Source organism: Cyprinodon tularosa, unplaced genomic scaffold (assembly GCF_016077235.1).
Source record: "Cyprinodon tularosa strain WSP-4 unplaced genomic scaffold, ASM1607723v1 ctg839, whole genome shotgun sequence".
NCBI classification, from domain to species: Eukaryota; Metazoa; Chordata; class Actinopteri; order Cyprinodontiformes; family Cyprinodontidae; genus Cyprinodon; species Cyprinodon tularosa.
The window spans coordinates 1-71,053 of record NW_024039606.1 but is presented as its reverse complement, the minus strand read 5'-3'; the positions used below and the strand labels follow the sequence as shown (position 1 = coordinate 71,053).

General features: G+C 44.3%; 4 protein-coding genes across 4 annotated transcripts; 3 read left to right on the top strand and 1 right to left on the bottom strand.

Moving 5' to 3' along the window:
- Positions 1-17,014: 17,014 nt before the first annotated feature.
- On the top strand, positions 17,015-35,734 carry LOC119774869 (uncharacterized protein PB18E9.04c-like). The gene is made up of 10 exons (XM_038272578.1): positions 17,015-17,200; positions 21,989-22,051; positions 22,125-22,260; positions 25,062-25,188; positions 25,738-25,854; positions 27,422-27,536; positions 27,619-27,765; positions 30,450-30,561; positions 33,053-35,619; positions 35,714-35,734. The coding sequence occupies exons 2-10, from the start codon at positions 22,010-22,012 to the stop codon at positions 35,732-35,734; spliced, it is 3,384 nt and encodes a 1,127-aa protein (XP_038128506.1). The 5' UTR covers positions 17,015-17,200; positions 21,989-22,009.
- Positions 35,727-45,940, top strand: LOC119774872 (transcription intermediary factor 1-beta-like). Its single transcript, XM_038272580.1, has 6 exons — positions 35,727-36,315; positions 36,404-36,606; positions 39,646-39,754; positions 39,845-39,901; positions 41,446-41,568; positions 45,029-45,940. The coding sequence occupies exons 1-6, from the start codon at positions 35,890-35,892 to the stop codon at positions 45,329-45,331; spliced, it is 1,221 nt and encodes a 406-aa protein (XP_038128508.1). The 5' UTR covers positions 35,727-35,889; the 3' UTR covers positions 45,332-45,940.
- A 778-nt stretch (positions 45,941-46,718) lies between these two features.
- Positions 46,719-48,602, top strand: zgc:171704 (uncharacterized protein LOC100124619 homolog). Its single transcript, XM_038272582.1, has 4 exons — positions 46,719-46,988; positions 47,149-47,202; positions 47,289-47,356; positions 47,484-48,602. The coding sequence occupies exons 1-4, from the start codon at positions 46,886-46,888 to the stop codon at positions 47,892-47,894; spliced, it is 636 nt and encodes a 211-aa protein (XP_038128510.1). The 5' UTR covers positions 46,719-46,885; the 3' UTR covers positions 47,895-48,602.
- Positions 48,603-50,856: 2,254 nt separating this feature from the next.
- Positions 50,857-71,048, bottom strand: plin6 (perilipin 6; the record flags this gene model as incomplete). Its single annotated transcript, XM_038272574.1, has 6 exons — positions 50,857-51,841; positions 53,685-53,951; positions 65,383-65,564; positions 70,231-70,468; positions 70,815-70,897; positions 70,979-71,048. Coding segments are annotated over 6 exons (1,236 nt in total), but the record flags the coding sequence as incomplete, so codon positions are not given.
- Positions 71,049-71,053: the final 5 nt, after the last annotated feature.

Genomic DNA, 71,053 nt, shown 5'->3' with positions numbered 1-71,053 from the left:
TTGTAACAGACTTGTTAGAGGAAGATCAAACAGGATTTATGAGAGGACGACTGTCATGATGGTTACTGAAAAGCCCAATATGCAGAACACCACGGAGACTGAAGAAAAGTTTAACAAGTTTATTGTTCACAAGCACATGGAAATAACACAGGTACTGGTTCAGGCCTGGGGGCATGTTCACTGGAGTCTGTGTGGGAGATAGTTCAGTTAGCTTGGACTCAGTTGAGTTTGAGTTTGAGAGTTTCAGGTTTATACCTTGAGAAGTCCGGTTTAGGCTTTGAGAGAGGAACTGTTGGGTCCAGAGATTGTTTAGTTCAGCAGAGTCCGATAACTGCTTCAGCGTCTTACTTCTAGCTTGAGGGCAGACCTTGGCTTTGGGTTTCCAGCTCTTAGTCCAGAGCTGCATGGGAATCCAGAGAAGAGTCTTCAGGTTTGGCTCAGAGGGCAGGCTCGGCAGGTTAAGCTCATCCAGAGCTCACAAGAGAAAAACAGGATTCCTGAAAGCAGAGACAAAAGGATTAGAATCCTATCTGGATTCAAGAGCAACAAAGGTTCTCAGAAGATGCTAGGCTCAGGTGCTAACCAAACTGGATTTAACACTGCGGCGTCGAGGCAAGGTCTGAAGGCAGGTTATATACTGTGGATCCTCTGATGATGAGATGCGCCTCAGGTGTGTCGAAGGCTCAGCTCAGGAGGATCCATGGCGGACTCTTCTGGAGAAAGATGGAACTTCTCCAGCTCTCAACAACGACAAACACATGATAATATTAGAAGAGTACTACACATAGTAGAACAAGCGCAGCTGGGAAAACAAAGTACCATACTAGTAAGTGTTGATGCAGAAAAAGCATTTGACTTAGTAAATTGGGAATTTCTATATAAAACATTAGAACGATTTGGATTCAGTAATAAATCAGTACAATGTATAAAGACACTTTATCATCAACCCACAGCGAGAATTAAAATAAATGGAAGCCTGACGGACAAATTAAATATACAAAGATCAACCAGGCAGGGGTGCTGCCTGTCACCCACACTGTTCGCCCTCTTTATAGAACCTTTGGCGCAGGCAGGACGACAAGATGGGGAAATTAAGGGAGTTATAGTAAATGGAGAGGAACACAAAATAGGGCTTTTCGCAGACGATGTGATAACTTTCCTTGAACAGCCAAATGAATCGCTACCAGCTGATGAATCTTTTTGGAACGTATGGTTATCTTTCAGGATACAAAATTAATGTAACTAAAACACAAGTTCTAACACTCAATTACATTCCATCAAAAAAAATTCAGGAATCATTTCCCATCAAATGGAATATGAAAGAAATTAAATACCTAGGGGTTAACATTACAAAAGGGTTATCTACACTGTATAAAGCAAATTATGATAAAATAAGTCAAGAGATACAAAAAGATATAGAAAGATGGAATATTCTGCCCTTGGACCTGAACTCAAGAATTGAAATAATTAAAATGAATGTACAGGCAAAACTTCTATACTTGATCCAATCATTACCGGTAGAGGTCCCTCTACCACAATTCGCAATCTGGGATAAGATAATATCTAGGTTCATTTGGGGTGGAAAAAAACCTAGAGTTAAATATGAAACTCTCCAACCACCGAAAGACAAAGGGGGGGTATGGGTCTCCCAAAATTAAGGGAGTACTTCAGTGCAGCTCAGCTCAGATATGTCATAGGCCGGTGCACACCAGACTACATAGCTAAGTGGAAAGATATGGAGAAAGAGTTTGGAGGATACCCAATTCAAAGTGTTATTGGAGATGAAGATATATATAAGAAGATCAAAAAATACATGGATCCAATTACAATGTTCACACTGGAGTGGTGGTTCAAAACATTAAAAAAACACAAGATAAAGAATTGAAGGTACTCAGGTGGGTAGCATATGATAGCGATTTCAAACCAGCAATGTATGATAAAGGGTTCAAACAATGGATAAGCAAGGGGATCAAAGGATGGTATACCCTTCAGAAAGATGGGGAGTTGGAGAGTTTTCAAAAATTGAAGGAGACGTACAATTTAGATAAACATGAATTCTACAGGTACCTGCAATTGAGAGATTATTACAAGACAGAAATCAGGTGGGATCCCTCTTTGGAAGTGAATGGGGTGATTAAAATTGTAAAAAAAATCATTTAGTGGAAGGAAATTTAAAATCATTTCTACTTTATATCAAAAACTGATGATGAAGAAACATTCAACTAAGTACATAAAAGAAAAGTGGGAATCAGAGCTTAATATATAAATGAACAGTGCAGTGCTTTACCTTTGCAATTTGAACAATATCAAAGTACAGGTAAAAGACAGCTATCTGATTAAGATATTGTTAATAGCTAGCAAAAAAGCTATCACGAGGAAATGGGGGCAGACAGACCCCCCTTGTCAAGAACAATGGACTGAAAAAATAGAAGAAATCTACATAATGGAAAAGCTGACACATCGTCTAAGACTTCAACAAACTCAAATGGAGGAAAAGTGAAGGAAATTGACAAGATTCAAGACAAAAGACAGCGACAAAGATTTAAAAAAAAAATTATAATAAACTAGACAGGACAAAGGTCAAATAGATGAATGGCTCCCAAGTGAAAGCTCTATGTTACATTGAGTTCAATGTATATTGTTCATGAACACTGTATTTGTAAAAAAGTGAAAAATACCAATAAAAAGTTAAATGTTAAAAGGTAGAACAAAAGGTTTCCCATTCACTATTTCAAAAGGGGCCAAACCATCAGATGTTGGAATAATCCTCATGAGTGATTTTACCAATTGCAAACACTCTGGTCATGGTTTACCTGTTTCTGCCATGAATTTTCTCAATCTATTTTTAATTTCTCCATTAATTCTCTCCACTAATCCTGCACTCTGTGGATGGTAGGAACAGTGACGTTTCAAAGTTATGTTTAAATATTTGGACATCAGTGATACCACTTCATTCACAAAATGTGTTCCATTATCACTTTGTAAGATTTTTTTGGATACCATGCTCAGGTATGATATGTTTACACAAGGCTTTTGCTACTGTCGGTGTATTGGCATGTTTTGTGGAAACAATTTCTAACCATTTAGAAAATTTGTTCACTAGGACTAGGCAGTACTTGTATTGTCCACTTGGGGCCAGCTCAATATAGTCCATGCTAATTACTTCAAATGGAGCTGTACCTCTTGGTGTCTGTCCTCACTTAGTTTTCTGATTTGCTTGTGAATTGTATTCACAACATGTGAGACATGCAAACATTTTAAAAGCAGTAGTAGTTACACACCTGTGTGTGTTACTATACTATATTCATCATAACTCCCCCCTGTTTGAGACATGATAATTTCATGGATCAAAATAGCTGCTGGTTTTAAATCAGAATCAGAATACTTCCAGAAGGAAATTGCTTTTGCTACATGCTCAAGTTACAGTTATATATATATAAATATATCAAACTAAAGAATAAGAATATGGGGGAACTGTTGTTTGCACGGGTCCTCTTTAACCCTTAAAGTAGACTTACTTAACCGCCAACTGTTTGGATGCACGGTTTTTGATAAGTTTACCAAGCTAAGACAGTTGCTGAGAAAAGTTCTACATTCAGCTTTGTGAATTGCTGTCTGCTTCTCTGACATAGCTATTAGTGTGTCATAAAAAAAGAAAAGAAAAAGAACTTAAGAAAAGCTGAGTTTTTTTTTTCATAATGTGGAGTCTAAACCCTGCAGTCATTGCACAATTCTAAAAAGACATTCTTGTTGTTGGGATCTGGAGGTCTTTCCACTTTTCTCCACCAGAGGGCGTTCTAGGTCTCCTGGAGCTGGAGCTGATTGCACCACCTGCTGCTTGTTTGCTCATCAGGAGACCAGTATATAAGGAGGCAGAGGACACCACTCCAGCGCCAGAGTGTTTGCCAGTTATGGTTAGCAAGCCTGAGCCAACCTGCCTGTCTGAATCTCTGACTCCCAGAAAACCTGAACCCTATCTGTTTTGTCCTCTCTGCTTCCCAGGTTGAACCTGCCTGAAACCAGAAACCTTGAAGAATTTCTCTGTTGGAAATCTGTCTGTCTGATCTCTGAAGAACCCTGGAGAATCAAACCTGTCAAAGACCTGCCTGCCCGCTCTCTGAAGAATCTGAAAGGGAAACTCAAACCTGTGATCTGCAAACACTCAAACCAAGCTCTGCCTCCACCAAGCCCTCAGCCTGCTGACAGCCTCTGGACCCTCCTGGTTCCCCCCCTCTGCCGCTCTGCTCAAACTCCAGAACAGGTACAGACCTGCACTCCTGCAAATTACCTGGACATCAGCTAACCTGTCTGTCCCCCTCTGCAGTGAACCCAGTCGTGACCAGTCCTGGATCTGATTATCCCTTGGATCAGTTCTTTATTTAAACTGTGTTTATTCAATAAACCTTTGAACTTTTCTCCTGATTCCGTGTGTTCTTAAACCGAACATGACACTTGTAGCTTTTTACCTTCTTCTGAAATAACATGGCCCAAACAACAAACTTATTTCTGCACCCGCTAAAAGTTTTATAACTAGTTTATACTTTCCTTTGCTTCACATTTTAGCAGATATTGTTTTATCCTTGGCCTGTACTAAATCTATAGTTGTCAACAGTCTTGCATCAATTGTTCTTGTAGACCACAAAGCATTTGGAATATCTTTGAAATCATTTTCATCAAATTGTGATAGCAAAGAATGCTGAGTTATTATAACACATGCTAAATTTTGAAACCTGGGGTTTTACATCGAACAGAATTTTATAAGGCTGTTTCCATAGTTCTGTGTTAGGGCTATAAAACCAGCCTGGTTTGTGTGGTGCGGACATACACTCACCGGCCACTTTATTAGGTACCCCATGCTAGTAACGGGTTGGACCCCCTTTTGCCTTCAGAACTGCCTCAATTCTTGGTGGCATAGATTCAACAAGGTGCTGGAAGCATTCCTCAGGGAGTTTAGTCCATATTGACATGATGGCATCACACAGTTGCCGCAGATTTGTCGGCTGCACATCCATGATGCGAATCTCCCGTTCCACCACATCCCAAAGATGCTCTATTGGATTGAGATCTGGTGACTGTGGAGGCCATTTGAGTACAGTGAACTCATTGTCATGTTCAAGAAACCAGTCTGAGATGATTCCAGCTTTATGACATGGCGCATTATCCTGCTGAAAGTAGCCATCAGAAGTTGGGTACATTGTGGTCATAAAGGGATGGACATGGTCAGCAACAATACTCAGGTAGGCTGTGGCGTTGCAACGACGCTCAATTGGTACCAAGGGGCCCAAAGAGTGCCAAGAAAATATTCCCCACACCATGACACCACCACCACCAGCCTGAACCGTTGATACAAGGCAGGATGGATCCATGCTTTCATGTTGTAGACGCCAAATTCTGACCCTACCATCCGAATGTCGCAGCAGAAATCGAGACTCATCAGACCAGGCAACGTTTTTCCAATCTTCTATTGTCCAATTTCCATGAGCTTGTGCAAATTGTAGCCTCAGTTTCCTGTTCTTAGCTGAAAGGAGTGGCACCCGGTGTGGTCTTCTGCTGCTGTAGCCCATCTGCCTCAAAGTTCGACGTACTGTGCGTTCAGAGATGCTCTTCTGCCCACCTTGGTTGTAACGGGTGGTTATTTGAGTCACTGTTGCCCTTCTATCAGCTCCAACCAGTCTGGCCATTCTCCTCTGACCTCTGGCATCAACAAGGCATTTCCGCCCACAGAACTGCCGCTCACTGGATGTTTTTTCTTTTTCGGACCATTCTCTGTAAACCTTAGAGATGGTTGTGCGTGAAAATCCCAGTAGATCAGCAGTTTCTGAAATACTCAGACCAGCCCTTCTGGCACCAACAATCATGCCACGTTCAAAGTCACTCAAATCACCTTTCTTCCCCATACTGATGCTCGCTTTGAACTGCAGGAGATTGTCTTGACCATGTCTACATGCCTAAATGCACTGAGTTGCCGCCATGTGATTGGCTGCTTAGAAATTAAGTGTTAACGAGCAGTTGGACAGGTGTACCTAATAAAGTGGCCAGTGAGTGTAGATAGAAATCAGATGCGCCTTCTGCAGCTTCTAAACGCAGGCCTGTGTCTCTCCACTGTGCTTCACTGGTCTTAACCAATGACAAATGATTTACCCATGATAAGTGGTACATTCCTTACATCTGTGTAGAAAGCATAACAGTAACTGCCGCTAAGAACCCCCATCTGTGTACATAATTTGTGTAGCCATTATAGTAATGTCTTTTTTCAGAAACTGTTTTGCACAAATTCAAATTGTTCTACTGTTCAACTAACAGACTTTCATCCAGTGGATCTGACAATATGCTTCTAGCATAGTGCATATAGACACAAGTAGATTTTGTTGAAACGCTATTTATATGTTCCACACATTCGGCCTTCATGCCCCCCTGTTTGGGAAAAATTGCTTAATTCCCATCCTAACAAATTAATGTGGTGAGTTGGTGATATTACTACAAAAACATGCAACCTTGCAATCTTTTTCCTAATCCTTTGACATCCTCTCCTAGGATGTTTGCTGATTGTACAGAAATTTGCATTTTTGATGGTTTTAGTCCTACATTATCTTTAATGCAAATTTTACAGGCTCCTGAATTGCATATAAGTCTAACTGCTTGTCTAATAATTGTTAGAACTATTCATGTTTTTTTCCTTTAATGCATTTAATATCCCCCATGCTTCATACACATCTACTATTTTAATGGCTCACCATTTGCTCAAACACCTATTCACACTCAGATGAAGAACTACCCCTGTGGACTCTTTCTTCCTGGTCTGCTTTTACTGGTCTGGGCTGAAAGCCCCCTTTGAAGTTCTAGAACCGCCCCTGCATCCTTGATGCCTTTTGAAATTTCACGTATTTGTTAGTGCAACAATCTCTGCAGTTTACGCAGAATATGATGATTTTAAGGCAGCACTGCAAAGGTTTTTTTTTTAAACTCATCTACAATTGTAAAAACAACTAATTTCTTTCTGGAAACTGACACATCCACATACAAATTTTAACCCCTCCTATGGTTCATCCTTTCCCTTGGGTGCTTAGATCCAGGTATTAAAATGTTTTCGGGGATGAGCCTGAATGTATCACATCTGTATCAGCTGCATCTCTGGAGTAACTTCCCCCTGCAGCATGTACATCTTTTTACTACTACCCCTTGAATGTTTAAATGCCAGTATGGTTTTTCTGATGTGTTTAAAAAAGAATGGAAAATTTGCTGTAGGTCCAGGACCTCCACTGAGTCCACAATTAACTGCAATTTTTGCTGGTGCACATGACTCCTGGCGTCAGTGCTGGTCATAACATTGGTGACAGGGAGGGTCACTCTGCGGGGCTCTGGACATTCTCGAGCAAAGTGGCCCTCCTTATCACAATTATAGCACCTATTGTGTTTTCTACGGGACCCCTTGTTTTTCCCCTGTGACCACCGGCCCCTAACCTGACAACAGCCAGATGCATGTCTCGCTCCGCCCAGCTCCACTCACATACATCTGGGAACTCGCTCATTGAAAGTGATTTCCCCAACCGAATTTATGGTCTGTCCAATCAGGACACAGGGCGGGTGTGTCCTGGAGTGGAGAAGCGACCGTGAGATTCCAACAACAATGGCGGCTCGCATTGAGGAAGCAAGCGTTAGCATTGATGCTGCTATTTCTTCTGTGTTGTCCAATCTATCTGATATTGTTTCATTAAAAGAACATCAGAGAACGGCTTTGAAGGCTTTTGTTGGTGGAAACGATGTTTTCGCCCTTCTCCCGACCGGATTTGGCAAGAGCTTGATCTACCAAATGGCTCCTCCTCTCACAGCGTCACGGGTTAGCTTCGGTGTGAGTGGTTGAAATAGCACGTCAATAAAGATGACAGACAAGTGGCTTATCCAATCATATGCAAGGAGTTTTGATAAGGCCCAGCCTTCAGTAAAGGCAATTCCTATGGCGGGTTCCCAGATGTATGTGAGTGGAGCTAGGCGGAGCGAGACATGCATCTGGCTGTTGTCAGGTTAACCGGCCCCTCCCTTGAGCCCAATTATGGTCCAAACTTTGCTTCATAGCTGTTTCTATGTTTTAGCTTGCACAATCCACCTATTTAATCCCTCTAATTTTTTTTATTCCCTGTAGGTAGCTTGCATGACTAAAATAAATTTCTGTTGGGTTATTATTATTATTTTTATTTATTTATTTTTTTTATTTTCCGGTTCCGAATCTAATAGTTTTGGAGACCATGCAGGCGCCAGTGTTGGGAAAGTTCTCTTTCTACGTGAACTAGTTCAAAGTTCAGTTCACACATTTTAAAATGAACTAGTTCAGTTCATAGTTCATAATTCCAAAAAATGAACTAGTTCATAGTTCTTTTTTTTTTTTTTTTTCATATATTGCTCAATTACATCATAGCCTACTGTAGAACCACAGACAGCAATTATTTTATCAGTTGTAACTCTGAAACTGCGTCAGATTTCATCTTCATATCCAGTTTTGAATCCTTATCCAACCAGGGTTTACATTAGCGTTGAGGGGACAGCATTTCCTCATTGTTGCTTTAACGCCTTGTTGCTGTCCATTCACTTCACACTAGTAGCAGCTGCAGCTTTCACCCCTACAGTATATTCTCAAAAACATCAGGAAAAATGTGCTGCTTGAATGGTCTTTTTTATGAGGAATTATTCAAAGAAAAATAGGAAAGTAGTCTTTAAGGTGCAAATGTTTTTATTTTTTTATTTTAATAATTTTTTTCATTTGAAATTCCATTTCAATACATACTAAAAAGGAATACTGGAATCCTGGAAAATTATACCAGGCAGGTTTAACAAACAAGTTACATGGATAGTAAAACCCTCAAGAACAGGGGTCTTCTATGTTTTCCAGACCAAAGACCCCCAAACTGATGGCGAGATGGAGCGGGGACCCCCTAACTATATATATTGTATGAAATTGTGTCCTATAGTCACTCTATTACAGGTGGAGTAATGTAAAGAAATTAATTTCTCCCTGGGATTATTAAAGTTTTTCTGATTCTGATTCCTGGTTGTTGTGAAGGAAACGGTGCCCAGCTTGAAAGAGCTCCTGTGTGTCGCTGAATGTGAGCATTGATGACTGAAAGACATCTTCTGCCTCCATTTATCTGTTTACTACAGTGTGTTGATTTCATGTTAATGATTATTTAAAGACATTTAAATTAGTGGGGAAAAAAATTGCAGGGGGGGGATATAAAAATATCAACTAACCATGCAGACCCTCATGCAGTACCTCCGTAGACCCCCTAGGGGTCGCGGATCCCCTGTTGAAGACCTCCGCTCAAGAACATTTTACTAACACAAACTGAGGGACCAGGCTGAGGTAGGAATTTAAGGTTACTGAAGTGCGGATTTTTTTACTGAAAGCCGGCGGGCAAACTTGTTGCCATCATCCTCACCGACCACCTGGTCATAAACCTGTTTTAAGTGATCATACTGCTGCTTTGTCGCCTCCACGGTCGCCTCCATGCTGCTGTGGCTTCAACACTGCATTTTGTTTTGATGACGCACGCGGCTGTAGGCTACAACACTGGTAGCTGGTGTTGCCAGATTGGGTGTTTTTCCCGCTACATATTAAGGCCTGTTTACGGTGTGATTTAGCCGGGGTTTCGCCTGGAGGACTCTATAGAAATCTGGCAACCTATTGAACGGAGCTGAACTGAGAGAGCGTGCCGTTCACAGACACCAGAATGAACGAGTTCACAATAACGTTCATCAGACAGTAATGCAGTACGTTCAGTTCATGTTCGCCCAAAATATGAACGAGTTCATGAACTTTCGTTCAATGAACGCGTTCAGGCACAACACTGGCAGGCGCATTAGGAAGGGTGTCTGCTAGATCAACGCTGCAGTCATCGATCCATAGACATGCTCCCACGCTGCTGCAAATTCAAGCTGTCTCCCTCTAAACTGTGTTTCATTAGCCTTTAGACTCACAAACAACTTAAAAAACCCACAAACTTTAAAGATGGAAACACATAACATTTAAAGACGGACAAACACAACATTAGATCTATTTATTTAGGTTTTCATCGTATCTACTACTGCATGTATCATACCTACACCTCGCCATTTGGAGCTTATCTATTTATTTATCTACATATTTATTTATTTATCTATCTGTTTTTGCTACTTCCACACACCATCTATTTCATACTTTTACTTCCACTCCTACAAGAATTTTAAATTATTTGGATCAATCTGACACAAACTTTTCATCCCTTTTAATTATTTAATCTCCCTTGCACTCTTTAGTTATTTTATTCTTAAGGTCTATTATTTATTATTTTGGAATAGAGGCTGTTGGGATCTGGAGGCTTTGTCCACTTTCTCCACCAGAGGGCGCACGAGATCTCCTGGGGGCATGAGCTGACTGCAACACCTGTCTTCCATCTGCTCATCAGGTGGCCCTATTTAAGGAGGAGGAGGATAACACTTCCCTGCCAGAGTGTTTGCCAGTAATGGTAGAGCTAGACCTGAGCCAAACAACCAGATCTGAATCTCTGACTTTTGTGAACCTGCCTGACCCTGTTTCTCTCTGCCTCACAGATTGAGTCCTGTCTGAAGACCTGAAATCCTGGAGAGTGATCTCTGTCTGGAATCTGCATGCCGGCACTCAGTTAAGCATCTGCCCTCAGCCCTCTGCCTGCCGACTAGCCTCTGGACCCTCAAGGTTCCCCCCCTGCAGCTCCGTTCCACCCTTGAGCAGGTAGCATGTGGGTTAGATGCCTTGAACCCAACATGACAGAACACTCTGGCCAACAAACTAGCCCTAGCCAAGTCCTCATTCAGAGCCATGACTCCACCCTCCGTGAGTTAAATGATCGCCAAGCTGAAACCAACCGCCCCCTGCATGAAATAAATCACTATTTCCAGGCGCTACACCTGCGGTTGAGGCCGTTCAGCTTCCGGTTCAGGATCCCAATCCACCTCTCAGGTCAGAAAATCACCCATCATTTTCCTGAATTCCGCCCATCTCTTCCTGAAAGATTTGCTGGTGACCCAAGTAAGTGCAAAAGATTGTGGGGCCTGATCAGAGGGCGGGGAGGAGGAGAAACAACATGAACACACACCTCACTTTGTTTTTCCTCCAATGAAGAAAAGCTGATCAGCTGATATTTCTGGATATTTTAAAGGGATCAGAGCATCATTCCACCTTTATTACAAGGAGGCACTGAGATCCTCAGACCTGCATTAACTAGATACGTAGATCAGAGCAGCAGACACATCTAGTTTTTACTCAGACTGTTAGCATTTAAAGACAGGGACACAAGTCAAGCTTTTGGTTCCTGTGATAAAGGATGATAATAATAAATAAAGCAGGATGGATGTTGATCAACAAGCTGCTGTTAGAAAGAGAAAAACAGGCTGATGGTTGGATAGAAATACCCTCTGCTCTCCTCAGCGCTCTGCACTAAACCTTAGAACAATTATAACCATTAAACATTAATTAACTATCTCAGCTTTATTTGAAGCACATTGCTTCAAAAAGTTAGTGGGAAAAAGTTGAGAGAGCTGGAATTTAAACATTAAACAGATTGATATAAAAAATAATCTACAATACAAATAAAATTCTTTTAAAAGTTTCAAACTGAACATCTGGTGGTTTAATGTCTTATGGATCGTCCTCCACTGCAGACTCCGCCCCTTGGCGGAATATTTGGTCATCCAGATATTTTTCTCTTAAAACAACTTGATGAATAAAGAATGAATGATTTAAAGCAGCGTCTCGATCCATCCCTGTAAAGATGGTTCCACCTGCAGCTCCTCCCAGTCTGCTCAGCTTCTGTCCCTCTTCCTCTGCAGTGATGGGGCCTCCTGCTTCCTCTGCGGCGATGGAGCCTCCTGCTTCCTCTGCGGCGATGGAGCCTCCTGCTTCCTCTGCGGCGATGGAGCCTCCTGCTTCCTCTGCGGCGATGGAGCCTCCTGCTTCCTCTACAGAACTTCAGCTAAAACTCAGCAGGCATTGAGATTTAATGGAGCGGAGCTGAACACGCTCAAAACATCTGCAGAAATATTTCAACCATCATTTATACAGTGATACAGATACACGAAGTGAGCGGGTCTCTGCAAACCTGGAGACTGAAAACATGCACAGAGGAAATGATTACTTTTTAAATAAAAAATGTTGAACCCCAAAACAAAGTTGAAGAACTATTAACTTCCTATTTTAGAATTTAAATTCTATTCAGTTTATTTCTATAGCTCCAATTCACATCATGTCATCTCAGGTCACTTTCCAGTTCACCAGATCATCCAGTCAGACTGATTTAAAGTTTTCTATCTAAGGAAAACCAGCTGATTGCATCGACTCATTGATTCTTCAGCAATCCCTCACACTAAGCATGCTTGTTGCAACAGTGGAGAGGAAAAACTCCCTTTTAACATAAGCATTTAACATTAGTTTTTGATAATTGCTATTATTTCATCCAAATGAAAAATGGAGAACAGATAAGCAGATCATGGCTTGTCTACAGTGAAAAGAAGGACTGGGTTATTTACTTTGGCCTTTTTGGAAACACAGGAAGGAGCAATCAGCTAAGTGAGCTTAGTGCTTGGAAAAAATCTTTCATTCCTTTAGAGACAGCATGAAAAGTCAGCTGAGTACAAAACATAGAGAGGAAAACAAGAAGAAAAGGGACAAGAAGAGAGGGACACAACCTAGAACAGATAATGGATGTCTATTGGACGCTGGCGTTGGCTGTTCGCCGCTTCTCTGCAAATCCGTCAAAATCTGTCCTTTTCTGCAAAATCCATCCTACTGTACCGTATTCTGGGAACTCAGTTACTACAGTAAGAGACAGATTATTTTGTAGTACACACCGAATTTGTGTGGTACCCTGGACTTACCTGTCACTACGCTGGACACTGCTTGCTAAGTGAATCGTCCTTTTCTCTGGGCTTCAAATCCCCCAATCCTGCTGCTTCCTTTTGTTTCCATCAAACTGGATTATTCCTACGGAGATGTCTAAGTGCTTCATGCCCTCCCTGGATTATCTCTGCACGTCGGCCTGTTAGCCCGTGGCAACTTGTTTGGGTTGGCTACGCTAACAGAGTTAGCCGGAGCAACTCTTCTGTTTACAGAGTCCTATCAGCACCATCAGTCTTCATAAATCTTCCAGTGCCTCCGCCTTCCAGCGGAGGTCTGTGAATGGAACACCACCTCTGTTGAAGCTGTGGATCATCCTTCTGGGTATGGCTTTTTTCCACCGCTGCTCACCTGGATCCTGGCTAACTGTTAGCACCGGCACACCATCACGCCACTTGTTGCCCATCGACACCACGATACAACCACTTCGGATTCTCAACATCAACAGAGCTCCATTGGATCTTCCACGTCGACCCCGTTACATCCACCGGGGATCCGGGCGCCGCCTTGTAATGTCCAAACGCGGTGACCACAGCTCCATCGCATCCTTCTGGTCGGCATCACGTCCTGTCGCGCAACAGGTACGTCACCATCTGCGTCATCTGAGCGCCGCTATGCCTACCTCAGATATGGCTGAGTTGGACCGGCGAACTGGAAGACCTGGAGTGGATTTCAGCGTTCTCCGCTCTCTGCATAAACTGGACTCAAATTCCCACATCACAATGGAACAGCTTAATGTGCAGTCACTGTCAAAGAAATCCGGATCCATCCACGATCACATTCTGGACAAAGAAATAGACATTCTCTGCCTCACAGAGACTTGGCAACAGCCCGGTGTCTACAGCACCCTGAATGAGGCCTGCCCACAAGGGTACTCATACCTGGACAAAGCCTGCACAACTGGGCGGGGTGGGGGCCTTGCTGTTTTATTTCGCAGCTACTTTGCAGTGTCCCTCCTGTCTGTACCCGGTGCTTCCTCCTTTGAAAGCCTTGTTTTTAAATGCAATAATCCTTTCTCTGCTACAGTAGCTGTCATATATCGCCCCCCTAAACCACAACCAACTTTCATTTCTGACATTCATCAGTTCCTAATCTCTCTCTGCACAGCACACTCAAATATTCTTGTAATTGGTGATCTCAATATACACATGGACTCACACACTTCCCGTCTAGCTGCCGAATTCAAACAGGTTTTGGACTGTCTAAATCTTCAACAGCTGACAGATGGCCCCACCCACAGCAAAGGGCATACTCTGGACCTTGTTATAACTGACTCCCTTCCACTCACCAGCATCAACATATACGATGTTGGTGTCTCAGATCACCTGGCAGTTACATTTAGACTCCCAATAACCTTTTTCACCAAACCAAAACGCCATATCACTTTCAGAAACATCAAAAACATTGATTCCTCATCCTTCAGCTCACATCTTCAGCATCTTTCCCCCTCTCCACTCTCATCAGCCAGTGACTTAATGGACTTCTACAACACAAGCCTCAACTCCATCCTGGATACTCATGCTCCTGTAATAACCCGGACTGTCACATTCACACGTTCCGCTCCTTGGTTCACCAAAGAGCTAAGGCAAATGAAGAGGTCTGGCCGTGTCCTGGAGCGGGCATATAAAACATCTGGCCTGACGGTGCATAAATTGGCCTACCGGGAACATCGCAGAAATTATGCAACAGCCCTCTCCAAGGCCAGGTCCAATTACTACTCCTCGCTCATCAACAATAACCCAGGTAATTCCAGAAAACTCTTTTCCACAATCAGCCATATTCTCAAACCACAGGTCTCCTCATTCTACAACCACACAGATATAAACTGCAACCGGTTTCTGGACTTCTTCATATCAAAAATAGACAGCATCCGCTCTTCACTTTCACCTTCAAACAGCACCACTATTGATACCCCTGAGACATCTCCCACACAACTCCTATCACACTTCTCTCTGCCAACGCAGCAGGAGGTCGAGAACATCATCCGCAAATCTAAATCATCCACCTGCTCTTTAGATCCCCTCCCATCCCCTCTGCTCAAAACTCACCATCAATCCATTAGTCATCTCATAACCAAAATAATAGCCAGTTCCCTGGAAACGGGTACCGTCCCATCTACCCTTAAAACTGCCCTCATTAAACCCCTCCTAAAAAAACCCACCTTGGACCCTGAACCTCTGTCAAACTACAGACCCATTTCAAACCTCCCATTCATCTCCAAACTCCTAGAAAAAGTTGTTTCCACCCAGCTCCACAACCACCTTAAATGCAATAATCTGTATGAAAAATTCCAATCTGGTTTTCGCCCCTCCCACAGCACAGAAACAGCTCTCATCAGAGTCACCAGCGATCTGCTGATGGCCTCTGATTCCGGTTTCACGTCCCTCCTCATTCTTCTTGACCTGTCTGCTGCGTTTGACACAGTAGATCACCACATCCTCCTCCACCGCCTCCAGCATTTCATTGGTCTCTCTGGCACTGCCCTCCACTGGTTTCACTCCTACCTCACTGACAGGACCGAGTACGTGGCCCTGGGGGAGGCAAAATCCAGACCTCACACTGTCACCTGTGGGGTCCCCCAGGGCTCCGTGCTCGGCCCTACCCTGTTCACCATCTACATGCTCCCCCTTAGTTGTGTCGTCGGCAGGCATGGGGTCAACTTCCATTGCTATGCTGACGACACACAACTTTACATTAAAATGACTCCTCCCAGCTCCCCCGCCAACTCTGTCACCCGCCTCAGCTCCTGCCTGGAGGATATAAAGGCGTGGATGAGTCAAAACTTCCTGCAGCTTAATGCCTCAAAAACAGAGGCCATCCAAACTGGTACTCCTCATCAACTCCGTTCCTCTCCTCTCACCTCTGTTTCATTCTGTGGTCATACCATTCCCCTCTCTCCCTCTGTTACAAGCCTTGGGGTCAAGCTTGACCCCCACCTCTCCTTTGACAATCATGTCACCTCCATCTGCAAAACGTCCTTCTTTCACCTCCGTAATATCTCTAAACTCCGTCCCTCCCTATCCCTCCCTGCTGCAGAGAAGCTCGTCCACGCCTTCGTCTCCTCCAGGCTGGATTACTGCAACGCTCTCCTCGTCGGGATCTCTGGCAGGAGCCTTCAGAAGCTCCAGTATGTACAGAACAGCGCTGCCAGGGTCCTGATGAGGGTGAGGAAACACCAGCACATCACTCCCATCCTTCACACTTTACACTGGCTGCCCATTCACGCCCGTATAGAGTACAAGATTCTTCTGCACACCCATCACTGTGTGCACGGTGCGGCCCCCATGTATCTCACTGAACTGCTCACACCACACACCTCTTCCCGGACCCGGTCAGGCCAACAGCACCGTCTGGCCCCACCCAGGACACGGCTAAAAACAATGGGCGACAGGGCCTTCGAAGCTGCAGCTCCCCGTCTGTGGAATGCCCTCCCAGACCACCTTAGGGCCCCACAGACGGTGGATTGTTTTAAGAAAGGACTAAAAACTTTCCTTTTTAGAAATTCCTACAATTGTTGATTTTAGATTTTTTTTAATAGGCTACGTATGCCTTTTAATGTATTGATTATAATGACTGTCTTTTTACTCTGTTTTTAATGTTATGGTCTTTTAAACTTGTTTTGTAGCACTTTGAGATTTGAAATCAAATGTAAAGTGCATGATAAATAAAATTCATTATTATTATTATTATTCTATTCTATTAACATTTCTCTATATGTAGAATGGGGCTGTTTGATGTCTTCTCCATTCAGAGGGGCCCCCTGCCTGTCTCTGCCCAGGGCCCCACATTTCCTAAATCCGCCCCTGTTTACTATCATTAAGGAGCAAACAGTTCGGTCATAAATTAAAGCCAACATTATTATAGCCGCTCTATTGTAGTTCTCATATCATCCAGCAGATGTCGCCATTTAAAAGGATCAAATGTTTTGAACCTGGTCTCCAGTTTTGTTAATCTGTGTTTAATGGTTTCACTGGTTCCCAGTTCCCCCAAATTACCACCACTATTCCAGAACCATCAAAGCAGTGGAACAACCATTCAGTAATAAATTTGGACCGGAACCCGCCCATAAGACCCCCCTCCCCCCTCCATGACTGACTGTCTGATTTCGGAGGTTCCCCAAACGCATCATGAGCAGAGGAAGCACGCGCAGTGGGGCTTGGTGGGCATAAACGGGTCCGGAGCAGCCTGCTGGGACAAGTTTAGAACCGAACCGAACCGGAACCTTAAACTGTGTCTGAGAAGAGAACCGGGAAGAGGAGCGGCTGATGGTGGGCAGAGGAGAGGAGGAGGCGGCAGGAGGTGAGTCCCGTTAAACGGAGAGGCTTTCAGCTATTTGTTCACTTCAGGAGGAACTTTTCTACCGGAAGTTCTCCTTTAAATGCCGTGACCTTTCAACCCGCTGCTGGAGGAACCCAGGAGGGTTTAGTTTATCCCACAGGAGAGCAGAGGGACCAACACGGGGTCCAAACGGTTCACCTGGTTCGGTTCTGGAGCTGAACGGAACCTTTGAACGAGACAGAGGGGGGAAGGTTTTCCATGTAGCACCCTGAACCTTATTGGTGAAAAGAAGGAAAGTAACGGAAAGTTGGAGCAGAAAGTGAAGGTTCTGATGGTCCAGTTGGTCTCAGCAGAACCGTCCAGAGCGGTTCTTAGCAGCCTTTGATCTTTGGGTCAGAGGTGCCGCCGTTTCTAAGAGTTTATCCCAGAGAAGCAGAAAAACTAAACGTTCTGGTCCTGCAGAGGGGATGTGATCCAGCAGAACCTGAGAGGTCTGGCTCTAATACTTTATTGGACCGCCTTTAGCTTTGCTTACTGCAGGCATTCGCCCTAACCCTACGGCATTGTTTCGATCAGCTTCGATAAGATCTTGCATTGATGATGGTAGAGTCTGACCGCTGAGCAAAGCCCTCTCTAGCACATCCCAAAGATTCTCCATGGGGTTGAGGTCTGGACTCTGTGGGGGCCAATGGGCTCTATGCACAGCTCCACTACTTCCTGAATTTAAAGCAGCTCCTTTGTTTCCTGTCTTTCATGATTGGATGCACTGATTAATCCAAGTGTGTATGACCTAAGTAACTGGCCAGACACACCTGGATTAATCAGTTCGTCCAGTAATGAAAGACAGGAAACAAAGGAGCTGCTTTAAATTCAGGAAGTAGTGGAGCTGTGCATAGAGCCCATCCATGTGTGAAAATGATGAGTCATGCTCCTGTAGTGAACTAATACTGCACCATGAATAGAATATAGTGGATAAATGTCTCACAATGAATATATTCATGTTATAATGGTTAAATGGTGCGCTTCAACATGTATGTGCATAGAGGTGAGTATCTGTCTCCGCCAGTCACGTGACATATGTTGCTAAGACGCCATTTTTGGTGGAAAAGGCGTAGTGTAAACAACCGCAGCATAGCTAAACGAAGGACTAAAGGATTGAGTTTGTTTCTCTGACTATATGGAAAAAAGTAAGCAGAATGCGAAATTACCGGACAGGTGTCGTGCCAAGGTAGTTATTCCTGCGAAAATTTGTATCCCCTCGTCGGGAGCGCGCACGGAGTAGGAAGAACAACCCGACTTAACTCCGCTTCAATTCCAACGTGCAGAACTTGAAATTTGAAAGGTTTTACGTGTATGAAAGTTGAGCTTTAATGTTTTATTCTTTATTTCACGTGTTATAGCAGAATATCGCCAGTGATATTGATTTAAAACTAATAATAAAACACAAACGTTTGCTTGAAAGCTGGTCGCTGACAGCAGTGTCTACTCCTCCCTCTGAAAGCAAACAGATCCTTGTTCTTTTCCACACGTTCATTATAAAAAATCTCTAATTGTTTCACAGTGTCCAAATGTTCTCATCCCATTGAAAACTGTTGTAAACCATATACTTGTAATACAAATGAAATAGAAAATGGAGTGTACGTGTAATCATTAAAGACTATATGCAGAAGGAAATAATTTTTTCCTGGTTGAAATTTAGTACTTAAATCTATATTTGTGTTTATAGTAACGTACAATTTATCTATGTGTTACTATCCTTAATAAACAGTTTGTCTTCTAACATCAGCCGTTTTATTTCATCCCATTTTGCCACAATTGGCAATATGGGATAAAATAAAACCTGCTGTAATCTGTTCCCCCTGTCTCAATCAGACAAAAAAGGCCCCAGCTTTTTCATTTTTGGCTTATAAGCATCTTTTATGGTGCAAAAAATGAAAACGCTGGGACCTTTTTGGCCTGATTTAGACAGGGGGGAACAGATTATAGCAGGTGGCCTGCTATAATTTGTTCCCCCTGTCTAAATCAGGCAAAAAATGCCCCAGCTTTTTCATTTTTGGCTTAAAAATATCTTTTATGACAACAACTAACTCCTGAAACTTTGGAGTTGATTGACCTTTATTTCTTAAAGTTATAAGGGGGGAACAAATTATAGCAGGCCACCTGCTATAATCTGTTCCCCCTGTCTCAATCAGACAAAAAAGGCCCCAACTTTTTCATTTTTGGCTTATAAGCATCTTTTATGATGACAATTTATTCCTGAAACTTTGGATGTGATGGACCTTTATTTCTTAAAGTTATAAGGGGGGAACAAATTATAGCAGGCCACCTGCTGTAATATGTTCCCCCTGTCTAAATCAAGCCAAAAATGTCCCAGCTTTTTCATTTTTGCATCAAAAAAGATGCTTATAAGCCAAAAATGAAAAAGCTGGGGCCTTTTTTGCCGGATTTAGACAGGGGGGAACAGATTATAGCAGGTGGCCTGCTATAATTTGTTCCCCCCTTATAACTTTAAGAAATAAAGGTCAATCAACTCCAAAGTTTCAGGAGTTAGTTGTCATCATAAAAGATGTTTAAAAGCCAAAAATAAAAAAGATGGGGCCTTTTTTTGCCTGATTTAGACAGGGGGAACAGATTACAGCAGGTTTTATTTCATCCCATATTGCCAGTTCTGGCAAAATGGGATGAAATAAAACGGCTGATGTTAGAAGATAAACTGTTTATTAAGGATAGTAACACATAGATAAATTGTACGTTACTATAAACACAGATATAGATTTAAGTACTAAATTTCAACCAGGAAAAAATTATTTCCTTCTGCATATAGTCTTTAATGATTACACGTGCACTCCATTTTCTATTTCATTTTTATTCCAAGTATATGGTTTACAACAGTTTTCAATGGGATGAGAACATTTGGACACTGTGAAACAATTAGAGATTTTTTATAATGAACGTGTGGAAAAGAACAAGGATCTGTTTGCTTTCAGAGGGAGGAGTAGACACTGCTGTCAGCGACCAGCTTTCAAGCAAACGTTTGTGTTTTATTATTAGTTTTAAATCAATATCACTGGCGATATTCTGCTATAACACGTGAAATAAAGAATAAAACATTAAAGCTCAACTTTCATACACGTAAAACCTTTCAAATTTCAAGTTCTGCACGTTGGAATTGAAGCGGAGTTAAGTTGGGTTGTTCTTCCTCCTCCGTGCGCGCTCCCGACGAGGGGATACAAATTTTCGCAGGAATAACTACCTTGGCACGACACCGGGACTGGCAGCCTCTCACACAACACGATCGTGTCATTTCTGGTAAATAATTGTGCCGAAAGAACAGCCGCGTGTGGGTTATCTCGACTTTCCACCTATTATGGTGGTTTTCCCACGATGCACCGCGCCCGAGGTAAACAATTGACGTCACCTGGCGCAGACCGATTGGCATGAGTGTTGCGATTCGATACATGTCGCAATTTGGGTCACGATACGATATTATCACGATGTTGCAGTATTGCTATATATTGCTATATTTTCTCCAGCTATCAAAATCAAATGATGAGATAAAACAGCAAGTGCTGTATATTTTCATCAGAAAATATTGAGTAGGTTTTATTATCCATGTTGTTTGGGGTTTTCTTCCACTGTGACTGCCTCAAATACAGATTTGGTGCTGCACGTACAGTTAAAGGGCTCCACAGCGCTTTCTGCCAGAGTGGTGGTGCAGAGGTAGCCCATTTTCCCATCAATGTTTTATGTAACCATTTTTTTTTTTTTTTTTTTGAAAATCGATACTAAGAAGTGAAAGATCGATATTATATTGGGCAGCCGAATATCACGATATATCGCCAAAACGATTATTTCCCACACCCCTATATGTGCATGGCAGTTTGAAGGTAGAGATAAGATTAGGAGGGATGAAGAGTGGTGATGGAAAGAATCCAAGGCTTGGATGTTGAGTTGTATGCATTGGGAAAACCCAATGATGAGTTATTTTGACATATCAATGTTAAACAACAAAGTTATGCTGATGTGTGAAGTTTTTAATGAAACTACAATGTGTATCACCATGGCCTTCAAAGGGGCAAGGCTTTGATTAAAATATATAAATTGTACTTTGGGGGGTTTCCACCGGGGGATAAAAGATATTGTGGAAAAGTATCTAAAATTACGAGGAGCTCAGGGGGGAATGAATATAAGCGGGACTGTTTCTGTGTGATATCCGGATGTGCACTGGTGAACATCTTGGGTGGTTGACTTGTGCAATAAACCACTCTGGACCTGACCCTGCCGCCTCTGTCTGTTTTTGACCAATTGTTAGAAGATTTTTTAACTGCTTTTGAAGAACTTAGAATTTTTATAAGATTTAGCATAAATTTTTACGTCGTTTGGAGGACATTCCACGACACTCCCTGAACCAGTCGTTCACAATCTCAGCCCGATGAATCCTGCATTGTCATCTTGGAACATGCCATCAGGGCAGAAACAGTCCATTGATGGAATAACCTGGTCATTCAGGATATTCAGGCAGTCAGTTGCTGTTACTGTTGCTGAACCTAGACCTGAGCAACCGCAGCAACCCCAGATCATAACCCCGCCCCCACAGGCTTGTACAGTAGGCACTAGGCATGGTGGGTGCATCACTTCACCTGCCTCTCTTCTTACCCTGATCCGCCCATCACTCTGGAACAATCTGGACTCATCAGACCACCTGACCTTCTTCCATTGCTCCACAGTCCAATCTTTATGCTCCCTGCAGATTGAAGCCTTTTGCTACAGATCCTCCTCCTAACTGAGCTGATGTTTGGTTTCTTTCAGGTCAGAACTTCTGTGATCAACATGGAGACGGCTGGATATCCAGTAGACATCCAGGCTCAGCAGGTAACATTTACAGAACCGCCGCCGGTTGCCGTGGGAACCAAGCGGCGTGACATCTTCTCCCGTGTCTCCTCAGTGCAGCACGTGTGACGGCGCCTCGGCCTCCTGCTGGTGCGTGGACTGTAGAGAAGCTCTGTGTGACGACTGCTTGGCGGCTCATCGCAGGGTCACCCTGACCCGATCCCACCGCGTCCTGAACCACCAGCCTGACGGTCAGATCTGATTGCATGTCGACCAGCAGAGCCTCCTGATGCCGTTGAGTCAGGAGGCTCTGCTGGGGATCAGGTTTATTTTACTGATTCAGAATTTAGATTAAAGTTAGAAAAGGCTCAGAAATCCAACTTCTATTCAATAAATCCGCTTCTGTTAACACCAGAACTCCCACAGCCGTCATTTTAATGGTTCTGAGATTTTAAAGAACTATATTTAAAATGAAACTTCTGTTGCTCATATTAATTGATTTTTTCTGTTTCTATATTTCCTTCATTTCCACGTAGTTTTTTTTAAATAAACTAAAAACGTAAAAAATAAATATGGTTAATTTTACCTCGATCTACAGCAGCTGTCATTATGACGGCTGTATTAGTTGCATTGTAAATTCTTCCCGCGGATGATTGATGTTCGTTTCCGTTGCCTAGCAACCAACATTCTACCTTGAACTCTTTGGCTAATATGGGAAAAAAATGTATTTCAGAAGAAACCTAACAGCGAAACAGGCTTTAAAAAATGCTTCAAAATACAGGTGCTGGTCATAAAATTAGAATATCATGAAAAAGTAGATTGATTTCAGTAATTCCATTTAAAAAGTGAAACTTGTATATTATATTCATACATTACATACAAACTCATATATTTCAGATGTTTATTTTGTTTAATTTTGATGATTACAAATGACAACAAATGAAAATCTCAAATTCATCATATCAGAAAATTAGAATATTACTGAAGACCAATAAAAACAAAGGATTTATAGAAATGTTGGCCAACTGAAAAGTATGAACATGAAAAGTATGAGCATGTACAGCACTCAGTATTTAGTTGGGCCTCCTTTGGCCTGTATTACTGCAGCAATGCGGCGTGGCATGGAGTCGATCAGTCTGTGGCACTGCTCAGGTGTTATGATAGCCCAGGTTGCTCTAATAGTGGCTTTTAGCTCTTCTGAATTGTTGGGTCTGGTGTATTGCATCTTCTTCTTCACAATACCCCATAGATTTTCTATGGGGTTAAGGTCAGGAGAGTTTGCTGGCCAATTAAGAACAGGGATACCATGGTCCTTCAACCAGGTACTGGTAGCTTTGGCACTGTGTGCTGGTGCCAAGTCCTGTTGGAAAATGAAATCTGCATCTCCAAAAAGTTGGTCAGCTGCAGGAAGCATGAAGTGCTCTAAAACTTCCTGGTATGTGGCTGCGTTGACCCTGGACCTCAGAAAACACAATGGACCAACACCAGCAGATGACATGGCACCCCAAACCATCACTGACTGTGGAAACTTTACACTGGACTTCAAGCAACGTGGATGAAGTGCCTCTCTTCTTTTCCTCCAGACTCTGGGACCTTGATTTCCAAAGGAAATGCAAAATTTACTTTCATCAGAGAACATGACTTTGGACCACTCACCAGCAGTCCAGTCCTGTTTCTCTTTAGCCCAGGCAAGACGCTTCTGACGCTGTCTGTGGTTCAAGAGTGGCTTGACACAAGGAATGCGACAGCAGAAACCCATGTCTTTCATACGTCTGTGTGTGGTGGTTCTTGAAGCACTCACTCCAGCTGCAGTCCACTCTTTGTGAATCTCCCCCACATTTTTGAAGGGGTTTTGTTTCACAATCCTCTCCAGGGTGCGGTTATCTCTCTTGCTTGTACACTTTTTTCGACCACATCTTTTCCTTCCCTTCGCCTCTCTATTAATGTGCTTGGACACTGAGCTCTGTGAACAGCCAGCCTCTTTAGCGATGACCTTTTGTGTCTTGCCCTCCTTGTGCAAGGTGTCGATGGTCGTCTTTTGGACAACTGTCAAGTCAGCAGTCTTCCCCATGATTGTGTAGCCTATAGAACTAGACTGAAAGACCATTTAAAGGCTTTTGCAGGTGGTTTGAGTTAATTAGCTGATTAGAGTGTGGCACCAGGGGCCATCAATTTTGAACCTTTTCACAATATTCTAATTTTCTGATATGATGAATTTGAGATTTTCATTTGTTGTCATTTGTAATCATCAAAATTAAACAAAATAAACATCTGAAATATATGAGTTTGTATGTAATGTATGAACATAATATACAAGTTTCACTTTTTAAATGGAATTACTGAAATCAATCTACTTTTTCATGATATTCTAATTTTATGACCAGCACCTGTATGGATGATAGCGATTCAGGCAGAGGGGGAGAGACCGGTGATTAGGACTGGGGGGGGAAGCGGCTCAGAGAGCGAGTCAGACGATGATCAACGCAGACGCATCAGTCACCCATCAGACGATAGTAAAAGTTATGTTCAAGCACTGCCAACACCTAGAGCAACTTTGGCGAAGCACAGAAAACAGCGGCAGGAGCTTCAGGGCTGCACAAAAAACGCTCATAAATTGTCATAAATATGAAAAGGTGTTTTGGGGGAAATGTTTGCGAGGAATCAATCAATTTCTGTAAATAAAACTGTGATTTCAAACTTTGAACCTGTGTAGTAAAACAGTCTTAATCTACAGGTTTATTTTTGATATAAATTTAGAACACAAATAATAATAATAGCAGACAATACAACCTTAGAAAAATATATATTAGATTTTTTTTAAGGTTTACATATCCATAATGGGTTTATATCACACACTAGAACCATTTCAGTTGATGACATCATCACTACTCATGCGTTCCATTGAGTAATATGTCAGCCGTCAAACTGATGGCCAGTGGGAGTTCTAGTAGGATCAGAACTCCTAGCGTTAAGGACCGGGTTCTCTGTCGTCTCTCCGCGTTGCCGGATGATGATGATGATGATGATGATGATTTCTGTTCGTCCTCCTCAGATCCCAGGGTCATTTCTCCCACCAAGTTCTGCAGAATCCACCCATCTGAGGAGCTGAAGCTGTTCTGCTTCACCTGCTGCCAGCTCACCTGCAGAGACTGTCAGCTGGCCGACCACAAGAACCACAGGTGCTCAGTGTCTCTGTGACGTCCTCATTAAAGGGTCAGAGGCGAGGGCTGTGGGGTGGGGGCCGCACTGGGACCAGAATGATGAAAAAGGGGTCCCTATGTCCTCCAGCAGTCTAAGCCTATAGCAGCAGAACTATAGAGATAGATCAGGATAACCTGAGCCACTCTAACTAGAAGCTTTATCAAAAAGGAAAGTTTTAAGCCTAGCCTTAAAAGTAGACAGGGTGTCTGCCTCACGGACTAAAACTGGTAGTTGGTTCCACAGGAGAGGAGCCTGATAACTAAAAGATCTGCCTCCCATTCTACTTTTAGAAATTCTAGGAACCACTAGTAAACCTGCAGATTGAGAGCGAAGTGCTCTGTTAGGAACATCAGGAACAATCAGATCTCTGATATCAGATGGAGCTTGGCCATTTAAGGCTTTATATGTGAGAAGGAGGATTTTAAATTCTATTCTGGATTTAACAGGAAGCCAATGAAGAGAAGCCAGGATACACAGGTTAGATAGTGACGACTGGAGCTCACCCTGATCCCTGCTGCTCTGTTCAGGTTCGACTTTGTCAGCAAAGCTGTGGAGAGAGTGAAGAAGCAGCTGGACGCCTGCATGAAGCCCATCAAGGCCCAGATAGACGTTTCCAGGAGGAGCCTGCAGGACATGGAGATCAGGTACAGATGTGGTGTGGTTCTCCTCCTCCCTGCAGGAGCCTAAAGCATGCTTTATGCAGAGAGTTTGTGTGATTTCAGGCCTTTAACATGGTTTCTTTTGTCAGAGGATGTGGGCGGGGCCACGAGGAAAGGCCATTAAAGCCGAACAGGCATCTGACATCCCTCTCTGTTTATTACCAACTGGTGGCCTGCGTCTTTTACTGATTAATTAAAAATTTAAAGCCCACATTATATTATTGTTCTTCTGGACAAGATTAATGCCAGAACGAATGGGAGCTTCAGGCTTCATTTAATAACGCTACGTTCACATCGAACGCGTTTTCAGCAGCAAAGCTTCTGCAGCTTCATCTCTGATGCTTGTCCTCATTAAGGTGAGAAGGCAAATAAAGCAAAGCTGCTCTGGCATTGAACACAGGAGCATCAGACGCTTCTTTACTGGACGTCTGACCTGAATGAGGATCAGAGATGAAGCAGCAGGAGCTTCCTTGGTGCGCCAATGACGTGCGGTCTGAACGTAGCATTACACTGTAAAAAATCAGAATCTAAATAAATCATTTCAGCTCCCAGATCAGCTTCTCTGATTGGTTGATGCGGCGCGTCCGGCAGCTAAAGTTCTATTTTTCCAGCTCCAGCAGCTGCTGCTGGTGAAGCTCGTCAGAAGCTCAGGAGGTTCTGCTCAGACGCGCTGCAGAACCTTTTGCTGCGTCTTGAGGCGCATCAACCATCGACTCTCCCACTGGGCGCGGTTTGAACGTAGCATAAGGGTCTTTGTTCACCTCCAGGCTATCAGTCAGAACCAGAACCTACTGGTTTATGTGTCTGTTGCATAAAATGGGCTTATTTTAACTGAACCGCAGTTCAGTTTATTTTCTTATGCTGCGTTGACACCTGAAGCAGCGCAGGCAGCAGGAGCAGCTAGTTTAGATGCAAAGTCCATGGTTGACGCTCAGCAAACGACCCGCAGTGCGTTTGGGCTGCAGGAGCAGCGAGTCATGAGCGTCTGAGCATCTGAGGCGCGGAACACGCTGCAAACGCAGCAGCTGCTGGAGTTGGAAACATTGACCTTTAGCCGCTAAATCAACCAATCAGAGAAGCTGATCTGGGAGCTGGCAGGGAGTCAGACACAGCGCTGCTGATGCGGAGCGCTATGATCACTCCTCTGGAACAATTTGGATTACGTACGGGGAAAACGCCTTCCAGCCGCCACGGCGAAGAGGCGAGCGGGCCCAAGGCAGCAAATTACTTTTACCCGCTGATCACAGCAAATATAGCCGCCATTGTTCCAGGGAAAGAAGCTCCGCCCACCGTGCATCAGACCCACTTTAACACCGCGCAGCCAGAGCAGCAAAGACGCTTCAGCCGCGCGTCAGAACTAAACTAAAAGCATCAGAAATGAAGCAGCGAGCGGGTTTTTGCTGCGTGCCGTCTGAACGTAGAATTGGCGTAAAACAAAGAAAACCTCTAAAGACAAGAAGATGAAAACTTCCTTAGTGGGACATTAAGATGGATGAAGGTCTCTAAACGTCTGCCTCCGATCTGACCTTTGATCCCTGCTGTCGTCTCGCAGGCTGCAGTCATTGACTCAGAGCGAGTCCTTCATGACGCACAAGCTGCAGAGAAGCTTCATTAAACTGACTGAGCTCCTGAGGCAGAGGTTTGATGCCATAAACCAGCAGATTCAGGTAAATTCTCCCGCTGACGCGTTTACATGCGTCTGCAACGGCCCGTCGCTCTAAGCGAAGGCTCCTCTGTTCCTGTGAGCAGAACGCCCACAGCTTGGAGCGCAACCTGATCAACACGAAGATGGAGAAGGTGAAGCTGCTCCAGGAGAAGACCATTCCTCTCTCTGAGGCTGCAGAGAAGGCCAGGAGCTCCACCAACCTGCCCAGCCTGGTGGCCTGCATATCTCAGGTACAACCTCTTTACTTTTTCATGCTTTCTTCTGACCGCCGCCTTGCAGATGGAATCTTTTGGTTACTATGGAGACGTGCGTGCTGATCTTCACCACAGTTTGGCAGTAGTGTCCTTTGACAAACATGAAAGCATTTATCATTTATTTAACAGTCTGTAATAATCCATCCACAGAGCTCGATGTTAACCATCGCCCGATCGCCCGGGGCAATGATCGCAAAAAAAAAAAAAATTATCACTCAAAATTACTTTAAAATCACTGACATTCACTAAAAATTAACATAAAAAAATGTTAATTAATTTTTTTTTGTTATAGAGCCAAACATGTTAGATTGGTGACCTGTAATGTTATTATTATTGTCATTTATTCTGTCAGGGAAAACTAATCCTGAGTCAGTTAAAGTCAGGGAATTCTGAAATGATGTCAGACTGTGGAAACCCTGAATAAAATAACTATAATGATTCTCTAGAAAAGTCACATTATATTAATAGTATTATCTTGTATAAACATACCGTGACTCTAAAATAAAATGTTATTTGTGACATTGACTTCTGTCTTGTGATTTATCTTAAGTTTTTAACCTGTCAAGTTTTTTTTAGATTTTTAACATTATAATTTATATTTTTCCAAGCAGACAACAGTTTAAAGCAAAGTTTAGTTTGAAAAGAATGAGCAGGAATGATTGAAAAGCATGTTAACACGGTAATGTAGGCTGGAGTTCATTATCTGACGCATGCAGATACACACCAGGAACCTGGAAACTTAAAAAATACTGAATTACAAAAAACATTTAAAAAACAAACATGTTTCATTGATATATATACAAAAATGAATATTAGGAACTATATTTATTAAGCATTATACTGGGCAAGTAAAACTGGGCAAGTGGAAAAAATCCTTAACGGGTCGGGTCGCGGGGGTAGCAGCTCCAGTAGGGAGGCCCAGACGTCCATCTCTCCAGCCTCTTGGTCCAGCTCCTCTGGGGGAATCCCAAGGCGCTCCCAGGCCAGCAGAGAAACATAGTCCCTCCAGCGTGTCCTGGGTCTCCTCCTGGTGGGACGTGCCTGGAAGACCTCACCAGGGAGACGGCCAGGAGGCATCCTAAACTCGAGCCACCTCAGCTGGCTCCTCTCAATGTGGAGGAGCAGCGGCTCTACTCTGAGTCCCCCCCAGATGACTGAGCTCCTCCCCCCATCTCTAAGGGAGAGCCCAGACACACTATGGAGAAAACTCATTTCAGCCGCTTGGATCCAGGATCTTGTTCTTTCGGTCATGACCCAAAGTTCATGACCATAGATGAGGGTAGGAACGTAGATCGACCGCTAAATCCAGAGCTTTGCTTTTTGGCTCAGCTCTCTCTTCACCACCACAGACCGGTACAGCGCACACGTCACAGCAGACGCCGCACCAATCTGCCTGTTGATCTCCTGCTTTATTTTTCCCTCATTCATGAACAAGACCCCAAGATACTTAAACTCCTCCACTAGGGGCAGTACACCCTCCCCAACCCTTAGAAGGCGATCTACCCTTTTCCGGCTTAAAGGAATAGTACACCCAAAACATGATTAGCCTTCATTTTCTACTCACCCCCATGCTGAACAACACTCTGGAGTACTTTTTTGATATCTCAAATGCATCTGGAGATCTGGGAGGCTTCTTGCTGTCTGCTGACATTCAAATAATGGAGGTGCGCATTCAGTGTCTGCTCTGCCAATAATGCAAGCGTAGAAGAAGAAATGTGCTGTTTACCTGTGCAAAGAAAGAAACAACGAAAGAAAAATGTCTGAGGACTTCAGTGTTGAGGAAGAGCATGAGTTCTTTGCCGAGCTGAATGCGCACTTTCATCTGGTTTGGTCTGCCGCGGTTTCCGTAGACTCGTGAACGCGCTTTCAGGAAATCCTATACACTACTGTTTATGCTCTAAAAACATTCTAAATGACTTCGTTTCGAGTAAATTCTGGACGCTACCCACTCAGGACACTTGGAATACATTGGACGAGCAGTATGGAGGAATATTGACACGTTTTTTGTGGACTTTTATGGACCTTTCTGCCTCGGGCGCCATAGACCTCCATTATTTGAATGTCAGCAGACAGCAAGAAGCCTCCCAGATCTCCAGATGCATTTGAGATATCAAAAAAGTACTCCAGAGTGTTGTTCAGCATGGGGGTGAGTAGAAAATGAAGGCTAATCATGTTTTGGGTGTACTATTCCTTTAAGGCCATGGTCTCTGAGACGCCACCAAGGGCCATCAAGGCCAGTATGAAAAAAAAAAGTGCTTTCAGAAGTTTGAATTTGAGTTTGACGCAACCTTTTCCTTTAAAACTTATGAGGTTTTGACTCAGAGGAGTTCCAGTTTTATGAATACAGCTTTATAATATGATTTTATTTTGGTATTTATTTCGATTCCTTACTAAATTCCTGGCAACATATATTTTTTTTAATATGAGATGGTAAACATAAAATTATAAAAATTAAATGCTCAAATTAAAAGATAAAATAAGAATCTTTATTTCAGTTATTGTATGTTCCACTTTTGGACAATAATCAATAGTTTGGCCTGGGGGGGGGGGGGGGGGGGGGGGCTCATGGTGAGATGCCCAAAGGGAAAACAAGTAAAAAAGGTTTGAAATAACTGCTTTTAAAGAACTACTCTGACCAGAACCGCTCTCTGTGTTGTCAGATTACTTCCCAGTTGAAGGACGTTGCAGTGGAGGACTGGTGTCCACCGTCTCAGATGTTGAATGTGACGATCACCACGGACAAAAACTCCGTCCAAGGCATCCTGAACTTTGGTAAGCTCAGAACCTCTGAGTTTGGTTCCGTTTTATCCTCCTTGTCTGGATCCTGATCGACATCTGTTTGGAGGCACGAAGAAGTGGGATGAAGGTCTAACTGCTAAAGCTGGGCGTACATCGCTACCATTTTTTCCTGCGCTTTTCTGGCAAATTTCCGATGCGTGCGAGAACTTTTTCAATTGGGCCAACTTTCATCCTGATGGTGCGTCGCGTAGTGCACAGGGGGCGATCAGCCTCTCATGACCTCCTCCCATCAGGAATCGTAAAAAATCTAACTTGTTTGAAATCCAGTTGGTCCTCCTGAGATGTTGGTGGTTAAATCCTGCTGTTGAAGCAGAGCTACCATAACCTGACAACAGCCAGATGCATGTCTCGCTCCGCCTAGCTCCACTCACATACATCTGGGAACCCGCCATAGGAATTGCCTTTACTGAAGGCTGGGCCTTATCAAAACTCCTTGCATATGATTGGATAAGCCACTTGTCTGTCATTTTTATTGACGTGCTATTTCAACCACTCACACCGAAGCTAACCCGTGACGCTGTGAGAGGAGGAGCCATTTGGTAGATCAAGCTCTTGCCAAATCCGGTCGGGAGAAGGGCGAAAACATCGTTTCCACCAACAAAAGCCTTCAAAGCCGTTCTCTGATGTTCTTTTAATGAAACAATATCAGATAGATTGGACAACACAGAAGAAATAGCAGCATCAATGCTAATGCTTGCTTCCTCGATGCGAGCCGCCATTGTTGTTGGAATCTCACGGTCGCTTCTCCACTCCAGGACACACCCGCCCTGCGTCCTGATTGGACAGACCATAAATTCGGTTGGGGAAATCACTTTCAATGAGCGGGTTCCCAGATGTATGTGAGTGGAGCTAGGCGGAGCGAGACATGCATCTGGCTGTTGTCAGGTTAGAGCTACCAGCCTATTTACCAGAACCTCCAGACAAACAAGGGAGTTGTTCTTCTTCACCCAGATAGACGAGTCCGAGCAGCGCCATCAGCAGCAGGGAGCTGAGTCCCACCTGGTTTTTAGACGTACAGTGTGAGCAGGTAGATCGCATCAGAGCATTGGGTCGCACAGACTGAGGACATCATTAGCTGTGGACTGTTAACCCTGCGGTTTCATCATTGATCTGTAGCTGCGTACAGCGATTGAAAATATCTCACAGTGTACTCCTGGCTTAACAGAGCCGCTGTGGTCATTGGACCAGCTTTTGGTACCTTTCCGTTAATGATGGATCAAGCAACACCGATGTGCCGGCGCACGTGTCGAGCTCTAACGGCCTTACCTCTTACCTGACGGGCAGGCGGGGGGAAGCATACCGTCACCGGGTCGGGTTCGGTCGCTCCATTCCTGGCTGGCTCCGGACCCGGACCAGCCCCCGAGCTAATAGCTCTATTGGAATGCCCGGTCTGGTCCAATCAGCAGCCCCCCAGAAAAAAGTGTCCTCCTTTTCAGAAACCCAAATCTTGTCACCCTAATAAACGCCTAAATTAACTTCAAATGTAGAAACCTGCCGGCAGAATATGTTGGCTTTTATTATCCTGCTGCCTGCAGTTTGTAGCACAGACCTGAAAAACGCTAACATCTACTTCCAGCCGCCAACAGGAGGGGAAAACCCCCAAGAGGCGAGCGGGCCTGAGGCAGCTGCTGCTGGGGATTCCCAGTGACATGAATCCACTGGAAGTCAGATATGAGGAGAGTTAAACCCATCAGTATATTGATGGAGGGACAGATTGGGCACCGATGGAGAAGAATGTAGAGCTGAAACAATCGGGTTCATCGATTATTGAAATAATCTTCAATTAATTTAGGAACAAATAAATCGTTAACTGGAGTATAGAGAGTCTATAGCGCGCCTTTAGCTGACGGAGGAACCAACTTAGGGCAGGAATTATATCAAAATATAAAAAATATACATAAAATGTTTGCATTTAAGATAAAAATGTGTTTATCTGTCGTTATGCTCTTTCCTGAACTCCTCAAGTGAAAAAGTTTGAGTTTCATCTGGTTTGATTTCAATAAAGAAAATCTTCTTTAAGGAACCTTTGGCTTTCTAATTTTTAACTGCAAAAATAATCAACAGTTTAATGGATTTGAAAATAATTGCCCTAGTAGAATGTGTGATGCTGTTTTTCCCCATGATGGCGTCTCCTCCTGATGCGTTTAAAGCTCAGGAGGCCTCTGCGGGTGTTTGGACTTCATCACCTGGTCAGGGTGGGACACCATCAGCTTCCATTGATGGACCCGTTCCCCGTATCCAGAATTTTTGCTGGTTCTAGATGATAGTTGAGATGACCCACCAAAAATGTTGCCTCTTTACGCAGTAGGTTATTTTTTTTTTAGATTGACCCGTACATCACACCCTGCTTAACTCTCGGTGGTCTTTTAATGGTTCTGGGTCGGGTCAGGACTTTAGCAGGCGCTCGGTTCTGGTGTGAAGCTGGTTCTGTATAGAAAGTCTGACATGTCGTTTCTGATTCCAGGTAAAGTCCACATCTCCTGGATCCCCTTCTCCATCCCCCAACATGAAACTGCATCCAGCTCCTCCTCTTCTCTCCTCACCCCTACCTCCAGCAGCGTTCCTGTTTATGCTTCACCCTCTTTATCGCATACAGATGCCTCTGTCACATCATCCAACTTCTCCAACCTGTCGGCATCCTGTTGTAGCACCATTCTCCGAACTGGGAGCAGTACTGATGGTTCTGCACTTCGTCAAACGCCTCCTCCACCCTACTCCTCTTCTACACCTTCCTCCACCTTCAGCATTTCCAACTCCTCTTCTGAGATACCCACCGTGGACTTTTTAAAAGAGCTTGAGTCAGTTCTCCAGTCGAGAACTTCAAGTCCTCCTTCCACTAAATCCAGTCTACCTCCTACCCCCGTTTCCAAGTCTTCCTCTTTATCCAAACCTATCTACACTGCGGCCTCCACCACTACATTATCCCACCTGGACACCAGCAGTGGTTCCTTGGTTATTTCCTCTGCATCTACTGCAGTTCCTCCAACTACCTCCAGCCTTGCTGCTCCATCAGCCGCAGTCATTGGATCCAGAAACCCCAAATCCATTCAAAGAAGGAATCCTTTTCTCTCTAGTCTCCTTCTTGAGCAAATGCCATCTTCATCTGCTCAAACAGCTCCTCCTCCTTCGTTCAAGGGGCCATCACAAGCTCTCCATCTCACTACACCTGTCATGTTACCTTCATTGCCTTCCTCTACTCTGTTTTTCTCTCCATGTTCAGAAGTTCTCCCCCAAACCATTAACACCAAGGGTCCTGGTAGGGTGGAGGAAAAACAGAGTCCAAAAACACCTGAAGAAATGAAACCAGTCAGGAAACCAGACGGGCCACCCGTCTGTTTGTCTGAAGAACCCACAAAGAGCATTTCCACCAAAGGTTCCAACTCCACAGTCCGAATTAACGTTCTAACCAAGTCTCAACTAGAGTCCACTTCAGGGAAACTGTTTGTCAAGTTTCATTGGAAGAATAAGAAGGCTGGCACAGACTCTACAAACATCTCTACTAAGAAAAGAAAAACCCTTCCTTCACCAGAGCAACCTCCCTGCAAGAACCTCCCTGAAGCTACTGTCCATAGGAATCCTTTACCCGTGGGCCATCCACCAACCGTGGGCCATCCATCAACCGTGGGCCATCCACCAACCGTGGGCCATCCACCAACCGTGGGCCAACCACCAACCGTGGGCCAACCACCAACCTTGGGCCAACCACCAACCGTGGCCCAACCACCAACCGTGGGCCATCCATCAACCGTGGGCCATCCATCAACCGTGGGCCAACCACCAACCGTGGGCCATCCATCAACCGCGGGCCAACCACCAACCGTGGGCCATCCATCAACCTTGGGCCAACCACCAACCGTGGGCCAACCACCAACCGTGGGCCATCCACCAACCGTGGGCCATCCACCAACCGTGGGCCATCCACCAACCGTGGGCCAACCACCAACCGTGGGCCAACCACCAACCGTGGGCCAACCACCAACCGTGGGCCAACCACCAACCGTGGGCCATCCACCAACCGTGGGCCATCCACCAACCGTGGGCCATCCACCAACCGCGGGCCATCCACCAACCGCGGGCCATCCACCAACCGCGGGCCATCCACCAACCGCGGGCCATCCACCAACCGCGGGCCATCCACCAACCGCGGGCCATCCACCAACCGCGGGCCATCCACCAACCGCGGGCCATCCACCAACCGCGGGCCATCCACCAACCGCGGGCCAACCACCAACTGTCAGCCAACCTTCACCCGTCGTCCATCCAGCAACCATTCCCATGATTTTGACAACTGGCAAGGCTTCTACCCTCATCCGGCCTTCAACCTCCATTTCTCTCCTTCCGTCTTTCACCTGCTCTACATCTTCCAGTTATCTCATCTTGCCCCAGGTGATTTCTACCGCAGCTCAGTCTGCCAGTGTTCAGCCAATAAGCTCAGTACCTCTGGTGACGACTCCTTTACTATCTAACGCTCCCATCAGTGCGGTCCAGCCAATACTGACCCTGAACCAACAAGTTGTTCCCACTCAGAACCAGTCTCATGTACTGCTGTTGACCAACTCAAACTCCCTGTACCCGGTGTTTGACTCCAATATCAGACTTTCCTCGGACTTGACCCAACTTCCAGGGCTTCAGAGCAGCACCCTTACAGTTGAGGAAGGCTGTGGGAGTTCAAAGGATGCTTCAGTTCTTGTTAGTCCTCAATTACTTCCCTCTGTTGGGCGGAGTCTTCCAACTCCAGAAATCTGTCCTGACTCAAGCAACCAGCACCTCTCAGACCAACACCTCGCCTCTAGAGTTGGACCTGTTTCTCTCAACCTGAACAACCGGCAGCAGAATCCTGACTTCAAGGAGAACCCTTGTCCATCTCTGGTCTGTCCCAGAGATGGACAGCAGGGACCAGAAGCAAGCAAACTGATCACCGGTGGGTCTGATCTGACCCGTAATGGGACAACTGATGAAAACAGACAGAACCCGAGACCCGAACCAGAGAGCCGACAAGTAGCAGATTCATTAGAAAGAGCGGACTCTGTGGTAGAGCAGTCTTCATCTGAAAACCTCAATTTAGATCCAACCAAAACCAAAGAATCCCAGTCTTCCTTTAATTCATTAACACTTGGAACCACAGACCAGAAGCTCGTCACCGTAGCAGGTTATACAGAAACCCCAAAGTCTGAAAAAACATCCCATAGAACTTCGGAAGAAGTCACCATTGTCTTGTCTGAGGAAGATGATTCCTCAGAATATGAGTTTCTACCCGAGGTTTACGAGGTCAGATCGAGTTGTGAAGAAAGGCCAACATTTATGAAACCGGTTTCACCTGGAGATTCAGATGATGAGGTCACCGTCCTTGCAAATGAACCTGAAGAGGAGTCCTCTCCTGATGTTTACGAAGTCAAACCGTGCACGTCACGATTGAAACCGATGGATGTTTTCAGTGAGCTAGCCTCACCGGTACCTTCTGAAGACCAGCTGTCCTTGGCCTTGTCTGAAGAACCTGAACTTGGCCTGAAGCTGTCTTCTTCTGAAGCATCAGATGGAGAAGGCAAAGAGCCACCGAGCTCCAGGACTGACCGGCAGGACTACAGCCAGCTCCAGTGGCAGCCCACGGTGTCTCTGCTGAGACTTCCCCTGTCCCTTCCTGGACATGGACGTCCCCCACCTCGGTACCATTTCATCGGTAGCAAAGAAGATGAGCTTTATCTGCAGGAGGTGGAGGAGAATGCTCAGGTCCATTCATCATTATGATAAATCTAAAGAAGCCATAGTTGTCCCTCTGATTGGGTCATTTCATGTTTGTTGTTCTGCTGTCTTCCAGTCCAGTGAAGAGGAATCCTTAGAGGCTGTCACTGATAACTCCTCTGAGGTCACAGAGGACTTCACAGAGCCTCAGTCTCCGCTGTCCTTGGAGGTCATTTCTTGCGCCGCCTGTGGATCAGCCAGTGCATCGAAGATCTGCACAGTCTGCAGCCGGGGGTACCACAGGGACTGCCACGTCCCTCCATTTGGACCAGACATCTGGTAGGAGATAATGTCATCATCAATGGTTCCTACTGGGCAGTTTGTAGAAGTTAAAGGGGAACAGTGTTTTTTATACATTGGTCCCTTGATTTTACGTTATTACATCATGTTCTACTCAGCCATATGAGTTTTGTGTCATTTGGAGCCGTTCTGAAGATATTCCGTTAAAAACAAAGCGGGATTTTGTCTGACGTCATCCGCGCGGCGGACTGGAGTAGTGACAGGCAGCCCGGGCCACAGGCGGCTACGCTCTACCCCTTCTATTCATTCTAGCTAATCTGAATCGTTCATTTGGAGAGCGAGATCATCTGTGGTAGCAGCACTAGACATCTTCCAGGCATGTGAGGAAAACTAGCAGCAGTTCAGCGGACAGGATGATTGAACGGTAGCCGGCGCGCGGATGACGTCATACACACGCCACTTCATTTAACAAATGACAAAAAACTCATATGGGTGAGTAGATCATCCAGTCAAATGGATTCAGAGTTTTCTATTTAAGGAAAACCAGCTGATTGCATCGACTCTTCAGCGATCCCTCACACTAAGCATGCTTGTAGCGACAGTGGAGAGGAAAAACTCCCTTTGAACAGGAAGAAACCTCCAATAGAACCAGGAGGAACCACTTTTACTGTCCAAAAAAGACATGAACAAGTAGACAAAGGCTGAGATTAAACCATAAAACATATTAATTTAAAGAACTAGAAGAAATTAAACAGAGGAAAAAAAAAACTATAAGATACTTTATGGTTTACAAGTGGGGATGTAAGTAATTGATTAATTATCTAAAATTGATCCATCTTATCAAACACTAATCTAGTTTTAAATCTGGATTTAAAGCAACTTAACCCTGAGTTCTCTTTCATCCTTTCACCATGCATGGCATAAGCTTTTGAGCTTTTTGGACACAATGAGCTCACAGTGAGCCTTCATGCCTTGGCCCCTGGGCAGGAAGGGGACGTTCTTGTCCAAAGCAGTCCCTATGGAAATGGTGATGTGTTAAAAGAAAGTGCTCACCACATCTGCCAGTCGCAGGTGCTAGGGTGCTGTGTAGCAACGCAGAGCAGCTTGCGGTGTTGTACACATGGCCCTCAGGTGCTTTCTGCCCAACCTACTGGGGAGGCATGTACAGGTTCGGACAAACGACACCCATGGTGCACCACATAAACCACCAGGGGGCACCAGGTTACGCAACTTCTGAAGGTGTCCAGGGATCTCCTGAAATGGGCTGCTTTTCATCTGTCCACCCTACAGGCAATGTATTCACCTGGGGTGAACAATCAGATCGCAGACTGTTTCTCACGTGCCCCCCCCCCGTCATCTGGTCTGTTCCTGTTTGGCTGTGACTCCATCCTGGAGAGAAATATCAGCTGTGCTGCTGCCATCAACACCTTTGTTTCTAGATGTTGGAGCTTGGCCTGTTTTCCAGTGTAGTCCTGTTTCTCTGACTGTGACTAACTGGATGTGCTCTCTTCATCCTCTGACATGGGAGCTGGCTCGGAGCTCGTCTGCCTGGCTGTGTATTTCCTGGACGGGGCCGCCTGTGGAGCTGGTTGACAGTTGCCTTTTGTATCTATGCTTCTATTTCTATGTCTGCTTCTGTCTCCTTGAACCCCAGTGGGCCTCAGCAGATGGCCGCTCACACTGAGCCTGGTTCTGCTGGAGGTTTCTTCCTGTTCAAAGGGAGTTTTTCCTCTCCACTGTCGCTACAAGCATGCTTAGTGTGAGGGATTGCTGGAGAGTCAATGAGTCGATGCAATCAGCTGGTTTTCCTTAGATAGAAAACTTTGAATCAATCTGACTGGATGATCTGGTGAACTGGAAAGTGACCTGAAATGACCTGATGTGAATTGGAGCTATAGAAATAAACTGAATAGAATTGAATTCTATAATGTCCACATGGCTGCCCCTCATCCTTTGAACCAGGTTCCTATACGAGGTTCAGTTGGTCCCTTTCAGTGAGGTATGTGCCAGTCATCCGGTGCTTTCAGCACCTTAAATAGAGCCTTATTTCTTGTATCCAAACACTCCTCATGCACATGTTGTGGCCTTGGAACTATGATACTGATTGAATAAAACTCATAAATGTTCCCACCACTCACCGCTGCAAGGATCAGTTCCTGAAGAACATCTCTAGGACTAAAGGACTTGGTCCTCCTGTTAGGTTTATTGAAGACAGTTCGTGTACATATGAAACATTGAAGATCTGCCTCCAGCTGATTGGTCATTACAGGGTCATTCTGTCTTAAGACCCCCCCCCCCCCCCCCCCCCCCATCCTGTTGTGATCTGTTAATAAAAGGCTCTACTGTGAAGGGAGCAGGGAGAAAAGCTGCTGGTTGTGAGCTAGCAGTTCTTCTCCCTTCTGCAGAGGCTGTTGTTGTAAATCCCTGCCTGCGTCTGATCATTTCATCCTCTATAAACTCACATTTTTTGAACCCAACACCTTCTTTAGTAGAAGACTGACTGTGTTCCTGTCTCTGAGCTTCTGAAGGTTCATCACTACACCCAGATTTAGATGGCTGACACAGTTTTGGTTTTTAGTTCTGATTTTATATTTTATTTTAAATAGTTTTTTTATTATTTGTTTGCTAGTTTAGTATTTATTTAAAAAACACTTAGTTCCAGTTTAGCTTTTATGTGATACAACTAACAAACAGTTCAGAACTAAAAAATCACAACAGAAATAAAATCCCAGATAAGAACCAATCGCTGCAGCAACACCAAGGACCTGACTGCTGTGCTGCCCTCTGCTGGTGTGATGCGGTACAACCACAACTTCTGTTAATGCATTATGATAAAGACACAGACTAAAACTAGGCTGTTTAGTTTATTTTTTTATTAGTTTTTATATTCTTATTGCAGTTTTGGTTTTTCCTTAGTTTTTATCTTTACTTTAGTTAACCAGCATGTTTTAAACTCTAGTTAACGATGATGTAATGACTTGTCTCCATCAAACAGACGGAGCTGCTTTACGTTGCAGGTCAGAACAGCAAACATTTTGTCGCTGGTTTTAAACTGCGTCCCTGATGTTTGTGTTGAAGGTCCGAGTTGGTCTGCTCGCTGTGCCAGGACCTGTCCGACCCGTCGGACCCCTTCAGCTCCGACAGACCGAGGAGCCCGCAGTGTTCCCTCAGCCTGCAGGACCAGAGGGTGGGTCGGCTTTTAGAACCTATTTAGATGATTGTGTGAGGTCCGGTTGGCCCGGTTCTGCTTGTTTGAACGCGGTTCTGTGTGTTTCAGAGATGTGAGACTCTCCTGCTGCACCTGAAGGTCGACGGCTGCACACGCTTCTCACAGGTCTGTTTTCACACCCGGAGCGGTTCTGGTGATAGCGGTTAGCGCATCACTTCCTGTCTACAGGCCCTTAGTGGCCATTGGAAGGACTTCCTGTTACCAACCACAGTTACGGATCTGGGTCCTGCAGTGATCAGAACCAAAACTTTAAGACGAGATGTCAGGCTCAGATTTTAAAACCATTAGTTTGAATGTCCCAGTAAATGGGGGTGGGGGTGGGGGGGTGCTGAGGCGTTGTCCGCATCCAGCCCCAGTACGGTGGCTGAGAGGTGCCAGAATGCAAAACAGGATTTCACTGCAAATTCAAAAGTTCCTGCAAACTCTGCAGTTAAATAAAGACAGAATGCTGCTGCAGCAAAATCAACTGCAAGTTAAGCTGCAAAGGAGCTCCAAACCACTAGGGGGAGACGATCCTCACCTGGAACCAGACAGGAAGCTCAGAGAGATTAAACACAGAAACGATGTGTTGGATTTCAGCGGCTGCACCCCCCAAGGACCCGGTCTACCTGGACTGGAAGGAGGCTGGAAGAGTTTCTGCTGTGGATTCAAACAGGTCCGGCCTTCTCCTGCTTTCACCACCGATACGCTCTGTCGCCTAGCAACCATTACAGGGGGCTGGTTTACTAGGCTATTCTTTTCCTACTTTGTGTGTCAACTGACACGGTTGCTAGGCGACAGAGCGTAGAAGGCTGGACCTGTTTGAATCCAGAGGCCAAACTCTTCGGGTCTCCTTATTTTCAAGGACCTGGAAGCATCCAGTCCAGGTAGACCGGGTCCTCGGAGGACGCAGCCCAGGAATTTAAATTCCTCCTGCTGAGCTTCATCCGTCTCCCTTCAGATGGTTCCTGTTTGCAGGACGGTCCTGCTGTTCTTCCCTTCAGACTAGTAGAACCAACTGGAATTACTGCCGCTAAGCTAAGCTAAGCTAAGCAGCAATGAGCCGTTTTACCAGATTCATGCTGTTTTTGACCAACCTGCCTTCTGATTGAGCTGTTTGGCTTCCATCTTTGGAACTCAGATTAAAATGATGCCCATTCTAGACCAGTTTGTCTTTTTATTACGTCTTTAATCACAATGTGGTGGAAAATAGCGCCCTGCTTTACTACATTAATCTGCTTTTCTTCTATTTTTGTCACCGACTCTGAAGCTGTTTTCCAGTGTGAGCCGTTTTAGACTCTCAGTTCTCGTTATTTCAGCATCCGTCTGGTTGCTCCTGGCTGGATGTGGAAACGCTCCCAGCAGCCGCCATTTTTTATATTTTCTGGTTTATTCTTTGAGTCTGTAGGACCTTTTGAACTTGTGTTTATGTCGAGTTTTCAAAGGTGAGCGTCTTATTCTCACCTTTATTCCTCTGGTTTATTGCAGAAACTTTTAGAAGGTTTGGATCTCAGATCAACTCTGTGCAGCAGATGTTTAGTTTATTGTAGAGAAACTTTATTGGAACCCCAGATCTGCTTGTTTAACCTCCAAACATGATTCCTCGGCGGCGCCGCGATGGCGCCCTAACTGGTTTCAGTGGCTGCTGCTGATGGCGTCTCTGCTTTCAGATGGATTTCTGGTCGGATCTGATGCTGATATCGGAGCGTCTCAGCCTCCGTCTGTCTCCAGCCTATCGGACGCCTGCAGAGCTCGTCTCTGACCTCTGGCACATGTTCAGTGACGCCCCGCAGGTGAGACCCGACCCGTTTCTATGGAAGGAGCAGCAAGTCGGAGGTGGAACCAGAGGGCTGATGCTCCTGCACAGAGTTTCTGTTTAACTCAACCAAAAATGCTTCAGGTTGACTTTTTGTCCTGAAAGTTTAGACTAATTATTATTAATCGATTATTGAAATAATCATTAATTAATCATCAATTATTAACTGGAGTATAGAGACTCTGAAACATGTCTTTAGCTGACAGAGCGACAAACTTAGAGCAGGAATTAAACCAAGATTGTAAAAAATAGTAGAATCTACTTTATTATTGGGAAATGAGTCATAAACCCAGGTGAGCAGTTCATACTAGCAGCTGCCATTAGAAACAATAAATACCAGCTGAAAACACACATAGGTTACGTACGCACTAATAAGAAATTAGAAAAAACATGCAACACTAGAAGAACAAGAAGAACAGCGAGTTATTTCACTCATTTCTCCTATAGATCTATTTAAAATGCTGGTTAGATGTTGATGGAGGAGGAGATAAAGGAGCATTTAAAGCGGGTCGGTTTGGGATTCTGAACCTTCTGCCAGAAGGAAGGAACTCGTATTCCTGATGAAGGATGAGGGACGGGTCCACGCCGTCATCCCAAACCTGATGGCGCCCTCCATCACCGCCGGATAAAAACACGATGTTCTGATCGACGCCAAACATCCTCAGTCTGCGGGGAAAATTCATCCTCTAAACGGGAACGTAGGCGGTCAACATTTTAAAGCTTGAAGCTTTCTCTCTCCGGTTCGTTTTCCTGAGAACGGATCATTCTGGAGAAACTCTTTAAATAACACTTGGCAATGTTTATGTATTAAATAACCAGGAGACGTTATAATCTTCAGAGAAATTGCTCTGAGTTACAGAAGGCAGCTGCTCACCTCACAGGAAGTGGCCCCAATTAACAGTTAAAGAAGCATTTTCTACATCTCCAGTCTGACGCATCATTTTATTTTACATCAGACACGTTAGCAGATGATTAGCCGTCCATAGCTGCCATCCTGCCTTATCAAAATATTCCACTTTGTGTTAGCTGAAGGACGCCGCTCTCATTCCCAAATCAGTACAGAATGAAGATTATAACTGTATCCGGGCAGAGGAACCGGCCTGATTAGATAAACTGTTGGGGAAAACATCAGTTCTGAGACGCAACAGGCAGCTAATATTAAGGTTTAATAAAGTCATACATATGGCTTCAACTAACGATTATTTTAAAAATTTATGAATCGGCCGATTATTTTTTCGATTAATCGATGAATCGGACAAAAAATATTTTTTATATTAAGTACAGGTTGCTCATTAACTGTACTGGTGCAATATGAAAAATAAATGTTTGTGTTAAAACTACGCAAACTTACATGAGAAATGTAGCTGTACATCCACAAAATATAGGCTACTTTGTTTCATAAAGCGCAAAAAAAGACATTTTTGTTTTTAAAAGCCCCTAAGGGGTTCAAACAATAGGCCCCCCCATTTCAACAAATGAGTTTTTTTTAGACTAGAAGAGTTCTGCCTTTTAAGACAGGAAAGTATAGCAGTTAAAGTTGCTACTTGAGAAAATACTGAACCATAGAGATAAAAATAGCCTGTGATTCAAATTATAAATAGTATTTGGAATAAAAATGAGAGAACTAGGGGTGCTAAAAAACACATCCTCCAAAGACAGATATTTACATGGGAATGTGGCAGATAATTAATTGACATATTACTGATCTTGCTGGATTTTATTCTGCTTTACTTCCATAAATTGCAGGATCTTCTTTACTTTATCTTTGCCAGAAGATTTAAACTTTAATAGCCTTGCCCTCATAATTTGCAAGTTAATTTATTTATAAAGTAAATATAAACGCTGCTTAAGCTAATTTAAATGAAATTAAAGGTAAAATAAGTAGCCAACCTTATCACTGTCTGTAACCTACTAACACGGTAAGGAAAGCATCAGATGAGCTACCTGAGAAACTAACGTTACGTTTCCCCACTTTAAAACCAAACAAACATGGCCGCTCACCCTGCTGATCAGCTCTCTTCACGCCATCGAGGCTCCAACGTGTTTTCTTTTCAGATGCTGCATCATAACAGTGGTGCTTCCGTGCCATGTTCATTTGTTTTGACAAAAGTTGCATGTTATCACTTTTTTCGCTTTACAAAGGCTATTTTAATTATTGTGATCAATTTGCGCCGTCAATCCCGGCGCATGCGCGCTTCATTTGCAGTCTGGACGCTGAGGGTAAACATCCTGCTGCTCTGACTGCAGCGCTGAGGGACTCCTGCGGGAGAACGGGGTTGGGGTGGGGGAGGCGCCCCACGGAAGAGTAGGAACCATACATGCTTTCACGTAAGAGTCTCCAAAAGCCGCCAGTGACACCGTAAAAAGTCGCCAGATTTGTCGCTAGTCGCTTTTTTGGAAAATAGTCGCTGGAGGGGTCTGAAAAGTCGCTGAGTTGGCAACACTGCACCTGCGGCGCTGGCTCGCTCCGCCATATTTTTTTTTCTTCCCCCGTTTCAGTCAAGTGGATGTGATGACGGCGGCGGCGGCGGATGACGCATTAATCGCGCGACACAACTAAACGATTATGAAATTCGTTGCCAACGCTTTTAAAAGTCGATTTTTATCGATTTTATCGATTCGTTGTTGCAGCCCTAGTCACACATCTTCAATGATAATTATCCCAATGACATGATCACCCCAACTTAGGTGGAAACCTAGATACCTGCACCAGGTGAGCTGTTTGATCTGCTGCCTGGGAACAGTCAGTGGGGTATGACCCCCCCCCCATCCCCCCAAACACCATCACCTCAGTTTCCTGTTGATTGGGAGCTAGTTCTTCTCACGCGACTGAACATATTTAGTAACCTGTATGGAGAACCAATGGCGAACAGAGCTGCTGAGCTTAGCACCCCTCAGGTGCACCTGTACAGGTGCATTTGATTCTGAAACTGAGCCGTCAATCCAGATATGCTAAAAAATAAAAAAACAGTTAATAATAAAAGGATTAATCATTTCCTGTCAGAGCCGATGAGGCTGGAAGGAGTTAAAGCAGAAGTAAAATTATCCATGAACAAAAGTTCATAGACCGTGTGCAAATAACGCCATGATGCTCTTTATGCTCGTTAACACTCACATAATGAGATAGAGGGAGAAAAACACAATAGATGAGTAAAAAAGAAAATAAATAAAACAGCAAACGAGTCGACAGAAGAAGTAGTAATGGAAAATATAAAAATGTTTTTCATTTAAGAATAAAAAAAAACATTTTTCATTTCACATGAAAAATCTTCTTTAATGAACCTTTTTCTCTCTAATAATTAATCGATTAATCAAATTGTAAAATAATTATTAGTTTCAGTCCTAATTTGGACAGAAAGCTGTGAGGGTCTACAGAGGAACATTAGAGAACCTGGAGAACTTTAGTTGTTTCAGATGTTCTGCTTCCTCTCCTCCAGGACGCGTCTCTAACGGAGCTGCAGCAGAACTTCCAGAAGAAGTTGGTGGAAACTTTGGGTTCAGAGCTTCATCCTTCTCTGCTGAAGCCACCAAACTGCAGCGACCCCACAGAACCCAGCAGCTCTGCAAACACCAGCAGGAAGAAGAGGGAACTAGAAGAAGACGAAGAAGAAGAAGAAGAATGCATGTCTGAGTCCAGGCTGCAGCTTCTGAGGAAGAGACTGAGGGACTTCCTGGATCTGAGGGGAGGTTCTGCAGCCAACAGACCAAAGAAAAGAAAACAGGAAGACGGTTCCAACTGAGGGACTGGGTCCGGTTACAGTGACCCCCCCCCCCAATGGGACCCGACACGCCTCTGGTTCTCTGCCTTAGCTGCAACTTCAAACCTCCAGTTGGACTTTTTCTGTTACTGTTTTTCCTTTTTTTGCACAGAGAATATTAATTAAAGTCTTAGTTACTATTTGATGTTTTACTGAATAAAGAAGCTGCTGAATATGAAGGAATTAAAGGGCAGAATCTGGATCCCAGACGGATGGAGAGAACGCGGGAAAAAACCCCTCATTTTCTGATCTAAAGGGTTCTAATGGATCTGCTTTCCAAGTTCATAGCATCCTGCAGTTCAGCCAACAGGGGGCGGCATAGAGCTGATCTCCATCCTAGCACCTGAAGAATAACAAACTGTTCATTAAAGGCAAAGACTATAAATAATTTATACATTTATAAAGTTTTGTCCACAGTATTAAATCTATGATCCACTTTCCTGTTTATTCTTTTATTATTACTGATCTTTCTAATAGAAAAAAGGATATTTAGCATTTAGAAAATCAATGTCACTGAATGATTTTTACTTTAATTTAGAATATTTTTAAAATAAAGAGTTGCTGAATGTAAAGAGAACAAAAAGGCATCTGAGTTTAGATGTTTTACTGTTTATTTTTTAAGGTAATTTAAGGAAAGAAATCATGTTGGGGAGTGTTGGCCTGGTGGTAAGAGCAGTACCTGGTTCACACAGAGTGCCGCTCGGGGTCCCTGAGCAAGACCATTAACCCCCCACTGCTCCCTGAGGGCAGGGGTTGAACACAGAGAGGGAATTTCTCCATTCTAAGATCAATAAAGAGCAATTATTATTATTTAAATAAATGCATCAAACAGCTGTTCTCCAGTCCGGCCACCAGAGGGCAGCGCTGCTCAGTATTTAGGTCCCTGAACTCCTGATAAAAAAAAAACTGACTTTGTTCAAATGAAAATCTGTCAGTTTTTAATTGTTTTGCACAGAAAGCTGAAAGTCAGACTGTTGATGCCTTTTTCTTTTTCCCCCAACTGAAACATTTTCTGCTTTTATTAAAGTTATTTGATGCAAAGCAGAGCCTCAAACCTGCAGGAATCTGCAGAAATTTTTTTCACTGCAGTTTAAACCTGAGGACCGCCGCCAGAGGGCCTCAGAAAATAGAGGAGAAAATATATAAAAAACATTTGCATGAAAACATTTTAGCAAATTTTCTTAAGCTAATCAAAAGTGATCATTAGATAGAAATAATCCAAATTTTTACTTTTAAACTGTCGAACTATTGGGGAGTAATTTCCCTCTGGGATTATTAGAGTATATATAAAAAAAATATGGTCTGCTTGAAACAGACTGGTCTCTCCTCACCCCCCACTCACACTCACCCACCGTCTGGTCGGCCCAGTATCTACCATCAACTAACATTCCCTAATCAGATCCCAGATCAGCCCTGTCCACCAGTCGCAGCCGATGTCCAGGCTGAGGCTCCGCCCACACACTGTATAAGAGGAGCAGCACCTGCAGCAGGAGCCACAGAAGCTTCACGTTCCCAGAAATCCCAGCTCCAGTCCTGATGGTGGTGGAGGTGAGAAGCCGAATGGAGGCGACGGAGCCAAACCAGCAGAGGGTGGAGGCCAACATCCTGCTGCTGGGAGCGCACAACGTGGGCAAGACCGGTGAGGACTTCCGCTGTTCATTAGATGGTCAGGGAAATATTTCCCTCAGATGGAAAGAGATGTTCTCATGATGTCATCAGAGGAAAACATTAAAAGCTGAAAACCTTTTCTCATTTGAATGGTTGGTAACCGCTAACCTGCCATCTTCTCCTCCCTGCAGCTCTGACCGTCAGATTTCTGACCAGACGGTTCATTGGAGAGTACGGAGATATCGGTGAGACCTCCAGATCCAGCTGCTTCTAACCTCTGCTGCTTTTCATAGTGGCCTAAACAAAGACCTGATCTGCTTCTTGGTTTCAGAGTCCATTTACAGTCGAGTGGACAGAGTGGATGGTCAGGACATCTGCATCAACATCTGGGACTCCCAGGTAACCTTCAGCTCCTCGCTGCCTTCACACGCCTCCCGATAGATTTCAGGGAGCAGTCAGTAACTTACCTGCAACATCCGTGTCTGAAAGTCATCTGGAAATGAGCAACGGTTTGGTTTCTCCTCAGGCTGGAGGGAAAAGTGGCTCCATCAGCGACAAGCGGCTGCAGTGGGCGGACGGGATGGTGCTGGTCTACGACATCTGCGACCGCGGCAGCTTCGACGTCATTCGCCAGCAGCTGCAGCTCATCCGTCGCAGCCGGAAGATGTCGTCTGTTCCCGTCGTCATTGTTGGGAACAAACGGGACCTGCAGCATCACCGCAGGGTCTCCGGCGAGGAGGGTCACCTGCTGGCTCAGACGGAGCGCTGCGGCTTCTTCGAGGTGTCGGCGGCCGAGGCGTACCACGGCGTCCTGCTGGTGTTCCACCGGCTGGTCGACCTGGTCAGAGAAACCCGGGCGCTGAGGAAGAGCATGGCGGGGGTGAGGGGGATCGTCCGGAGCGTGTCGGCGGTGTTCGCCAAGAAACGAGCAGAATGAACTGGCAGAGAGAGTTTACCGCTTTAGATCCAGGAGACTTCCTGCCCAGAACCCTGTGAGGACGGTGGAAGATGAGACGGATGCGGAAGGTTGACAGAACGAGCCTTCCTTTGAACGTAGATCAAGGTGGTCACTTGAGATTTGCAGGTGTTAAGATGATCCTGGAAGAGACGATGGAAGAACCGGCAGATGGATCCTGCTGGTTCTGGACCTCCTGAGGAGAGCAGAGGAGGAAACTCGCTGACAGGGAGGCCAACGCTCAGCTGCAGCAGAAAGATGGCGGCTGCTTCTCCTCTTTAGGGACAGAAAGTTAGACCTTCTTAGGTGCAGGAACTCTGCAGCCAGCAGGAGGCGCTAGTTCCCATTAACCAACCTTTAACTGCTCAGATCCGTGCATTTGATCAAGGTTGCATCAATAAATGTTGGAAACAAGAATATTTATTTAAAAAGTCATTGATCTTCTAATTCTCTATAAGCTGTATTTATACAGACGATGAAACCAATAATTTTTTTCTTTTAGCTACGAGATCTGTTAGCTGAAGCAGGATTGAGACCCCTAGTGGTGTCGCTGTGGTACTGCAGGGGGTTGTGAGAACGTTAAAGATCCTCCAGCTGTGAAACAATCTGTTTGTCTTCGTGTTTCTGATGTAATTAATTTATCCTGGTTTGTTTTTTATTTCTGCATTAAAACCGAAATAAAATCAAGTCTGTTTTGAAGTCGGAGCTGTGAAGTTTTTATTTCATCACATCCCACTCAGGTAGAAATATTACATTCACATGGAGATACAGAAGGTAAAGACATGGAGAAGAAATTTGATTCGTTTGACTTTCGTTGACTTTCCATAAACCCAGCAGCTTGTTTCTCCAACAAAAACTTTTTATATCAGCATTTGTTTTATTTCATTTTTAAAGAAAAAGACTTTATTAAAGAGAAACCCAAAAACAAGACAGAAATCACCTTCATCCCATCAGATTGGGCCTTTTCTAAACTTTAAATCTTTCAGAAAATTACACTTCCTTCTGCTAAATCCAAAATAAACAAGTTATATCCAATTTGATCAAATATTCTATGATCAGAAACAAAAGTTAGATGTGGAAAAAGTCCATTAAAATAAATATTGATACATTATAGAGACTATTAATCCAGTTTAATTCAGCTCCTTTAAAAAAAATCTCCAAGCTTGAGAAGCTTTAACTGTTAAATGTGACTTTGAGCTTCAGGAGGAATCCCACAGGGCTGTGTACTCGGCCGCTTCAAATACTCCAGTCACATGACCCAGACTGAATACAGTGGAGCAAACGTCACTTTGACAGTAAAAGAGAAACTAAAATCTTTACACTTCTATTAAAATGCCAGCAGATTTTACAAACAAAAGGACCAAAATTAATTATTTAAAACCTCGGTTTTAATGTAACGAGCAGTTTATGATGAACTTGCAAAGAAACCAAAACCACTTCAAGGGTAAAATGTAAAAAATTTAACTGATGAAGTTTTTCATGGAGCTCAAACCTGATGGCGATTTTAGTGAAATGAACAAAACTAAAACATTTAACCTTTTAGCACAGGCGCCTTCAATGTCTTCCAGGCTGAGGACCCCAAACTGATGGCGAGATGGAGCGGAGACCCCCTGATTATATATTGTATGAAATAGTGTTCTATCAAACTGGTCTTATAGTCACTCTATTACAGATGGAGTAATGTAACTAAAGTAATCCCTCCCTGGGATTATTAAAGTATTCCTGATTCCTGGTTGATGGGACGGGTGTTGTGAATGAAACGGTGTCCAGCTTGAAAGAGCTCCTGTGTGTCTCTGAATGTGAGCATTGATGACTGAAAGACATCTTCTGCCTCCATTTATCTGTTTACTACAGTCTGTTGGATTCATGTTAATGTGGATTTAAAGACATTTCAATTAGAGGAGAAAACTGCAGGAGGGAATATAAAAGTCTTTCAGGACCCCCATGCAGGACTTCTGCGGACCCCTTAGGAGTCGCGGACCCCCTGTTGAAGACCTCTTTTTTAGCATGTTTTATCTAAGGTTTAAGTGTAACGATGTCAGGAGTCGGACAGACGCTGAGGCATCAATGATGGAGGAAATATGAGACATCCAGACTGTGGCGACATGGTGACCTTGGGTCAGACAGCAGAGATTTTCCTCCCTGGACAGGAAGTAAAATCACCAGTTAGGAACCCAGACGGCCGCTAGCAAGACCCAAAACCCAGAATACTCTCCGGTAGAGTCCTGCACGGGTCGAGTTTTACCAACCCGCACCCGCCCGAACCCGTTAGGATGACTACCGAACTCGACCCGTCACCCGCGGATATCTTCAATTCAAATCCGAACCCGACCCGTTGATATTTAACCCGCAACCCGACCCGTTAACACATCCAGTATTAGGCTATAGCACGCTGCGCTGCAGAACAGCGCCATTAACACTGCAGCAGACGTGTATGCACTGACTGTGGCCTTTTTGGAGGGAAGCCCACACTGCCGGCAGGGCTTTAAGCTACAGCAAGGGTGACCCCAGTGCCTGATTAATAGAACATTTCTGATGTCCATAACAATAGACACGCATAAAAAAAAAATCACCAACTACCCGCCCGCACTAAAAAAATATCCGCCCGACCCGTTTATTTTTATGTATGTATTTTTCACCCACAAAAGAGCATTTTAGCGGGTGACCCGTCGGGGACCCGCTAAAATGAGGACCCGTTGCAGGACTCTACTCTCCGGGCTGCTCGCCATAAAAAGGGAAGAGGAGATATTTATCCACTGTTGGAGAGACGGACAGAGATATTTTCTTTTTAAAGAAAGATAGAAACTGGCAGGAAAGGCTGAACGGGTTTCTGATGAGCTCTGATTCTGTTCGATCTGTGACGCCCCTCCCTGTATGTCGGCATCAATGAGAAGGATTGTGTGACGACAGGTTTTTTTTTAAGCAAAGAAAAACATCCCGAAAATCCTCCAGAATCTGTGGAATTATTTATTTTCTGGTTTCAACACCGTCTTAACATAGTAGAACACGGCGGTGGCATAGTCATGATCGGGGACCTTCAATGTTTAGATAAATATCTTCTATGTCCTGAACAGGGATGATGATATTAATGCCTAGAAAGCTTAGGATAAAAAGGGATTTTCATTTTTCTGCATCATTTTCCAAACATAGAACTAAATCAACCAGATATTGGCCTTTCCAACCTTTGTGTTGTCAAAATGAGTTCATAATATTTAATCATTGTTGGTCCTTTATCTAATAAAGGTGGCATTTTAACAGGAGCATGAACTTGGTCATAATCTCTAAGGAAACTATATAATAAGATATTCTGTCTGTCTGTACATTGGACTGGTCTGAAATGTGCAACGGTTTGAGGAAAGCAGATTTCCAGCATCAGAGCGCTAATTTGGTGACGCCCCTACGGTTCAGCATGAACGCACAGACCAGCATCAGCTGAGGCAGAGGCGTCTCGTCATCGTGGGCTGCAGCGAGAGGCCTCGGCGGATCAGGAGGCGGGCCTGGACGCTGCGAGCGGGTCATGGCGAACCGGGTGTTTAAGGGTGGTCTGTTTTCGTGGCGGTGCCGTCGCTGGAGTTGGGGCTCAGGTACTCCAAGGCCTTCTGGCTTTGTGCGACGAACTGTTTGAGCGGCGTGAGCAGCAGCTCGGTGGCGGATGGTCGCCGGAGGGCGTTGCCTTCGGAAGGGTGGGCCGTGCCATCCGTCTCGGGGTTGGACGAATCTTTTGTGCTGGAGCGGCGGCCGTTGGGGGGGTCAGGGCTTTGGGGGCCTCCGGCGGTAAAGGCGTGGGAGTAAAGACTGCGGCGGCGACGTGGACGGCCATCCATGGCCTTTAGGAAGAGGTTGCTAGCTGAGCTACGACGGGATGAGCTCTCTGAAAAATCCTCTTTGTTCAGGAAGTCCTCCACCTCCTGAGGCGTCGACTGTTCCAGCTGAGAAGAAAACAAAACATGGAGGCAACATGAGCGGCGAAGACGCTTTAAATTAGACTCAGGCCTAAACCTGATACTCTGGCTAAACCTCTATTCCTTTAGCTAAACCTTTATCTGATGCGCTTCATGCAGACAGACTCTACAGTAAACTGTTTGCAACTCAGCAGAGAACTACTGGAACTGACAGCTACGCCGGGGAGTTCTGGGGGGAACTCTGGACTTTAAACAAGCGCCCCTCACAGGTTCCCCCCCGTCATCATATCCTTCCCTCCACAGCTTCTGCCCCACAGCAGAGCTAGCTAGCATAGCCACGGAGCAAACGGCTCACTGGTTGCTGCTGGAGGTCAGACACACAGAGAACACAGACATCCACAGGAAGGACATGGATCCTACCAGAACATTCTCACAGCAAGACAAGAGCGCCACCAACAGCTGTTAGGTATATTGATTAAAAAAACAAATAAACTTTATTTTTCCAAAGGGGAGTGGGGGGGGGGGGGGGGGGGGTGCTGGGGTTGGGTGCCCACACCCCCCGCCTGTATCTGCCTCAGCCTTGAAGAAATTAGTTTTGTTGGCCCTCTGCTGGTTCCTCTTGTATGGATGACGGTTCTCACCGGGGTTCTCTGGACTCCCTAAGCTCCTTTAGTTCCAGAATAATCAATGTCTGTTTCTCATCTGTTATTGTGTTTCTATAGATCTGGAATTGATGCGTTGCTTTCTGAAATAGTTGTCCTACTTCATGTTAAACCACAGTGTGTCATTAAAGGAAAATTCCGGTTTTTAACACTTTAAGCCCATTTTCTGTAGTGTCCAGGATGAAATCGAATGATCGACACCAAAATTTTGACGATTGGTCCTGTCTCTGCTATTAGGCTCATGCAGAATCCCCCCCTGGTTGCTTCAGAATGGCTTCCATTGTGCATGTCCGATAATGTCCTTAAAACAACCTTAAACGTTCTTTTTTTAAAATATGCTACTCACCGGGTCGTCAGCGCTGTTCAATGACGTTCCAAAAAAAGTTTCGTGAAGAAAAACCGTTCCTGTAGTGTTTTATTTAGCATTTTGTAAATCCCATTGAGTTCTGTTGGAATAGTCAATATCCCTCCGCCACCGGAAACGGAAATGGGGCCTGTTTACGATTAGTTGTAGTCTTTTCGCAAGGCCCAAGTGTTTCTGCTTCACTCTGTGTACTCCGACGTCGAGGTGCTAACGTCTCTGTTAAACACTTTAAAAAACTCTGAAAATGGAATACGAAAGGTGGATTCTTGAGGAGGACATATTGGACTTTGAGTTTGACGGTAGAGGATACCGTCGCCAACTAGTGGTCTGGAGTGTGCAACGCTTCAGATTCGAACGGGAAGCGGAAGTTTATAAGCGGTTGTGATGTATCGGAAAAAATAGTTCTGGGATTTACAAAATGCTAAATAAAACAAGACAGGAACGGTTTTTCTTCACGAAACTTTTTTGGAACGTCATTGAACAGCGCTGACGACCCGGTGAGTAGCATATTTTAAAAAAAGAACGTTTAAGGTTGTTTTAAGGACATTATCGGACATGCTCTATGGAAGCCATTCTAAAGCAGCCAGGGGGGGATTCTAAATGAGCCAAAAAGCAGAGACAGGACCAATTGACAAAATTTTGGTGTCGATCATTCGATTTCATCCTGGACACGACAGAAAATGGGCTTAAAGTGTTAAAAACCGGAATTTTCCTTTAATGAGGGCCAGCTGGGTTTGGACCATCATTAGTCTGAGACGTGTTTATGAAGTGAATGGCTGCTACTGAATGCAGCTAACGTCTGGTGTGTGCGTGTCAGGCATGTTGCCCCGCCTCTCATGCGTACCATGTTGTAGAGCGGCGTGGTGTTGATCACAAACTGCAGGAGGACCTTGGAGAGCTCCTGCAGGTCTCGGAGCGCCTGCTGGATCTGGACCGGCAGTTCTCGGAGCTGTCGGATCGGACCCAGCTCAGCCAGCATGGCGGCTCGCTCCACCACGCCCCTTATGGTGGCCTCTCTGAGACTCTCTGCCTGGAACAGCAGCGCCACCACCAGGTTCTGGAGGTACTGCAGCAGCTGACCCGTTATCTCTAGGACCCGAGTGAGACCCACCTGCAGGGAACAGAGAGCTCAGGTCAGCTCAGTCACTTTGCTTCTCCTCTTCTTTCAAAGCGCATTTTGGGAAACTTAGTTTAACCTTTAAGTGAAAGCCCTTTGGGAAACTCCTCCAACTCCCATTGTCATTGTGACACAGCACACACAAGTGAACACTGCACACCATGAAATTGCATTTATGCCTCACCCGTGCAAGGGGGCAGCCCTCAATGGCGCCCCAAGGGAGCAGTGTGGCGGGACGGTACCATGCTCAGGGTACCTCAGTCATGGAGGAGGATGGGGGAGAGCGCTGGTTAATTACTCCCCCCACCAACCTGGCGGGTCAGGAGTCGAACCGGTAACCTTTGGGATCCAAGTCTGACACCCTAACCGCTCACCCACGGTTTAAGAAAAACCTTTAGAGAACAAATTCATCATTTATGATGATTCCCGTCTTTAATGTTTCTCCCTTAAAAATCTATATCTAGTTCTATCATTTGTGTTTTTGCTGCCAATCAAACATTCGATTTAAAAAAGGGGATTTATTTTATATCAGCTTTCAAATTTTGTTGATGAAGCTAATTAGCGACATAAAATGCGTTTTACTCAGAAATGACAAATTCTATAAACCAACAATATTTTTATTCATTTTTCTTTACTTTAAATTTATCTAATTAGTGGAAAGTTGATGCGTTGCTCCGTCCGAGGAAATGCTAAGGTATTTATCTTTTTTTTTTAAACTTGTGTTGGAAAATGAACAGTGTTAGAAATAAATCTATTAGTGTTTTTTTTCAGCAATAATTATGTTTTGAATCATTAAAGTTTTTTATAATTTGGTAAAATAATGTAAATTAATTTTCCTGCACTTTCATATTAGCGGCTATAAGAAATCAGTGTTTTTTTTACATCCACAGTTTTAAATTCCAGTGAATAATTTAATTAATTATTAGTTCATCATAAATTTTGTCAAAACTTTGTTTTCATTAGTTTCCAATTTTTATAATAAAAACAAACAATTTTTTTACTGACTATAGATAGTAATAATTTCTATCCAAAAAGTTTTAAACCCCAAATCAAAAATAACTTTCAGACTTTTTGTCAGATTTTCTGTTTAATACATCAGTTCTAAAAATCATTAATAAACCTGTTTTTATTTTTCTAATCGTTTTGCTCCTACATGAATCATGTTTAATTCTCACTTCCGTCAGATAAATGAAATAAAAGCTGTTTCATTAAAACATGAACGCAGGGCCGGATTTACCATTAAGCAATACTAGACAGCTGCCCAAGTTCCTGGGGGCCCCATAAAACTCTGTTTCCATGTGTGTTTAATACAACTATTCCTTATTTCTGCACATTAATTATGTTTTTGATAAAAATCCTTTTGCTAAAATGCCATCAGAACGCTGATAATATTAAGTGTGTCTCAGCCCCCCCTTCAGTGTCCACCACATTGGATCAGTCCATCTGCTGCACATGTTCAGAAAGGTCCAAACAGACAGCAGCAAACCATTTGAAAACAAACCATGCAAAGAGCAGTGTTGCCAACTTAGCGCTTTAGTCGCTATATTTAGCCACTTTTCAGACCCCTCTAGCACTTTGATTTCTAAAAAGCTCCTAGCGCCAAATCTAGAGACTTTTTTCTGCTACTGGAGACTTTGGAGACAACATCTAAAAGCAGCGAACTCTGCTCTCCAGAGCGAGTAGATTGGTAACCCCGCCTCCTGCTCTCCTCTATCTTGTCTGCTGTCATGATTCATGCAGCTATTATTTCATCCAAATGAAAAATGGAGAACAGATAAGCAGATCATGGCTTGTCTACAGTGAAAAGAAGGACTGGGTTATTTACTTTGGCCTTTTTGGAAACACAGGAAGGAGCAATCAGCTAAGTGAGCTTAGTGCTTGGAAAAAATCTTTCATTCCTTTAGAGACAGCATGAAAAGTCAGCTGAGTACAAAACATAGAGAGGAAAACAAGAAGAAAAGGGACAAGAAGAGAGGGACACAACCTAGAACAGATAATGGATGTCTATTCTATTAACATTTCTCTATCTGAAGAATGGGGCTGTTTGATGTGATGTCTTCTACAGTCAGAGGGGCCCCTGCCTGTCTTTGCCCAGGGCCCCACATCTTCTAAATCCGCCCCTGCATGAACATACCAATGTTCATGTTCTAATTAGCGTCTTGTTTCCAGGGGGGTGGAACTATATTCTAATTGACTGACTGATTGTTGCTGCAGCGGCGCTCCTTAAATCCTGTGATAGAAGATCTTCTTCTATAGATTCTATGGATTCAGGATTCCATGTTTTCCGTCTCGTTTCCTTTCAGAGCAGAAATCTAACTTTTCCTCCGATCTGCTCTCATCTATTCCACCAGATCAGAAGCAGCAGGGAGGTGAATCTGGCTCAGGATCTTCACATCAGCTGTAAACAGTTTATCTGATGAACCAGTCTGATCTGAGGCCAACTGGCAGCTGCCGAAGTTTCCCAGGAGGAGAAGATCTGGACGGAGACCAAGTCCCAGCCAGCAGCCCACGTGAGAACAGCGGAGGACAAAACGCCACGGGACGCTGAGTTTAGGGACATGGAGAACAATACGTTCCTTTTGTCATGAAAGTCCAGGAATGAAGCTAGAAACCGTTCCTGACAGAAACGGCATCCAGTTAACGAGGAAAACAAACTGTTCAGCTTAGCTCCTAAATGAACAACAAGTCCTTCATCTCATCGCTGAAACATTTCAGAGTGAAAAGAGAAACGGAACATCTGAAAACATCGTTCTTCAGAGAACTGAACTAAGACAACAGACTCCTGAACAGAGAAAACTAAGGTAGACATGTTTGGGTGAAAGCATCTGGAGGAATGTTAGCGAACAATGATCCAAAGCTTATCTTCAGAAATGAAACTGAGATGTTCAAACCAACGTCCAGATCTCTGAAATCTCCATTAAGCCTAAAACTCCACAGGTTCCTCAGGAAGGAGGCTCTCCACGCTAATAAAAGGTTCTGAGGCGTCTGGAGGAAGGATCTGCTAAAGGAGGTTCTATGAGATGCTGGAGGAGAGTTCTGCAGAGGAAAGGAGAAACGATCTATAGCTCCAATTCTATTCAGTTTATTTCTATAGCTCCAATTCACATCATGTCATCTCAGGTCACTTTATAGATCCAGATCAACCAGATCATCCAGTCAGATTGATTCAAAGTTTTCTATCTAAGGAAAACAAGCTGATTGCATCGACTCATTGACTCTTCAGCAATCCCCCACACTAAGCATGCTTGTAGCGACAGTGGAGAGGAAAAACTCCCTTTGAACAGGAAGAAACCTCCAGCAGAACCAGGCTCAGTGTGAGCGGCCATCTGCTGAGGCCCACTGGGGTTTGAATAAATAGATGACTGAGAGGAACTGACTGTAACTGATTCAGGTGTGTTTCACCAAGGATGGATCTAAAAGTTGCAGGATAGCGGCCCCCAGGACGTGGAATTGCTGACCCCTGATCTATAAGCTTTTGAAAAAAGGTTCTAGTCGTTATTGGAGAAAGGTCTTCTAGAAACAGGATCTACGGTGTGCTAGGAAGAGGTTCTACCAGCTGCTGGATCTAATGCTGAACTTCTCAGTGTTTCATGTTTCCTCCTGGAATGAAGCTGATGTTGTTTGTTGGGAAATAATCCCAAAGCTTCAGTGAAGCCATGAAGTGAGATGTTCATCTGTTCTCTAAGGGGAACCTGCTCCTGTCTCCGTCCTCAGAAACTCCTCACGCTCTCCTCGGATATTTGGGCCGTGACCTCTGACCTGCTGGCACACAGGGGGACCGACACGTGATGAAACAAAGAGGGTCTAAGGTCCTCATTAGTGGCAGCGAACAGGAACCTGCTGTTCATCCTCTGCAGAAACGTGACCAGATGGATGCAGAGCAGAGCTGACAGCCCTGTTTGTTCTAATGTGATCCTCTCAGGTCAGGGAGAAGATCCAGACGACCTCCATCAGATTGTTCTAAAGTGATCCTCTCAGGTCAGGGAGAAGATCCAGACGACCTCCATCAGATTGTTCTAAAGTGATCCTCTCAGGTCAGGGAGAAGATCCAGACGACCTCCATCAGATTGTTCTAAAGTGATCCTCTCAGGTCAGGGAGAAGATCCAGACGACCTCCATCAGATTGTTCTAAAGTGATCCTCTCAGGTCAGGGAGAAGATCCAGACGACCTCCATCAGATTGTTCTAATGTGATCCTCTCAGGTCAGGGAGAAGATCCAGACGACCTCCATCAGATTGTTCTAATGTGATCCTCTCAGGTCAGGGAGAAGATCCAGACGACCTCCATCAGATTGTTCTAATGTGATCCTCTCAGGTCAGGGAGAAGATCCAGACGACCTCCATCAGATTGTTCTAAAGTGATCCTCTCAGGTCAGGGAGAAGATCCAGACGACCTCCATCAGATTGTTCTAAAGTGATCCTCTCAGGTCAGGGAGAAGATCCAGACGACCTCCATCAGATTGTTCTAATGTGATCCTCTCAGGTCAGGGAGAAGATCCAGACGACCTCCATCAGATTGTTCTAATGTGATCCTCTCAGGTCAGGGAGAAGATCCAGACGACCTCCATCAGATTGTTCTAATGTGATCCTCTCAGGTCAGGGAGAAGATCCAGACGACCTCCATCAGATTGTTCTAATGTGATCCTCTCAGGTCAGGGAGAAGATCCAGACGACCTCCATCAGATTGTTCTAATGTGATCCTCTCAGGTCAGGGAGAAGATCCAGACGACCTCCATCAGATTGTTCTAATGTGATCCTCTCAGGTCAGGGAGAAGATCCAGACGACCTCCATCAGTTTGTTCTAATGTGATCCTCTCAGGTCAGGGAGAAGATCCAGACGACCTCCATCAGATTGTTCTAATGTGATCCTCTCAGGTCAGGGAGAAGATCCAGACGACCTCCATCAGTTTGTTCTAATGTGATCCTCTCAGGTCAGGGAGAAGATCCAGACGACCTCCATCAGAACAGAAGCTATGCGCCTGTTTATGTCCGTGTTTATAAAACCTGTTTACGATCTACTAGGCATCGTGTTTTTTTATCCGACCTCATGCTCTCATCCCAAAAGCTGCTGACAAACAGATGATTTGTAGCGTACCCTCTGATATAGAAAACCATAGAAATAGAATAAAAGACTTGTGTCTAATGACGACTGTGTCTGATCTGTTATTCGTCGTCTCAGCAGCAGCTGACTCTCAGGCTGCTGTCGGCATGGAAACACTCGACCTTAAACAAACCCGCAGGATCCGCTCAGTCTGCTCCTCAAACCGGAGTCAGATGATTCTGGTTCTTCTGGGAAAACATCCATCATTCATATGAACTCCATAAAACTAAAGCATGTGAAGCAAACAGAGTTCATCCCCGTCAGCCAAGGGGCGCCTCAGGGATGACTGTTCAGCTCACTGTTCTTTACGCTGTGGATCTACAGTTAGAGAACAAAGAAAACAATGAATCTGATTTCATGCCTTTATATTATACCTTCACTCTAAAAATCGACTTTTCTGAATGTATCTGCGGGGTCAGAGGCGTAGTCATAGCAACCTCTTATTTTCACAGCAGTAGCCCGACAAAAAGCCTCCGATAAAAACTTTGAAGTTTCCCTCTAACACAGGAGGGGGCGGTTCCAGGTCCGAAGGTCGTCATCCTGCAACGTTTAGATTTAGTTGAATCCAGTCAGTAGATGATTGAGAGGAACTGACTGAACTCAGCCGTTTGATTCAGGTGTGTTGGACTAAGGATGGGTCTAAAAGTTGCAGGATACCGGCAACTAGGAACTGCAACGTCCTAATCTCAGATTTTCAAATACAATTTTAAATATATAAAAAATACATCTCCCAAGTTGATGGAGTTCTTTGATGCAGGTGTATTAAATCTTTACTAAAACAAAAACTTCTTGGGAATTGGGCCACTTTCCTTTTACTTCAAACTATACTTCGCCATGACAACGTAACCTCCATCAACCTGTGTTGATTAGGCCTCAGAATAATTAAATTAAAATACAAATACATGTAATAGTAAAAAAAATTCAATTTTGTTTTAAAAAAACAAAATAGCTTCCGCAAAAATTCATAAGAAATGTATAAATTGTGCACAGTATGTTTAATATATGTTGCAAAGTCGTAGGGAAGCTGCTTTTCCAACCGTTGCATTTCCGAATTCTCCCAGTGGTGCCCGACTTTACACCAGTGAATAAAGTGATGTGATTGGTCGATTATCAAGGGGGCGGGATTGTTGTGGTGGAAGGTTCACAAGCCTTTTTGATTGTAGCCAATTTGTCGGAAGCACCTTGCTAACCAGTTAGCAACTTAGTGCTAGCAGGTTCCCAATGGGAAATTCCATTGGGACCAAGTAGCACTAAATTGCTAATCAGTTAGCAACTTAGTGCTAGCAGGTTCCCAATGGGAAATTCCATTGGGACCAAGTAGCACTAAATTGCTAACCAGTTAGCAACTTAGTGCTAGCAGGTTCCCAATGGGAAATTCCATTGGGACCAAGTAGCACTAAATTGCTAACCAGTTAGCAACTTAATGCTAGCAGGTTCCCAATGGGAAATTCCATTGGGACCAAGTAGCACTAAATTGCTAACCAGTTAGCAACTTAGTGCTAGCAGGTTCCCAATGGGAAATTCCATTGGGACCAAGTAGCACTAAATTGCTAACCAGTTAGCAACTTAGTGCTAGCAGGTTCCCAATGGGAAATTCCATTGGGACCAAGTAGCACTAAATTGCTAACCAGTTAGCAACTTAATGCTAGCAGGTTCCCAATGGGAAATTCCATTGGGACCAAGTAGCACTAAATTGCTAACCAGTTAGCAACTTAGTGCTAGCAGGTTCCCAATGGGAAATTCCATTGGGACCAAGTAGCACTAAATTGGTGACTTAGAAACGACGCTGTCAAGGAACGCTATGGACAGCGGAAACATGCAAGAGGAGGAGAGTTTAGTGTCGGAGGTCGTGGATGAGTCTCCTCCGTCATCCATTTTTTATTTAGAGGAGGAAAGCGGGGACGAAGATGTAGTGGAAGAGGACGCCAGGGCGGCAGAAGCTTGGTTTGGTGTAGAAGGCTTCCAGCCGTACATGTTTGAGCCCTTGCCTCGCAACGCTGCCAGTTCTGTTAGCTCTACGCCTGCCGAAGACACAGACGTCCATCCCCGTGAACACTGGGACGCAACTCAATGGGAAAGGAAAGGATTCTGGTTTCAACCGTTGCGTATATTAGCTGCGACATATGAATCAAGATGCTATGACCGAAAACATTTGATTGACAGATGACCGTTGATATATGATTGGCTGAATTTAGGTGTTCAGGCTGACGTAGAACTAACTGGCCTGCAGAAGATAACGGGGAAAAAATTATTTTAAGACAGGATTTTTTTTAAATAGAAATTTTTAGAGTACATTTATATACGTGTTTAAGCCAGAATGATTTAACATTTAAATATGATTTCCCTACAACTTTAAAAATCTCCCTCTCAGCACTTCCCGCGGCCATGGGTTGTGGTTTAAATAGATGCTGGATTCTTATTAAAACTCTGATGTATCGATATTTAGATATTTTTTTGAAGGAATCCTTTAGTTATTGAGGAAGTGAAATAAAAGCAGGTTCTGTTTGGGATGTGGAGGAACAGATGGAGTAAACGGGTGGAGCTCCAGTTTAAACTCCAAACATGCTGAAAACAACATAAACAGCTCAAAGTTCTCCTCAACGAGACGAACTGATGAGGCGGCAGCAGCCTGAGACGGATGCAGGACGTCTCAAAGCGTTTAAAGGAACATCTTGATGTTTTCTGGCCTCAGAAGGATCTGCTCCATCAACAGGAGTATCTGCTCTGCTCAGGTTCTGCTCAGGTTCTGCTCAGGCTCTGCTCAGGTTCTGCTCAGGTACATTGAGATGGTTCAGGAGGGGGTAGACGGTCAGCAGGTCTTCCTCCTTCACTGAAAGCCTGTCAGGATCCCATCATCAGCTCCACAGGGAAAATGTTTCCTCTCAAACCTCTAAAACATTTTTATATCAGACATTTATTCATATTAAAGCTTCTCTCCATACGGACCTGATCCTGAGTGAAAAACTGTTCCCACCCTGAGGAGGAATGTTGACCCGCTTTGATTTTTCAGAATGGTTCTGATTTGCCCACATTTCCGGCCTAGACCTCCTCCTTCAGAACCTGCTGCTAGAGTCCAGAACTACCCAGATGTTCTGGTCCCAGCAGGCCCGGCGACCTGCTCTGAGGTAGGAACCATGTTCTGGATCCCTGGATGTTTGGGTCGCTGGCCTGCTGCAGAGCGACCGGAACCAAGGTCCTGATGGAACCAAGGAGACCCACATCATCACACTACCGCCACCGTGTTTAACTCCAGCTATGAGGTTCTGATTCTGAGAACGGCCTTAGAAGCTCCATGGAGGCAAGTTCTCTCTGTCTCCATGTGTGATGACCTCTGACCCTCAGCTGAGGCGGTGACGCCTGCAGAGCGGTTTCTCTCCTGGGAAGGTTCTTCCCTCTTCTATGTGTTCTACATCTGTGGATCGTGGTTTGTTGGACTTAGAAATGCATCCGGAACCTTTTCCAGCCTGAAATCCTGCTTCCTGCTGTCAGGAAGGTTCTGTTTGGGTCATTTCTGGAGGTCTGGTAACCTCTGAGGTCAGCGAGGATATAAATATGGGTTCAGTCACCATTCCAGATTAAGGGGAGGAGCTTTTCCTGCTACGTTAGCATGGTTAGCCTTTAGATAGCTAGATTTTATCAGTTAGATCTGTGGAGGTGTGAATACTTTTCCACAGAGGTGGAAGCTGCCCCCCCCCCCCCGGCTGTCATGGCAGCCCCAGCGGCTCAGCTTTCTGCAGCAGCTTATCGCTCCATCAGCGCGGACGCTCTGAGCGGCACGTAGGCAGAGCTCAGGATCCATTACAGCCGTCTGCAGAGGAAGCTGCACCAATTAACCGTCATGGAGCCGCTGTTCCTGGAGGCACGTCGCCGCCGTCTGTGTGGAAACCATCCCAGCGCCGCCGCAGACAAACTGTTTCCTAAATCTGATCTACGTGTCAGAAAACGAAGAGCGGCTCAGAGTTCAAAGGTCAGATAATTCTGATCCAGAAGCTGCTGCTCACTGAAATAAAACATTTTCATCTTTTTCAGACCATAAAGTCATGATGATGATGAGAAACAGCGTGGCGGTTTGTCTGAGGATTTTCCCCAGACTGGTCTACTTATTACTTCTTCTTATTTATTATTTTTGTTTTTTGAATAAAACAGATTATAAAAGTTTATTATCTGTATTTATCAAACTAATCTGGATTTTTTTAATAATTACATGATCAGGAAGTTCTGACAAATCTTTGAGGTTTTTTTTATTTGTTGGCAGAAAACCGGTTTGGTTTTAGATCAGATTTAGATTAAAAATTATACAATTATTTTAACTCAGTTTGATTTTGTTGTTTATTATTTCAGATCAGTTCTTTTCTTTTAGGAAAGTTGGGATTCTTGTTTCCCTATATTTGCTGCTATCTCCTCCTGGATCTCCTCCTGGATCTCCTCCTGGATCTCCTCCTGCCTTTCAGGCCTCAACTTTCTGAACTTCCTTCAGATTTTTTAGGATTTTCTTCTGAGCAGATGAACAAGAAGAGACGAACATTTTCCTTCTCATCCTGATCAAGTCCGGATTTTTCCATAACTTCAAACAGCTGGAAAATCGAATTAAATGCGCCGAATCATGAAATATTTTATGCTCTCAAAAGGAGACTTTTAATAAAATTCAGTTTAAATGTCAGAATAAGACATTTTTTTTTACCCGGTTGAGTTATTTCTGATTAAACGTTTGATCCAAGCATCCCAGAGCAGAACGTCCGCCATAGAACAGGAGGAACCATCAGAACGAGGACTGAATATCTAGCGGATGATTTCTATACCTGCTAATGTTCTTTCTCTTCTTTGGGAGCGTTCAGAGGTTCTGTTTGGGAGGAAGAACCGAACCCAGAGGGAGCAGCTGGGTCACGTCTCCTCCTCTGTTTGTTGCTTCAGGATAATGAGTCCTTGCAGCTCATCTGATCCGTATCTCTGCAGCCAGAAACGCCGCAGAGAACAAACTGACGAGTGAAACGGACTGAAAGGGAAACGCTCTGATCTGCAGCTTTAAACGCCTGCTGGACAGAAAACAGCGACATTTATCTCTGAGACGGAGGAAATATCTACACCCAATCTTATGCAACTTCTATATAAGAAATAAATATATATCTATATATCTATATGCTTACATATTTCTTTAAAATCTTGGTATAATTCCTGCTCTCAGTGGATCGTTCTGTCAGCTTAAAGCGTGATTTACAGTCTCTATACTCCAGTTAACGATTAATTGATTACTAAATTAGTTGACGATTATTCCAATAATCGATTAATCTGTCATCGATGGATTTCACTCAGTATTTTATCTTTGCAAAGAGAGAACAGTTCATCATGCGGCCCTTATTGCTTGGTAATCAGACCTGTTCTGCCTGAGCAGCGTTAGTTTCTACTTACTGACTATAATGGAAAGTTAGAGAGTCAAAATAAAATAAATTACAGACACTTTGGTTAAACAGCAACATGTTATGAATAAACCTGAGAAAGAATCTGGTTTGTTATGGAAGAAGGTACGTCTGCTCTACAAACATCCTCACCTGGGGAATCGTTCAGCCTTACAGGTAAAACAGGCTGAGTGAGTAAAGAGGAAAAATATATGAAATAAGAGAAATGTAAATATTCGAGCACAGAGCTGAATATTTGAAACCCAGTTCATCTTTCATTATTATTTTTATTATCATGGATGATGCCTCCTCCTGATAATGACGTCAGCTCGTTGGGTGGGGGGTGAGAGTGTGATCTGGAGTCAGTGAACGCATCATGACAGATGGATGTGAGGGGCGAGAGAGCTGTGATGACACTGAGAGAGAGAGGAGAGACATTCCTCTTCACTGGAGACAACAGAAATTCCCAGTAAGCATCCAGAACCAGAACCAGAACCAGAGCCAGAACCAGGACCAGGACCAGGACCAGAACCAGAACCAGAACCAGAACCAGAACCAGAACCAGAACCAGGGGGCTGAACGTGTGGAACAGGTGTGATTAATGGAAGAGCGGCGCCCCCTGGTGACTCTAATCCTCCTTCATCTTTAAGAAACAAAGACTTTTCATTTTCTGTTGTTTGGTTTTTTTTTAATTAAACACCTCATCTGTTTTTATTCTTGATTCTTTTCCAGAAGTTCAAACTCCACTCGTCACTGAAAGCGACTCATTAGATTCATCCTAAACTGTCTGGGTTCCTTAACATTTTGACTTCTGTTTATCATAGATCAGTTCTGTCAGAACTGATCTATGATTCTAGTTCTCCTGTTGCTGGAGAGCAGAACCGCCCAGGTTCTGGATCTGTGGCTGCAGGGCCACAGGTGTGAGGCCTCACCTGGTCAGCAGCGCCCCCCAGTGTCCGGGCGTATCTCTGCAGCTGCTCCCTGACCTTCATCATGCGGTGGTAGAGCTGCAGGCTGAGGGTCAGCAGGAGGCTGCGCACCCTGGTCCAAAGGCTGGGCTCATCACCATCATCTTCATCTTCGTACTCCTGAACCCTCATCTCCCACTCACGACCTGCGGAACATCAGGAACATCAGGAACATCTGGATGGTACACAATTCTATTCAGTTTATTTCTATAGCTCCAATTCACATCATGTCATCTCGGGTCACTTTATAGATCCAGATCAACCAGATCATCCAGTCAGATTGATTCAAAGTTTTCTATCTAAGGAAAACCAGCTGATTGCCTCGACTCATTGACTCTTCAGCAATCCCTCACACTAAGCATGCTTGTAGCGACAGTGGAGAGGAAAAACTCCCTTTGAACAGGAAGAAACCTCCAGCAGAACCAGGCTCAGTGTGAGCGGCCATCTGCTGAGGCCCACTGGGGTTCAAGGAGACAGAAGCAGACATAGAAAAAGAAGCATAGATACAAAAGGCAACTGTCAACCAGCTCCACAGGCGGCCCCGTCCAGGAAACACACAGCCAGGCAGACGAGCTCCGAGCCAGCTCCCATGTCAGAGGATGAAGAGAGCACATCCAGTTAGTCACAGTCAGAGAAACAGGACTACACTGGAAAACAGGCCAGATTGGAAACTTTTCCGATCTTCAGAACGTCCTCAGAGGGCCTGAGGTGAGCAGCCATGATCTCTGATCCCTCAGATGATACCGCATATTTTAACGAACACTTTTAAAACATTTTAAAACAAAAAAAAATTGTAACTGAAAAGAAAAAATACTTTTTTTACTCGAGTTTTTCCGTTTTTTCAACCACTTCCTGCTCGGTAAGGGGGTGGGGCTTAGATGACATTGGGTTTGGTTTGATGACTGAAAGTATTCCCAGCTGTTGCATTCAGGGACTGTGGGAAATAGAACCGCTTAAAGCATTATCTGTTTAATTTTTTTGTTTTTCAGTTTAAAAAATAAATGTTGGTGAAGAAACTTTATGGCCCCAATTGAGCTCCATAGTTTGACCACATACATGACTTACTAGACCAGTAGCTCACACAGGTTTTTTCCAAGGCCTTCCAGTCACATCAAGGCCCCATTTCTGCTTATTTTATCCTATTTCTGTCTTAATATTTGTTTTTGGTCCTTTTGTTGGTAAACTTCAGTGTTTTGTATATTTAGCACAACACGATCATGCGACAGGAAGTGTGACGTGAGCACACACACAATGACAAACAAGGAAGTAATGAACCCAAGCAAGTCTGCATTTTCCATTAATGCTATGTTCAGACTGCACGCAGCAGAGGCAGCAAAAACGTGTGTGCTGCTTCATTTTTTTATGCTTATACAAGTTCAGTTTTGACGGAGCTACCCTATCCTTTCTTTGCCTGTGACAATGGCGGATGAAATCGAGAGAGTCACTTGGTGTATTTCAATGAAAAATGCTACGTTCAGACCTCAAGAATTGGAAGCAGCAAAGAAGCTCCTGCTGCTTCATCTCTGATCCTCATTAAGGTCAGCCGTCCAGTAAAGTGAGTCCAGATGCTTCTGCTGCTCCTGTGTTCGATGCCAGAGAGCGGCTTTGCTATATTAGCTGTGATCAGCGGGTAGAAAGTAGTTAGAATCTATGTTGAAGTGAGAAAGTCCTCCTGAAAACATGGTCTGTGCAGTCAGTTCATCCAGATTACCATCCTGCCTTCAAAGATTATTTCTCTGTGGGAGCCGCTCAGACCCCCACATACCGGCGCTGCGCTGTCACTGGGAATCCCCAGCAGCAGCTGCCTCAGGCCCGAGAGCCTCTTGGGGGTTTTCCCCTCCTGTTGGTGGCGGCTGGAAGTAGATGTTAGCGTTTTTCAGGTCTGTGCTACAAACTGCAGGCAGCAGGATAATAAAAGCCAACATATTCTGCCGGCAGGTTTCTACATTTGAAGTTAATTTAGGCGTTAATAAACTGTTTCAGAGGAGTGATCATAGCGCTCTGCATCAGCAGTGCTGCGTCTGACTCCCTGCCAGCTCCCAGATCAGCTGCTCTCATTGGTTGATGAGGCACGACCAGCAGCTAAAGTTCAATCTTTAAAACTCCAGCAGCTGCTGCTTGTGAAGCGCGTCACGCGCCTCAGAAGATCATGAGGTTCTGCTTTTACTGCTAAAAACGCGCTGCAGGACCTTCTGCTGCACCTTCTTGCACGTCAACCATTGACTTTACATGGAAACCAGCTGCTTCTGCTGCTTCTAGCGCGGTCTTAATGTAGCATTAGAAGTTCTCTAAACATCAAGCTGCTGAGGCTGCAGATGGATGAATGGGTGAGCACTGCCAGCAGATGGCGATAGTGAACAGCGATGTCCTTGACTGCTGATTGGGCCTTAAACAAAAACAATCTGTAGGCCTAAAAAGGTGCAAATGATCAGGATGAAGGCTTGGCCTAATGGACCTGTGGTTAGTGCTGGGTTTAAACCACAGTTCATGACTGGGCCCCTTTAATCAGCCCTCCAAGGCCCCCAGATTGAGAAAGAAGAGGTTATATCTGCTGTGTCCTGCAGGCCTGAAGCAGCAAGACAAATAAAACCTCCTGATTGGTTAGTGACCAGAAGACAGAACCAGTTCAGGTGATGAGAGGAAAGTTCTGGAACGTTCTGGAGGAAGATGCCTGCAGGGCTGGATGAAGATGGAACCAAATGAAGCTGAGGAGAGACATCAAGCACTTGATGGAGGAACGTTTCTGTGACGTTTTTTACTCAAGGTTTTGATAAAGAAGTTCTGCTGAAACCCTCCAGGAGTTCTGAGCCGCAGGGGGAGCTAACATGGAGGCGGAGGTCCAGACTGGACAGCAGATGGTCCTCACCATCCTCCTCATAGCTGCAGGGAGGCGAGGAGGAGGCTCAGCCTGGCTGTGATGCACGTCACCATGACGTCACAGAGCTCTCTGATCGGTTCTGCTGCCCTAACAGATGGAGAGCAGAGGAAGGCTGCAGCTACATCTGCTGGTGGTCCTGAGAACAGCAACTGGCTCAGGTGATGAAAATCTGAATGACTTTTTATTCAACTTTTGTTCTTTTTTGCTCCTGGTATAAATATTCAAACTAAAGCTGCTCATGTTTTTAAAATGCTAATTCATCCTGCTGTCTTTTCAGGATGAAGAAATGACCGAGCAGGAGCTGGAAGCTGCTGTGACCCGGAGAACTTGGCTGGACACGGATCATCTGAGCTCAGCTGATTATTTGCATCAGGATGTGAATCAGATTCACTTTTATTCACCAAGTTTGTCACGAAACTCGACTGGCCGACATGAGAGGGAACAGACCAGAGTATGGAGGTAGATTGGGCCAAAAACTGTTTATTAAAACATTTAATTAAACTAAAATAAATAACTGAGATTAAAGTAAATATTTTAAATAGAGAATATCTTTAAAAGAAACAAAAAAGATTGGAGAATGAAAACAATTGAATCTGAAATAAAATAGGAAATTAAAAAGGAAAAACAATAAAATGAAATAGAAAAATAAATAATACTTTTTCTTGTTAAAAATGTCCTTTTTATTTTGTTTCTGTTTCTTTTAGACTTAGACAACTTTTATTGTTTTTTCGTTTTGTGCATCTTTTCAAACAGTAAATCATCATAATCAGCGTTTTTTTTTAGTAAGCCGCTGCCTTCAGACGCCGCCATCGACTAAATCGTTGCGTTCAGGAACCGTGGAAACTTCATGGCCCTAATGTATGGAGTCAGAAAGGGGTCAAAATGTTTGTAAACTTATAAATCTTATTCAAAACTGAATAATTTAAAGTTGAAACCAGAAAAATAGAAGTTGATTTTAAATGTTAAATTTTTACCTTAAAATCTAATAAACTGAAAAAGTAAACATGAAATAATAAAAATTGAATCTACATTATTTCCCTCAGCTTGAAAAAACTCATATTTCAGTTCAGTATTTTAATTACACTTTTTTATTTATTTATTTATTTTCTTGTTTGCAGTTTTAGATTTTATATTTTAAGATTCAAATCCATTTCTTTCAGTTAAATTTTTTTCAATTCCTTTTCAGTTTCAGGATTTTTTTTAGTACTTTGTCAGAGTTTTAAATAATGAAGGAAAGAAAAGAAAAAAAAATGAAAAAGTGTAATTAAAATTGTAAAATAAATCAGAACTTTTTTCCATCTGAGGAGAAAAATTTAGATTCAATAGCTTTTGTAGTTCCTCTAATTATAAAATGATTATTACATTCAGAATCAACTAGTATTTCTTCAGTTTCAACTTTTAATTCTTTCAGTTTTAACTAAGATTTCACAAACATTTTGACCTCTTTTTGACTCCATATTCAGGTGATCAAATTTTGACCTGCGACGGCAGCGACAGGAGATCAATGCTTTTACTATAACATCTAGAAAACAGCAATACGGGAAACTTACGGGCGTCTGCTGGAGGACGTTTTGATAAAGGAAAGAGTGATCCCTCATTTTCTAAAACGGGGCCTGGAAGCTTCGCTGCAGCTCCGTACCAGAGGAGCCTGCAGGTGGCCTCCATGCAGACTCCTGGTCTTGGAGTTCTGACATTTATTCTGTGATTATGAAAACTGCAATCCAGGCAGAAATGGTTTAATTCTCCATTAACGCGCTCCAGGTCAAAAGTCAGGGAAGAGTTTTCATTCAGAGAAACATGGATGGAAATCAAACCCAGACAGATTTCACGGAACGCCTCAGATAAATAGTTGGAGATGAAAACGTTCCTGCCTCAGAGTTCAGGCCGACCCTCAGAGTTCAGCTCCTGCTTCATCAGCAGCAGTGTTTACTCACGCAGTGTAGGGGGGAGGGGGAGGTAGTAGGCGGTGGTGTCCTCCAGAAGACTCAGGATGTTGTCCAGGCCCGCCGTGGCCGCTTGGCCCACCTGGGATTCCTGCAGCTGCCGTACGGCCATCCGAACCGCGTCGGCCGCTCGCTCCAGCTGATCCAGAGCTCCATCCAGGCCGTCCACCACAAGAAGCTGGACATCATCCAGAGTCAAGAAGATGGCGTCCTTCAAGTGAGTCATCACCTGAGGACGAGGAAGCACCTGATCAGCAGCAGATCTGGTTTAGATGGTCACCATGAAGCTCACTGATTACTGAGGGAATCTAACAGTTCATCATCAGAGTCCTTTATTTACTGGCAGCAGCGGCTCCATGTTTAAGCTTTTCCCAGTAAAACTCCGCAGCCATTATTTCTACCCTTAGATCTGAGGCCCTCAGAGGGAAACCTTTCCTGGATTCAGGCTCCAGAGAGCCTCAGCCTAGATCCCCATGCAGCCCCACCCCCACCACTGCTGCATCCTCTGGTGATGAGAGCCACTTTGCAGAGTTAAACCAGTAGCCGTTCCAGTGCAGTGGATGTTACTAACCCACCTCATCTGTGGACTGGTTCAGGATGGGGAAGTTCCTTTCCAGACTGTCCAGACCAGTAAGAGCTAAACTGTTGGCCAGTTCGACTGTAGAAAACAAAGTTAGAAAAGAAGCTGTAATAACGGGAACAGAATCTATGTTCTACAGCTCACAGCATCTCTGCTCACTTTGGGGCTGCAGACTCCTCAGGAGAGGCGACGCTCGTCTCACCGCTTCCTCAGAGACGCTGCGAACTCCCACCT

Excerpts from the sequence above, each read along its gene's own strand:
- LOC119774869 (XM_038272578.1), top strand. The coding sequence starts at position 22,010 with ATGGAGACGGCTGGATATCCAGTAGACATCCAGGCTCAGCAG. Across the intron at positions 27,537-27,618 it reads CCATAAACCAGCAGATTCAG|AACGCCCACAGCTTGGAGCG; the intron begins GTAAATTCTCCC and ends TCCTGTGAGCAG. Across the intron at positions 35,620-35,713 it reads TAGAAAGAGCGGACTCTGTG|ACCAGAAGCTCGTCACCGTA; the intron begins GTAGAGCAGTCT and ends TTGGAACCACAG.
- LOC119774872 (XM_038272580.1), top strand. The coding sequence starts at position 35,890 with ATGAAACCGGTTTCACCTGGAGATTCAGATGATGAGGTCACCGTCCTT. Across the intron at positions 36,316-36,403 it reads AGGTGGAGGAGAATGCTCAG|TCCAGTGAAGAGGAATCCTT; the intron begins GTCCATTCATCA and ends GCTGTCTTCCAG. Across the intron at positions 39,902-41,445 it reads GCTGCACACGCTTCTCACAG|ATGGATTTCTGGTCGGATCT; the intron begins GTCTGTTTTCAC and ends CTCTGCTTTCAG.
- zgc:171704 (XM_038272582.1), top strand. The coding sequence starts at position 46,886 with ATGGTGGTGGAGGTGAGAAGCCGAATGGAGGCGACGGAGCCAAACCAG. Across the intron at positions 46,989-47,148 it reads GCACAACGTGGGCAAGACCG|CTCTGACCGTCAGATTTCTG; the intron begins GTGAGGACTTCC and ends TCCTCCCTGCAG. Across the intron at positions 47,203-47,288 it reads TGGAGAGTACGGAGATATCG|AGTCCATTTACAGTCGAGTG; the intron begins GTGAGACCTCCA and ends TCTTGGTTTCAG.